General features: G+C 43.3%; 1 protein-coding gene across 1 annotated transcript; it reads left to right on the forward strand.

The window, feature by feature from the left end:
- The first annotated feature begins 7,959 nt into the window (after positions 1-7,959).
- On the forward strand, positions 7,960-27,718 carry COPS8 (COP9 signalosome subunit 8). The gene is made up of 8 exons (XM_059727178.1): positions 7,960-8,139; positions 12,418-12,488; positions 18,538-18,586; positions 19,831-19,963; positions 21,585-21,692; positions 23,704-23,766; positions 25,135-25,176; positions 26,170-27,718. Exons 1-8 carry the CDS (start codon positions 8,062-8,064, stop codon positions 26,247-26,249), a joined length of 624 nt encoding a protein of 207 aa, XP_059583161.1. The 5' UTR covers positions 7,960-8,061; the 3' UTR covers positions 26,250-27,718.
- Positions 27,719-72,089: the final 44,371 nt, after the last annotated feature.

A 72,089-nucleotide genomic window follows, 5' to 3' on the forward strand; every position in this document is an offset into this window, starting at 1 on the left:
GGAAGCTGCAGCCAACTTGATTTTGGATTGTCTGGCTGGCTGACCTTTCCCCCAGAGTGGGGCGTGTTGCTGCAGAGCCCTTATGAATAACTTTCTGAGCTATTTCATTACCAGTTCATTACTATTACCACATCCTTTTCCCATAGATTTTAAATGTAATTATAAACCTGGATTTATGCTAACTCTGATAATCAACTGTCCAATTGATAATATTCATCAATAGGAACTAATTCTATTTTGGTTGGAGATTGACACAATCAAACCAAAGTTCAGATGGAGTTACCAGTTGGTCTTTTCTACCTGTCTGATAGGCTCAGCCATGTTCCTAGATCTGGATATGACTGAATTCTGGGGAAGTTCAGATCCCAATCCAAACTCAGCAACTCAGGATCATCCCTAATACAAAGGAAAAATTAAATAGTTTGGTTCCAGTCATAAGACTTAATCTTCATATAACCACCTACCTCCATACAGCTTGAATAACAATTTGTATTGTTCAGTTATCATAGCTACTAATCAGCTTCATGGTAGACATTGAAGGGACCCTTAGCCAAAGCTGCATCTGATATAAATTGACACAATTGAACTCAATTGAAATTCTATTAGTTTATCTACGTGCCTCTTCGTGGGACCTCTGATCTTAAGTTATCGTGAACCTAAGAGGAATTTGATGGAAAGGCGCACCCACTTCACTGGCTAAAAGGAAGCTGCTCATTGTGTTTGAGTTCTGCAAATAGAGTAGGAGCACACACCATGCATAACATTTAGGGCTTGGAAGGAGACATTACCTAGGGAGCAGTGGGAAGATCAAGGCAAGAGAGAAGTGGTTGGCAATATAGGAACAGGTAGTGATGATGAAAGAAACAGAGAGAGAGAGAGAGAAGGGATAGATAGCAGAGAAGGAAAGGAGCCACTTTTTGTCAGTTGCCTATAGAAGGCACTTCTTCCAGAAAAGCCACTGTGGTAGACAGCAGCTGATTTGAACTATCAGGATAGCCAGCTTAGAAAACTGGAAACCAATTAAAAATGTAAAATGCTGAAAAAAGTGAAGTGCGTAAAAGGGACAGAGATGCAGGCATTAAAAAGGAAATGTAAATTGAGTATTAAGGTTAAAAAAAGGCACAATATAGTCCATGATATATTCTTTTCTCATGCTAGCATAGGTTGGGAGTAACTCCACTGAAGTTGATGGTTGCACCAGTGTGAAACTGGTGTACCAGAGGAGAGAATCCATTTCCTTTATCTCTTTTCAGTTATTTTGAAAAATTCTCTTGCAATTAGCACTCTCTTGTGGTGAGTTTTCATAACATCTCCCCACTGTTTTTTCCATTTTTCTTACTCTGAAATGAATAACAAAAATATAGATGCAGTATAAACAATCACTATTATTTTTATTATTTCCTAATGAGAAAGGAATTATTTTGGTGAAAGTTTCTGAAAAAGTAAGTATTCTCATTCTCCTGATATGACCAGTGTAGTGAGAAATATCCCTGACCCCGTCCGAACTTAATTTGCAGAGGGCATAAGAAACCATAACTCAATTGTTGAGTTCAGCCTAGGATATGGATTATTTAGAACTCATGGCTTGTTTAGAACTTGTCCAGAAATAGGTCCCTAAAGAAAGAAAATTAATCCAAACCTCCAACCAAATCATTTCTAATCTGGAAAAGACTTCCCCAAGTACAAATGAGATGGGACCAGTCCTGAATAAGATGGATGACACTTGCTCAAAAAGCTTGGGACCAATTTTTTTTAAATGCCCCATTTGTTCTGGATGCCTGTTCTCGACACTCGGGACTTAAGAACGTGCTTTTCACATTGATTACAACTGGAGTTATGAGTACTCTGATATCTCTCAAAATCAAGCCCCATGGGACCCAAATTGGGCACCCAAAATCAGAGGTCACTTTTGAAAATGTGGATCTGTGCTGCCTTCACCCCTATGCCATTTTGTGCAGAATGAGAATTTAAAAATGGCAGCATGATGACTCTCCAGGGTGCGCTGCTCATAATCCCAACACCGATCACAGTAAAATATGCTCTCTGGCAAACTTTATTGCTCCATCATATAATGTGGAGCACACTTACAGCAAAGAGTGATCCAATTCCACATTTATCTGACCACAACAATTATATTGGGTTGGGATGGGTATGCCAAATGTTTAGGATCATCTGCTTGTATGATATGTGTGAGGCTATACTGAGCCCTAAACAGTAGCAGGCACTTGGTGAATGAGATTGTGCATCTAGTCGGCTTGTATATTTCAATTCTGCATGTAGAAAAAGGATTCTACAGGTGAGCAAAGTAATGATACCCCAATAATACTATACCTAGTTTCACTATAGGCTGTAGATTTCCCTTGTGTAATTTGATCCATTCATACCATGTGACAGCAACAGAGGATTGTGGACATTCAATATCACGTGCCAACTGCTGCATGCCGAGATTATGTACCAAAATCTCAATATCTTTCCTCCTGATATGTTAAATGTATTTTGGAGAGCCAGAGACATCCTCTTTCAATGCTGTTATCAACGAACTGTCTTATGGCTATACCAGCTATCCTGTCAAATAACACCTACCCACAGGAGGGAGCCCAAGAGGAGGGGATTGCCACTAGGGATCCACTTCAGAGATTTGTGTCTCATCAATATACCATGGACAAGGGCAAATGTTTGAACCACCATGGAACAGGCTACAAGACTTATGCATAAATCCTGTGGATTCCCTGCTAACTGCTAGGATCCTTATTAATGCTGGTTCCTAGATTCCAGATATCTCACTGGTGATGAAGCTTCAGTGGAGCCAGTTCAATGCAGCTGCTAGAGCTAGTTGATGGCCTGGGAACCCCTTAGAACAGGAATGGGCAAAATATGTCCTGCGGGCTGGATCTGGCCCACCAAGGGAGTCTATCTGGCCCACAGCAGGTCCCTCGGCCCTGCCCAGCCCAGGTGCAAGGGACAGTCTGGGCTGTGGTGTGTGCAGCTGGTCCTGCTGCCCCGAGGCTCACGGCAGGACTCAGCTTCCTAGCAGCCCCTGTGGCGGCAGCTCACTCTGACCACCTGCCACTACCAGTCTCCACTGCTGGCCCCAGGCCTGCTGCCTGGACACCCCGCCCATCTGCCGGGGGCACTGGATGGAGCAGGTGGGCAGAGTCTCCATGGAGACCAGCCTGAGACCCCAGCAGGCAGGGTACGCTTAGCTGGGCGGAAGGGATGGGGCAGCAGGTGGGTGAGGAGCAGCGTCCGGTACCGGGATGGGCAGGCAGGGCTGGGATCGTGTGGCAGTGACAGAACAGGGCCAGGGCCCAGGGCAGAGCCACAATCCACTACCTGCATGTCCCTGCCCATGGAACCGGCACTTGTTGCAGGGACATGTGGAAAGCAGATCACAGTTCTACCCCAGACCTAGCCCTGTGCTGTCATGGCCCTGTGATCCTGGTCCCGCCTGTCCATCCCACTCCCATGCACAGCTCCCTGCCCCCAGTACTAGGCAGAGTGCACCCTGTCCATGGCCTCATCTGGTGCCCCTGGCAGTGGGTGTGGGAAAAATGGACCTGGACCTGAATAGGATCAATTCCTCACCCCAACTGCACCAGACTGAGTCAGCACCTACCCTCCCTCTGTCAGCCTACAATAAACAGCTCACGAAAACTCCTTATGTAGCTCTCCAGCCCAAATAATTGCCCACCCTTACCTTAGAACAGACTGTCCTAGCCAAAAGCAGCTATGGGAATGAATGCAGGCTGCTGCTGTGTCCAAGTCACTCACTGTACATCTATTTCCTACACAGAGACCTCAACTTTGACCTGCATGGAAATCAAGGTATGCTCATTTACACCAGCTTAGAACTCCTAATCAGTATTGGTAAAATACTGTCAGCTGCCTGAGCCACCAATTCAGGAAAGCATGTAAGCATACAAAGTCAAGTGTATCCAAGCAGGCAAGTGCTTTCCTGAACTGAGACAAAATAGGACAGGCTGTGACCTTATTAAAGCATAAGGTGGTGACTGAAGGCCTGATACAAACCCCACTGATATCGATGACTCCCCTTAACTGGATCAGAAGGACCATATCCTTCTCTAAAAATAGTGGGTGTTTGGAAATGCTACTGAGGTGAGGAAAAACATGTTTTGATATATTTGAATTTCAAAGCAGCTTCTTTATGGGAAGCACCCACTGTACTGAGCTGAGGAAAACAAAGAGCAAGACAGATCAAGTTGGAAACTAGAGATGAGGAATGTGAAAGCCAGGTCAGCATTTGCTTAGAAATACCATGGAGTAGCATGTGAATAGGGCAGAGGATAAGAGACAGTACAGCAGTGCCACCACCTGGGAGAAAGAGAGGGTGGCAATAAAATAGAATTTATAAAGAAATTCCAACACAACTCCAACTTTCCCATTAAACAAAAGCAGTGACTGATGGATAGAAATATACTTAATCCTCCAGCATAACTAACCTTCTAGAAGGGCTGTGATGAAGCAAAACATGAGGAGCTTCAGATGTATGAGGTGTTGTCGCTGTAACTTTTTCAGGACAGTCACAGGCTCTGGTGTTGCAAACAGTTTCATATGTGCTTTATGTCTTAGCAGGACTGGGATTTAAAGACTTAGGGCATTTGTACACAGTGCAGCGTTTGATCCTCATTAATTTACCAGGCCTTAAAAATTTTAACCTGAGTTATTTTGGTGCATCATGTTTGTGTTTGCACGCCATGGGCTTTCAAATGACTTAAGTCCCATTGCCGCAAATTCCAGTAAGGGGAGACAAATACCAATCTACCTCTAGTAATTAGGGCTGTGTGAAACACCACTGTTCTGTTTCGACTTGTGTTTTGATGTTTCAACGGAACAGCGTTTCCTTTCGAATTTCACTTCAATTCAAAACTGCTGTTTCGTTTTGTGTAAACGGTTTTGCTGTTTTGACGCTGTTTCGAAGTTTTGCCCATAGGCTATAATGGGGAAGGTTAAAACAGCCTATAACTTTGTCATTTCTAGCCTGATTTGGATGAAACTTGCAGGAATGGTAGCCCCTTCTAAGGGCATGAAGCCTGCCAAGCTTCAAGGAGATAGATGCAGGGGTTTATGGGAAACCGCACCTCAAGCTGCAGACAAGCAAAACTTGTGACATGGGTGACACTGTGTGTGTTAAGGCGCAGCAGGCTGAAAACTGCAGGCATGCTAGACCCTGACGAGGTCATGAAGCCTGCCAGCTTTCAAGGAGATAAGTTCAGGGACTTCTGGGTTCTGGGGCCCTGCACCCCTAGCTGCTGACAGGCAAAACTCGTGACATGCATGGGTGACACTGTGTATGTGTGTTAAGCTGCGCCCTCACTCGACTGACACCAAGGCAGAAAACAGGGCAGTTCAAACAATGCTGCCTTCTTTGCAGTTTTTCTATCCCTCCCCAGAGCACTGGGATTGGAAGGGACCTCAGGAAAGGATGACATTCACTGGCCAGCTACACAGTCAATAATGAGAGCGCTCCTTCCCCTCTCTACCCTCTCCCTCCCCTTACTTTAGTTTCTGTTTCCCTGCAGGCAAGCCCAGCTTGAGCTTCGAAACTCAAAACGTTTTGAAAATTTTGAAACGTTTTGACTTGTCTTGTTTTGTTTTGAGGCTGTTTTGAAGCTCTCTTTTTCATTTCGATGTTGCTGTTTTGAGCTCAAAACTAGTCGAAACTGTCAAAATGAAACTGCCGGCGAAATTTCGCACAGCCCTACTAGTAATGTCTTTTCTAATGAGTTACAGCAGGAGGCGCCTGTTTGTGCCAGTAAACTGGGCTCCCTGCACAGTCCTCAGCCCTCTACCTCCCACTGGGAGTCTCATGCTAAGCCCCCCACCCCACTGCAGGACACAGTCACCCCAAAACCCTGCCTTTTGCACCCGCTTAGGCTCCAGCTGGTCTCCCAGTAGGCAACCTCATGGTGATCCCGTCGACAAGCCTTGTGAATCATCTCCCTTTTCCTTCCCCCCATGTTACAAAGTAATGATCATTTATATATATGATTTTTTTTTACTATATAGCTGATATGATATCAGAAATGTACAGGGTTGAAAGGAGCGGGTAGGTGGTGCCACCCTGAGTGGTTGGCAATTGTAGCTGATGGTGGTGGTGAGGTGGACAATGTTTCGTGTTGTGTTGCCGAAGCAGATGTGGATCGACATCTAATGTGGAAACTGTTTGCAAATACTCTTTGCCTTTCAGTACTAGGCCTCATGCTTATAGTTTAGGTGATGAATCACACTGGCAGTAGAGCAGAAGCGGAAGTTAGACGTGTTGAAAGATTTTAGGAGGGATATGAAGGAGGAAAGCAAAAATCCTAGCACAGGGGAGCTGTGAGCACACTTCCAGCACAGAGAGCAGCAGTGAAGTATGGCTTCTACCTTCTTCTGGTCAGTCTTTTCCTACACAGCAGCCTGATCAAGTTCTTGCACAGCGTGGAGTCACGTTAGTAGCATTCTGCATATAAGCAATAGCCTCCAATGTTACAGGTTTGCTGCTATAGAGATGCTAGAAGAGCCCTGATCAGTAGTGACACAGCATTTGCTGAGAGATGTAATGCATGTCTATATGTGCACTTTAATGCACATTAGCTTATTTTAATGTGCATTAAAGTGTCATAAAAAGTGCTCTTTAACTAATACACATTAAAATAGTCTAATGTACGGTTTTCTAGTACCTCACAATGGAGGGTGCCTGTACCTAAACTGGGAGGCTGTTTTGCCATGCTGTAATTACAGTGCATTGGAGCAGACTTGATTAATCGAGTCTGCTCCAGCCAGCCTCCACCTCTCATGTGTCAGCGTCCCTGCACTTCAAAACTTCAAGCTCATTGAACCAGCTTTAAAGGACCCCCACCACCATTTTGGAGCGCAGGGACTCTGATCAATGAGAAGTTCTGGGCTCTTTAATTAGAGTGGCTCTGGAAGCTACTCTAATGAAAGCGCTCCCCTCTCCCTCTCCCCGATCCCACAGCATGTGTAAAAATGGCCAGAGATACTAGATTTAATAAGCGTGGCCTAAAATGCATTTATGAACACACAGACGCACCTTTAGTTAGCCACATTAGTCTGAAGTCAATTAAAAGGAAGGGTGGATTTCCACCTTATAGACTGACCAAAGTGTGTGTGTGTGTGTGTGTGTGTGTGTGTGTGTGTGTGTGTGTGTGTGTGTGTGTGTGTGTGTGTGTGTGTGTGTTGCCATCAGAAAAAAAAGAAAGCCCAGTAGGCACGTGCTACTGAAAGTATCTGATGAAACGAGCTTTGACTCACCAAAGCTGGAAGGGGGATACACGTGTCTGTGTCTATGGGTGTAATTAGTCACCAAAGCTCATGCTATACACGTTTATTGTAGTTTTTTCTGTGGGATATAAGAAAATAATGTTTTCTGTTTCCAAGGCTGAAATACAAACTTCACACTGGTTTTAGTGAATCTTGGAACATTTTAATATGGCAGCAAAGCTCTGTGATGTCTGACGGACTCCACTGACAATCTACCTACAGCTGTGGAGCCTCAGTTTTAATCTAGCCTCCTTTCGTCAAATTTGGCGATTTCGTTTTGAATCATTTCTGTCTCTTTTGTCCTTTGCAGCTGGATTCAGGTCAGCAAGACTTGTACCGTACGTGCATTTGGGGGCGGGGTGGAGAGGGGCGCTCTATGTACTGCTTTGGTTAGTCACCAAAGTTTGTGATAGATAGATAGATAGATAGATAGATACGTGTTCTACTTGACCTTCCCAAATAAAGTCAGCCAGGCAGACGAGAAGCGCCCGCCAGCCCCGCTGGAATCTCCCCACAGCTTCCGTCGACCCAGGTGAGCAGCCAGAGGAGCGGGGCGAGGCGGGGCGGGGCTGGCAGCTGCGCCATTGGCTCGCAGTGCGGTCCCGCCCCCTCCCGGAGCGTTCCTCCCTCCAAGTCTCGAGTCCTCCTAAGCAGCCGAGGGGTGGCAAGAGCGGCTCTGCGACACGGTTCCCACTCCTCGCCAGTGGTGTGGGAGGAAGTGACGCGAGCTCTGGGCCGGAAGCGGCGGGCGGCTGTGGCGCCTGCCCGGGCAGGAAGATGCCAGTGGCGGTGATGGCGGAAAACGCCTTCAGCTTCAGGAAGCTGCTGGAGCAGTGCGAGACGCAGGAGCTGGAGGTAGCGGCGGGGCCAGGAGGGGCAGCAGCCGCTCCCCTTCCGCACGGGGTCGCGCCCGGCTCGGGGGGTCGCGCTGGGCCCCTGGGGCTTCAGGTCCCGCTGCCGGTGGCGCGCGCGGGGCGGAGCCGATGCTAAAAGGGGCGGGGCTGCCCCACGTTCGCCGCCGCCTGCCGCGAACGGTCCAAACCGGCCGGGCAGGGGGAGCAGCGGATCGGACGTGGGACACGGGGCAGGGAGCGGGGCAGAAACGAGCTGATCGGACATGAGCTAGTGAAGGGGAAACAACAGAGCAGCAGACTGGACCTGGGAGATAGGGCAGGGAAGAGAAAGAGGGGCAGGTTGGAGGTGTGACACGGGGCGGGAGTAGAAAGCAGAGTAGCCGATCGGACACGGGACAAGGCATAGAGCAGAAAGCAGAGCATCACATCAGACATGGGACACAAGGCAAGGAGCAGAACGTAAAGCAGATGGTTGGACTTGAGTGCATGGAGCAGAAAGCAGAGCAGCAGATCGGACATGAAACAGGGCAGGGAGAAGGAAGCAGAGCAGCAGATTGGATCTGCAAGACAACAGAGAGAGTAGCAGATTGAATTTAGGACACAGCAGGGAGCAGAAACCAGAGCAGAGCCATTTTCCTTCCTAGGTGGATGGCTGGTCAGTTGTGGGAACTTGTATGGGCCCCTTCCACTTCTTGGGTACGGACATGTATAGCAGTTTGTGCTCTTGTTTAAATTTCACTGGGATCAGGAACAGAGACGAAGTTATCCATCCTGGGTTTGCAGGTGGCCTCTGCTGCACTTGGAGAAGGTTGGAGCTGGTGGAGCAGGCAGTAGCTTATTTGTCTCTAGCAGTGGGGACAGGCACCACATAAACCTGTCAGGTTTACTACGTCTTCTTTCAGGGGTAGTTCTCTACTGAGTAAAGTTACCCCCATCCTCCTTTGCCATTTGTATTGTGTTTTAACTTTGATGTGATGCTGATATTACCAGAGAGAACATTTTGTGTCTGTCTGCTGGTTTTTCCAATGTCTGTGAGCTAGGAGTGCATAGATAAAGATTTTTTGGGGGCTGCTACCTGTTGGGGTGACTGTATTTGGATCTTGGGGAGTACTGGATTTGCAGCTGAATAAAGGCTTTAATCTGTGGCTTACAAAAGCTGCTGACCACAAGGCAGAATGGTGTATTAAAAGTAACATTGTGAGATGCTTAAGCAAGTAGTTTTCTGACCATATAGTAGTGTTGTAGGATATGTAACTCCTTTATATAAAAGAAACAGGATGCAAGCCACCGGCTGTCATTAGGAGATAGAGCAGATTTTGCTTATGAATGCTTATGCTAAGCCATCCATTTGCTTATGTGAATTAACCATCTTAACTGTGTGAACCATTCTTCTGAAAAAGCAGCAAGTAAGTCTGTGTGTTGCGAATGAGGTAATGTAAAGATGGTACAATATGGGACTGAAAAACAGACTGAAATGTGAAAGATGACATATCATTGGTAACAGAATCTGAAATAAACATATGTGAAAAGGTGAATGGTGATTGGTAAAGAAGCTTCCAGGTTTTGGCTGAAGTCAGCCCAGTGACCGAAAGAAGTGGAGTCAAGGTCTTAGTCGTGTGTTCATAGCAAAAAGACATGTAAATAAGTGAAATGCATAGACAATTCCATGCTAATGAAGTAAATGGTAAACAAAGGCAGAGCTTGAGATGGGAGGGACAAAGGTGGAGTAAATATTAATAAGTATAAACCAAAGTGTATAAATATGGAAAAAAACGTATGTTCACTGCTGCTCCCCAGTTTCTTTGGAAGCTTGCCCGAAGCTGTCTGCATTTTGAATAAAGCTGTTGCGAGCAATATGTGCTGGTGTTTGCTGCCTGCTTGTTCTGGCTAATGAGCAGCTGGATCCATGAGCAATTGGATAGTTGTCTCCCTAGTCGTTGGGAGCCGCATGGAGCCGGGATCTAACAATACCGATGGCTGATTTATTAACGAGCCATATCAGCCAATACCAGTCCAATTGCCAAGATGCAGCCTAGCAGCTTGGAGAGCACCGTCTGGCTGGTAAGTCTGTTGGGGGGGAGGGGAGATCAAGGTCCCCCTTGGTGACGGAGGGAGTGGGGCTGGGCAGGAGCAGGCACTGCACAGCCGTGGTGGGGCAGGGCATGGGACAGAGCCGCGGCTCATCCAGGCGGTGCAGGGGGAACAGCTTCCGTCACTGTGTGCACCCCTGGGGGAGCATGGGGGGAGTGGGGGATAGGGCCTGGGCTGTGCTCAGGGTAGGCAGGGACAGGGTGGATGGCAGCTGTGCTGGGAGGGGGGCTATGGCAAAGGGTGACTGTAGCCCATCCCATAGTCCTCCTCCCAGCACTGCTGCTGCCCACCCTGTGCGCAGCCCAGGCTCAGCCTCCCACTTCCCACTGGGAAGAGCCCAGTGGATCCCCGGCCCTGAGCATGCAGCAGCCTGCCCTCGCTCTGCACACAGATCTGGGGGGCTCATGCCTCTTCCAAGGTTGCATGCAGTGGTGGAAACCATCCCCCCCCTCCCTGCCCCCCACACGCCTTCTGGACGAGCCGTGGCTCCAGCCCACACCTCGCCCCACCCCAGTTGTGCAGCCCCTGCCCCGCTTCCTCCCTCGCTGTGGGGGCTTGATCTGCCTCTCTCATGCCCCTTCCCCCCCACAGGCGGGCTAGACGCTTGTCTCCAAGCTGCTGGGCTGCACTCGTGGCTGCATGCACGCTGCGGCTGTGCACATGCACGCAGGCATTTATCAGCTACATTATTGGCCATGTAGCCAAAAGAAATCTAGTAATGTCAGTTTCCTTTTTATCGGTGCCGACTTACAATATGGACCGATTGATCAGGGCACCTCCATTGCGAGCGCTGTTTTAGTTTGTGAGCTCTTCAGGACACGGACTCCATCTTTTGGGATGTTCATATATAGTGCCTAGCACAGTAGAGCCCCAATTTCTGTTGGGTCTTGCTAAAAATATTTCCTTCCAGGGTGGTTTCAATACAGTGTTCTGTAGCTTTCAGCTAGTGAGTATCTAACTGCTTCCTACTTGAAATCTGCACATCCCTCTCTAGATGCTTGCAAAGAGGTCCAATTCTCTTTTCTTTCCCTTCTCATTCAGAGTACATTGGCTGCTGCGAAGATGGTAGTCTCCACTAATACATCTTTCCTTGGTCTGTGTTTTTAATCCTAGTCCTCACTGTTTCTAGTTCCTGTCTCTTGCAGTGATGTGAAAGTCTTGTCAGTTTCTCTTGTGCACCTAGTGATCTAAGTAGCAGCCAAGGAAGGTAGAAAGACTAGTTGGCTTTAATTTTGAAGACCCTTGATACAGCTCTGTGTCGGCCTCTCTCTCTCTCATATAGACCATGAGTCCTTAGGAGTTGTTGGAAACCAACATGATGTAGAGCAAGGATTCTGAACTATTCTTATACCAGATTTGAGGAGCAGAAAGGTGACAAACTTGACATCAGTTTCACTATCCTCTCCCATTTCCTATAGAACTGTCAGTAGTCATCAGTCTTCACTTGCCGTTGATCAGTTTATCAGGTCTCCTAACCAACAACCTCCATTTGCATACAGATTATTGCTACACTGCTGTCTTTCTATGTAGAGGTGAAAACTCAAAATCCATGTGTTGGATATGTCCTGTGCTTTCATAAATATATTATTTTCTTTAAAAATCATTTTATTCCAATCTAGATGAGGGCATGCTATTTGCGAAGCCTACTGGTATGGTGTCTCAGGTATAATGTTCTAAAATTCGGCTATTTTCCTTGTAGAAAATGTTTTTGTTTTTTTTTCCAAAATGTCAAAGGAATTTTACCCAATATTACTTTTTAAATATCTTTTACTGTAGAGTCCAGTAATGGTTAGAATTGACCCTAGAAAGTAAAGACGTCTGAAAATAAAGAAATTGCACCTTGAAATGGGAAATAGGCTTGGGTGGAAATACTTGTATTCTTTCGTATAGTCCAAGGTGGCTTATGTTCATGTAATGAAATAACTTGCTATAGTTTGTCCATGCATGGAGCAGGATTGAGGGCTCTGGAAATTTTACCAGGTAGTTATCTGGTATGTTGAAATTGATTGTATCTATAAAAAACTGTCAAAGGAATATAATCACAAATCTAACAACATCTTCTGTTCTGTTAAGCTTAGGAGGTTTCTTCAGTTATAACTTGATGTGGCTTAAAAATGTACACTTCATAATATTAGTTGCATGTTCAAAATAATTACCAATTAAATAATTGGGATTTGTGTTTTTTAAGGCTCCAGGGGGAATTGCAACACCGTTAGTCTATGGTCAGCTCCTAGCTTTATACCTGCTGCACAATGACATGTAAGTACCCTTTTCAACTCTCTAACTTCTTGAGGTAATGGTAACAAATTTGGCATCTCAACCAGAACTTGACCTATAATTGTCAGACCTCTTTTTAAATTTTGCTAATTAATTGGTTAATAAAATGCACTTGGTACTCAAAGACAGTAACCTATGGCCTACTGGCCAAATTTGATCCTTGAAGGCATTTGATCAGGCCCCTGAATGTGGGGTTGCAGCAGTGATTGCTCTTCCCGTGCTGCTGTCAGAAGAAGCAGCAGCAGAAGCTGGGCTCTAGTGCCTGTGTGCCTCAAATCTGAGCTGGGTCATTTTGACCCAGAACCTGAAAAAGTTTGCAGACTCTGTACTAGGAGGGTGCATGTGTGTGTATAGCAGATGTACAGTGAAACAAATAACGAACTTTCGTTCCCTATTCCATTATGTCAAGATTAATAAATGTCATTTCCCCCCATAAAAACTCCTTTACTCTTTCCCCTCAATGGCTCCTTCTTTGGAAAAAGAAAGGTGCTTTAGGCTAGAAATGAAGTGGATCAGCTGTGATGTGTTGTGGCCTAGCTGATTCACTCTGCTGGGCAAAACGTATCTCCCTTTGTCCTGCCTTAGTTGGTGTGGGACAAGGGGTGATGTGATCTCCCTACCTTCCCCACTCGGCCAAATTCATGCCCTGTGACAAAGGTTATAGATGTCTGCTACAATAAAGAGGCAGAACCTATTACCACCTGTTGGTGTGTCACCAATTTTTCATTTCATGTGGCGCAGCAAAGGGTATTGATGTGTATTTGCTCAACATTTGTGCCACCATATAAATGTTATGGCAGCACAAATGAGATGTCAGGCAGCGTCTGCTTCTACCCTTAGGATTCAGTTGATTCAACTCTGGTTCATGGTAAATTGGCGTTTCCAGAGTTGATGGCCTAACCCCTGAAATCTTGTGCAAGAAAAATGAGAACAACTAACCCAAGAGTCCTCTTGTTTCAAATGTTGCAACTGTGGCATTCTCTTAATAGCAAGGCAGTCTCTCCAACAAGTATAGTCAATTCATTTAGGGGAAAAAGAATCATGTTTTCATGCTTCACAGAACAGTGTTCAAGAATATATTAATTAGCTTTTTAGAAAGTTGGCATCTACTTTTTGAAAGCTACTTTTGAGAGCTGTTCCTCTACTCTTACAGTGAAAAATAAGAAAAATATCTGAAGACACTGGCAATAGGATAACTGAACCAATTAGTTATCTTTTGGACTGCTCTTAGGAGGGAAGGGTCGGCACAAACTTGCCAAGTCACAATCTTATAAGTGTGAATGTGCTCAGTAGTGGAAAAAACAAAAGTTTTGATATATCGCCAAATAACACCTTTGGGCACTTAAACTGAGTGCTTCCTTCTTTATGGTTTGGTTTTGCATGTTAGTAGGCTAGATGACAAAAGCAGGCATCAATTTTTTTACAGTTCCTGTCATATGCTGCTGTTCACAGCATGGCTGAAATACTTAAACTTCCATTAATGTAATAGAATGCTCTGACATTGACATTTAATAAACCTAAAATCACAACTCTTAATGTGTCGGAACTAAATTTAATACTTTATGCTTACAAACACCAGCGTTGCCTGTGAAATGAAAACTACTGTTTCCTCTAGCATACGAGGGCATTTCATAGTTACTTTTGTGTGATAAGTGAAAATAATATTTTCTGCTTTCAGGAGTGAAAATACTAACTTCACATTTGTTTTAATGAATCTCTGAGCATTTTCTTTCAATGTGTTAATAACTCAGTTTTATTAGCTGTTTAGTTGAAGTAGAATAACTCCAATCCCCACATTTCCTATTTCTTTACCCAGTGTGGTCCTAGCGAAACAATCAACAAAACGAAACAGAACAGCAGTTTTGAATTGAAACAAAGTTTGAAATGAAACTCTGTTCCATTGAAACATCGAAACACAAGTTCAAATGGTGCTGTTTCGCAGTGCCCTACTTCTCACATTGTCTCTTTTAATCTGTCAACAGTCAGCAAAATTGAGAGTTGAGGGACACTTTCAGCAATCCTGCTCCCACCCTGAGTAGTGAATTACCTGCTTTATGAGGTAGTCCAAGGCTGTACCAGTGTTGAGAGGAGACCCTCCCATAACAGACATGCCCTGAATGGCTCAAATAACATCTGCTTTATCATAGTGGCTGTTAAAAAGGAACTTGGGTCTGATGACATTGCTGTACTGTGCTACAGCAACATCCATTCTGTCACGACTGATGTCCAGGCTTTCAACCATTCTTATAACACAGGCCTTTTAGATAAGGGAACCCTCATCTCCCACTATACGAGCCATTGATCAGAAAGACCACATACTTCTTCTCAACTCCAACCTCTGTGGTTTGGAAAAAAAGAGAAGAACCTAAGTAAAATTCTCTGTACAAGTAGACATTCTTTTTGTGAATCATTTTATACACAGAAAATCCTGGGATTCTAGGTCAGGCATCATAATTGTTGATTCAGTTTATTTAAAGCCTATCATCTGTATCCAGTCAGCCTATATCCACTGATGGGTAGGATCACGGCTCTTCCCTCCCCTCAGGGCAGGAAGCAGTCTGTGCCAATCAAAACCATGCTGCGCGCCACCTTTAGCACGGCGATCAGCTGTGGAAGGACCCCAGGTGCCTCTCAGACACAAGAGGCACCAGTGGCCGAGCCAGGGGGACACCGGGGGGGTAGGCCCAGCACTCCCCAGTGGACCTGCAGGTGCTGCTGGATCTGCTGCTGAGCGCGCCGGGGAGCCTCCCACACTTCTGTGAGACACTCCATGTGCCCCAGTACCACAACATTCATGAGCCACCTGCTACCTAGAGGTTTGTAGAAAAAACATTTAAAGCTGTGCCTATGTCCAAATCTCTCTGAATCTATTTGGAGGGTTCCGATTCAATTAGGAGAGATTAAAGGGTCCTCTGATTCAATTCAGATTCAGAGATTTGTCCACCGAATTGGGCCAAATCTCCACCGAATCTAATCGGGGACTGAAGCTTTACACAGCCCTAGTCATCCATGTCAGTGGCTGGAATTTGGTGTTCTTGCTGTTACAACATTCAGTTTCCCTGTCTAGGTTTTTCCATACATAAGAGAGGCAGAACAGTTCTGCATGGATAATACATAGATAACACACTAAATGTAACACTCCACTGGGAAAGTCATATTTTCATGCAGAATCTCATGAGACAGCATCACAATTTTACAAATACTATGTTCTCTAAAGACGCCAAGGAATTACCTTCTTGTTGCTGAGCCTCAACTATACAACAGCCTGAGAGTATAATAGAAGTGATTGCCACTATGGACAAATGTTGTTGTTTCCTTTATATTGATTTTGTTTGTTTATTTTGTTGGTGCTTTGAAGAATAATGAAAAATGTGTCACCTAAATAGAAACAGAGACATTGTCAGTGTAAATAGCATTCTCAGTTCAGCTCTAATAATGATTTCACAACACAGTAGTGGGGCTGGGCCTGAGCATGAGCATATACAGCACATGGCAGAGGGGGGTTTTAATCCATCGGCAGGTCTACAAACCACTACACATGCAATAAATTGCAGTAGAAGAAATACTGATGATGATGATAATAAGCACTTCCCTCAGTCAGTGGTCTTTACCTTGCAACTTTCCCCTCATGTCCATGGAAAATTCTACTAATGAACAAGAAAATTATAGGGTCCTTAAGTAGTACATGAAATAAGCCTGTTATGGATTTTTCCATAGAATTTCCACTGGTTTTGATGAGAGGTCTGTAAATGAAAAGAAGTCCTAGTAACATGGGCTTCAGAATACAGGCAGTCTTTGACTTGCAGTGTTTTGAGTTGCAACATTTCGCACTTAGGACGTTTATAAATTGACACCGTTTCAATTTTCTGACATCGGTTTCGACTTTACAACAGTTGATCTGATGCAATGCTATGCCAGTGAACAAGTTCACTGTGTCACCCATCTCCCTGGAGAAACTGTCCAAACTTCCTTGGACACTTTCTTTAAGAAAGAAGACAAGACTCCAGAAAAACCTGCAGCCAAGACTCCTGAGAAGACTCCAGCCAAGAGCCCTTCAAAAAGTACAGCAGTCTCACCTCAAAGACGTCCTTCCAAAGCAACATGATTGCTATTACAATATAAATACATTAATGTAGCTATATTACTCATCTATAAGTGATTGAGTACAAAATTTTGGGGTATTTTTGGTGAAAATAGGGTGTTGGGCCTTGGTTCAGGATCCAATCCCCCATTTATAACGTCGTTTCTTATGAGAAAATTGGTTCCAAGTTGCAACGTTTTGACTTGTGACACAATCGGTTCCTGAAAACCGTGTCTTAAGTCCAAGGACTGCCTGAAGTTGAAAAATCCTGCTTGTGCTCAGAAGTCTAGGTACTTGCTTGACTGAAACCAAGATCCGTAGGGATAAACTAACGTTAGTCAGGATGGATGAGTGGTGAAGGTTATGGGCTAGTAAATCAGTGAGTTCTCTCCTCAACCCCACCACAGGTACTAACTCTGCCTCAGCCCCTCCTGGGGACTGACTCTGCCATAGCTTTGGTCCTGCTTCTCCTCAGATGGGGCGGCTGCAATGTTTATTATGTGTACAGTATAAAACTAAAGCAGCAAAGGAAAAAAAAACCTCAGCAGCCAGCAATCTAAATAAACCCTCATTTATGGCTTTGGACTGCTTTTCATTTTTGGTTCCTGACATCAATGGGATTAAATTTACTCTCTGCTACTGGCTTCCTCTATGTTACTGGTTTGCAATGTTTTATCTGCTCGGGTATGAACCAAAGCCCCAGCAAATAAATAAGGCTGGAGAGTGTCTGTTGCTCAGATCCCATTGAAAGTATAGGATAAGATGCATCCTGGCAAATACTGAGTCAGAGCCATTGCACTCAGTCTGAGTATGATTACTTGATTTAACAAAAAAGAAAAGTTTTGGCTAAAGCAAACCAAACTCTGCAAAGGTAACAACATGCAACTTGAACTGACAGGAGAGAGAACTTCCAGTACAGCAGCAATGATGTGAAGTAAGGTTAACTCAACCATAACAGCTCTAACATACTTAAAAAAACACTTACCCCTGAGTAATCTGAAGTGTTAATAATTCCAGGACTTTTCACACCAAATCATTTGCACCTTTGAATCATCTCTTCTTTTTGTTTAGTCTCCCCTTCTCTCAGATGTTTTTCTCCCCAGTGGGAGGAATTGGGGTTGTGAATGGTAAAAATCCTCTTGCAGTGAAGCTGGAGTAGCAGAGAAGCGAGCTACCTTTTGGTGGAGGATGCAGCTCCGAACTGGATTGTCTCCAGTATTAGACTCAAGGCCTCCTCACTGAGTGACTCAACTGTAAATGAAAAACAGACTCATGCTACGTTGTTTCTTCTGCCTCTTCTTCCAGGGTGATGTCACATCTCGAAGGCTGTCTCCATCCCACACTTTTACATGAGCTCTTCAAAAAAGTTCCTCTCTGATCACCTTTTTAGCCCAAAAACATTCTTAAGTGGGATTTCTGTTTGAAGTGATTCCCCAGGACCCAGAGTTGGCCTGAACTGTTTTTCACAGTTACCTGAAGGGGAAAAAACAGGAAATGCAGTCTGTTTTTTCACATTTAAAAATAAAAGTTTGCTTGTTTGAATTTTAGAACTTTTGAGAGCTGTTCCTCTATTCTTACAGTGAAAAGTAAGAAAAATATCTGAAGACACTGGCAATAGGATAACTAAACCAATTAGTTATCTTTTGGGCTGTTCTTAGCAGGAAAGGGTCAGCACAAACTTGCCAAATCACAATCATGTAAGTGTGAATGAAATACTAACTTCACATTTGTTTCAGTGAATCTCTGAGCATTTTCTTCTAATGTTAATAAAACTCAGTGACATGACAGACTCCCCTGAGAATCAACTTAAGGTTGTTGATCCTTAGTTTTAATATAGACTGCTTTGGTCCAGTCTGGTGATTTAGTTTTGAATCGTTATTTTCTTCTAGCAGTATGCTTTTGATGGATATGATTGCGAAAAATATCTTTAACTGAGCTTTATTTTGTTAGGAATAATGCACGGTATCTTTGGAAAAGAATTCCTCCTGCTATTAAATCTGTGAGTATTTGCTTCAATGCCATTTGAGCAATACAACATCTGTTCCATGTAACTTCATAAGTCCCTACTCCTGGGTCTGAACTTAAGTAGTTGACAGACTGTCCCAGGCTGAGTTTTGAGCTCCCTTAAACCATTTTGCCAGTGGGGACACCTGACAAGATGTATTAATCTTTTTCTGTCACTGACTTAGATCTCCATCTGTTTGCTGATGTAAACATCTTTTCTTCTCTGACCCTTCCATTGCAAAAATAAGATTTTCAGACCACCTCCTGAGTAGGAGAGTTCAGTAAATCAGCATTAGCTCTTACTGAGAATTAACTTCCATGTGCCAAATTGCCACCATCAAAAAGAGACTATCCTATTCTCAATATTATCTGACTCCCTCTAAGATCCCTGAGATGTGGCTATGGGCCAAATTGGTGTACAGGTTTCGCTTGCCAACCATGGTTTTAACTATCCGTGGTTAATATTCTGCATACAATTTTGCCTACCATGGTATACAGTTTTGAGGACGGAAAAAAAATTTGGGAGGGCTGAACGTGGGCCCTGGCTGGGCCGGCTCATGGGGCAGTTGGGGGGGAGAAGAGGGTGTGTGGGCCCCTAATCTTTGCATAGGGCAGGAGCAGGCCACAGCTGGGCTCAGCTTCTGCTCTCTGCGTCTGTGCCTCGATGCTGCCTCCCTTCTCAGAACTTCTTTAGTTATTGACTTAAATTTCTCACAGCAAAAAGCAACTAATAAGTAAATAACAAAATCTATCAAATTCTATGTTTTCAACATTGATGTTTTGCTTGACAACTTGATTCCTTTATCTGTGTGTCTTTTAGTCTATTTCTGCTTTTGTAGGCTTAATCATCCAAAAATAATACATTTAAAATGACATGATTCTGATGCTTTTTCTTTCCTTTTGCAGTAATTTTTTGAGGGATGGGATCTAGAAAGGCAAGGCTGTGTTAAACATGGTTTTGCTATGCTGCTATTACTTTCCACATCCTGTTTTTGTTGCTTTTGCGTTAAGAGCATTGGCTTTAAAAACTTAGGCTGACACTTCTGTGACGGTACTAGTAATATGCTACCCTATTATTTGAATCTTAAGATTGCTGTCGTATTGTAACCTTTATAGTTATGGTAAAGTCTCTCTTGCTAAAGAGAAAAACATACTTTCCATACATATTGAATTCTCTTGAATAGTCACTGGCAACAATGCATATGATTTGTTATTAACTTGTTTGCTTTTTTATCATAGGCAAATTCTGAACTTGGTGGGATTTGGTCAGTGGGACAGAGAATCTGGCAGAGAGACTTCCCAGGGATCTATACCACAATCAGTGCACATCAGTGGTCTGAGACTATTCAACCAATCATGGAAGCACTAAGAGGTACAAAAATACTTTGTGTTAGTATCACAAGCAACTTAATTCGGGAAAGAGGTTTCATATGTCTATCATCAATTCAAAGTAGCAACACATGTCATTAAAGGAGGTCTTAACAAGGGTATTGAGAATCAACTTTTAAGATTGTCCCTTGGTAGCTTTTAAGATTAGTTTTTACAGTTTTACCTGACAGATTCCAGGTATGAAACATAAATATTTAAACTCTTCACTGCAACGTACGTTCAAAAGCAGATTTTAAATTCTTTCTTATTACTGTTGTATTTATGGTATGTTCTAAATTGGAAGGACCCTTTACTCTTTCATGTTATAGTCATGTTGTAATGGCATACTTTGAATGCTTATGATCAAACTTTTTGCTATGACTTTCAAAACAAGTCATTTGTTAGATCCCTCAACTTCGATAGCATCACTTTAAAACAAATCCTGCAAGTTGGGAAGTTCTTTAGACAGAAATTGTAAATAGTTGTGAACAAAAATTGTAACTTTTAAATTAAAGGTGTTTGGAAGCTGTTCCTGAGTAGTAATGTCCTTAACACTAAGGTACTAATAGCTTCTCGCAACAAGAGGGCACTAACATCTGCAAAAATATTTTTGCAGGCCACCCAGTCTCTTTTGTCATTAACAAAACCATATCATTTATTTGGGGAATACTTTCAGATTAAAGCCTCGTCTCAGAAATTTAAAATGAAAACCCCATATTAACCTAATATTTTCATATTGAATATTTAAATTGAATGCTGTCATTTGGTGAAGTATACATTTCATAGAGTTAATTTGGTATAAACATATAGGCTGCTGAAAGATGGGGGGGCGGGGGGACAAACCCTAAAATTCGCTTTATTGAAAGAAGCAATGCGCTAATTTACCTGGCTTTGTAGTATCTGCAGTTCCTTTGCTCACTACATAGGAGCTATAGAATAATCTGTTACATAAATGTTCCAGTAAGCTGGACTGAAGTGTGCAGTCAATACAGATGTTGGATGAGCCAGGTCACTCGAATGCAGTGAGTCTTCTAGGCACGTCCTGGGCTCAGCACAGGGACACGCTGAATTTAAAGCACAGGTTTTTTACGTCTGTAAGCAGCCTTAGGTTTTGAGACTTTTTCAGACTGGTTTATGTTATATCATGTGTTTGAAAATTCTAATTTAATATAGTAAATAAATTCCCTGAATCCTCCATCTAGTCTCTGCAGTTCTCACTATGATATAAATGAGTCTAGCCCTGGTCTCAAGCAAAGGGATTTGCTTATACCATGAGCACTAAGGGATAAGCATTAATCATTGGGTTATAAGTAATCGAAGCTCTAGTTCTTTGCTTGACCACAGACCCAGGGAAGTTGTCCTAACTCCTCTGCCTCATTGTCTTTATCTGTAAATCATAGTATCTGCCTCATGCTAATGTTGAAGATCAGTTAATTAAATATGTTAATGCTTTTTTAGGCTTTAGCTCAAATGGGGAATGTTGCTTTTTATGTGTAAACACCAATACTTTAAATAGTTTTAATAACTCCACTGTTATATAAGGATGCAAGTCCTTATATAAGTCTTAATGACTTACTGTTTTGGACCTTATTCAATTTTGTGTTTAACTTCTTTTTCCTTGATAGATGCAACTAGGAGACGAGCTTTTGGATTAGTTTCTCAGGCATATACTTCAATAGTTGCAGATGATTTTGCAGCCTTTGTTGGACTGCCTGTAGAAGAAGCTGTGAAAGGTATGAAGAGGATACTTTCACCTTTTAAACCCCCTCTACTCCCAGAAAATCCATAACCTGTATTCTGAGCTAGAACTAAAATGAATTTTCTGACAGGTTATGACCGGGGAGCATTTTGACCCATAATTAAATTTTAATAATGATTTAATGTAGTGATGCTAAACTTTTTTTTTCCCAGTGGGCCAGATAGGCAGTGCCCTGTCTGTCTAGGGCCATAGCCCATTGGTGATCCCAGTCTGGCACCGAGGCGAATGCAGTGGGCAGCATCCAGCCATGCAGAATGGGGCAGGGGCAGTCCAGCTGCAACATGGCCCTGCTGGGGAATGTAGCTTGGCCCAGGCATGGCCCTTTGCGAGCACAGCTGCGGCCTGGCTCCATGGGGGGAAAAGGGGTGTGTATGGCCCACCCTGAAAATGTCCTTGGGGTGAGGGGGTATCACCTGGCTCCAGCCTGGCTTAGAGTTGGGGGGCATGGCCGAGCTCTGATCCAGGTGCAGAGGAGGGGGCATAGCCCAGCTGTGACTGGCAGTATGGGGCTTTGGGTCTGGGAATTGGGGGGGGGGGATGCGACTAGTAATGGCCACCACTGTCTTGCCACCCAATTTCCTGCCCCATGGGTCAGATGCAATTCATAGATTTGTAGGTCACATTGCCCTTCTGCATGAAGTCACTGCAGGCCAAATGCAGCCCCTGGAGCAATGGCTCTGGAGGCTGCATTTGGCCTGCAGGCTGGAGGTTGATCACCCCTGGATTAATGCATGGCCCTTTTTAATAGAATGGTTGATAACTTTTAGCCTGAAGTCTTTCTGTAGCAGGGAACCTTTAGTAAACCTAATAATAGAGAGGTACATTGTGTTTAAGCCTAATTTTTTTACCACGGTAGTAAAGTTTTGCTAGTTGACAGCATTATCTAGTTCATATTTGTTGTCATTTTGCATTTAAAAATAAAAGCGTAAACGGTCAGATTTTCAATTTAAATAATATGACACATCAACTGTCATGAGTTTGCTGTATAGGTTCTGGCTCTGTAGTTAGTAGGTGAGGAGAAACCTTTACCCTCTTCAAAATGAGAATTTCTTCCATCTTCTCCCATTGCCAGAACAAAAATGAAAGTGCAAGTTTTGAATCAGACCTCTTAGACTAGGTTCCAAGAGACCCCCATTTCTAACAGCCCTGTACTTTTGTAAAACAGGCTTATTTTTTTAGTGCAAAATGTGTAATCAGATCTTGAAGCAGGGATTGGAACCCAACTCTCATCCTCCATGGTTTTGTGGCAATGCACTCATCACTGGGCTACAGCTGTTCTCACTCTTGCTTGCAGTTCTTCTGACTCTATGAAACTTGTACTGTTTGGTGCATAATGACTTCATGCAGAAGGGCAATGCGACTCCACCCTAACCTGGTGTCTAGATTCCTTGTTAGGGCATTCTCCTGGACTTGAATCCTCTCAAGCCTTGGAAGTTATTGAACTCTTGCTTTGCAAGCAAGTCCTGTAAGCTTTAGGCTGTCATATAAAGGTAGGCAACTACTCTTGCCATTTAAAAAAAATGGCTGTGGCTGCTGTGCTTAGGGTTGAACTCAGTGCTGTTGGGGTATGTTTGGTGCAGTTTGAGTATATCCACTGGATCAGCCAGTGGCAACACCTTCAAGAAAAATTCATGTGTATAAGTAACTTTAAGGATGAAAGCTTAGGCACTTCAGCCCCTTGAGCACCTAAGCAGTACAGTGGTTGTTTTGTGTACTGCTCACTTGGACTTCAGTTCTTAAGTTCCTCCTATGTTGCAATTTAGGTGCCTACATTTTTTTTTTTTGTACTGGCCCCAAATGACAAGACACATGGCATGAGACATGAGTTCTAAGAAATGAAACTCTCCACAGCATATAGTCAGAGGGTCATCAGACACTTTGCACTGAGTGGGAACTGCTGACATCAAATAACTTCAGCTTTTTGCATTGCAGTTGAACACAGAGGTTATCATTTTGTTCCTTTGAATTTCATAATGCATTTTCAGGTGTATTGGAACAAGGCTGGCAAGCAGACTCAGCAACTCGTATGGTAATGCCTAAAAAGCCAGGTAGGTGGAGCTGTTATTCCATGAGGCATATGGAGTCTGACTTTGTTTATAGTATAGCTGTTCTTTAGTGTAATTAAAATTATGCATAATGTAAGTTCATATTTTATAACAAGGTTTAATGCAGACATAGAACACAGAGTTTTTTTTTCCCTCCAGGAGAAACTCCAGTCCTTTACTGGTGGGATGTGAAAGGCTCTCACTTCCTGTGTTCTGGTGTGCTTAAACAGTTGGAAATCAAGTAGCCAAGCCTCCTTAGCAAGCTGCTGACTTAAGCTCTGTGGGTGACTATACACATGCAAAGAGGCTGCTCTGATGTGTTGCAATTACAATGTGTAATTGAAGTCTCCAGCAGACTTCAGTATTATGTGTATCAGTGTCCCTAATGCTAAAAATGGCGAGGGCGCTTTAAACTAAACCTGGGTCAGCAAGCTTTAGTTAATGTGCCCCCACCACCATTTTTTCAGTATGGGGACACTGATGCATGTGATGCTCTGGGTGCTTTTTAATTGGAACAGCTCTTGGAATACATCTATAAATGCCGTATGAATCTGCTGTTTCATCATCACTCAGCATAAGGATTCCACAGTAATGGAGATAATAAGTTTATTAATTGAATGTACTATGTTGAGTGTTTACACTCAACATTGTAAGAAAGTAGTAAACTTTTCATACAGATATTTCAGGTATGGAGGAAGTCAGTCAATTGTATTTGTCTCAGCATAACCATACTTTCCATGTCTAACTTCCTGTGTTTTTGAGATGGGATTATGTGCTTCATGACAACTTTTTTTCAGACTGTGACATATTACTAATAATGGAGTTTACTGGAAAGTATTTGGTATTAATAGAACCAAGGCCAGAAAACTTTTTGTTGTTATTTAAAAGATTTTGAAGGGCTGCGATCTTGCTACTGTAAATTTTACCATAAAAAGTGACTGGCCTGAATTTTTCTAGCCTGAATTTTGAACATACAATTTCTCACCAAGTTTTCTTGAAAATCTGACCAATTAGCAGGGGAAAATGGACAACCTGCCCAGTAGAGCAGTTATCATCCATACTACTCTTGCAAGTGTATGTAGCTAATTATGAATGCTTTTGCAAATGCAGTATGTAAAAAATGAACAGTCATTAGCTTTACTTCATTTATCTAACAGTATTTGTTCTGTTTCTGAGGTGGTATGTTCTTTCTTATGAGCCTCAGATGTTAAATTAACTGGCTTTAGACTATAAAAGCCAAAACTTCCAATGGAAAAAAATTAACATAATGGTGTCTAATTGGATATTAGACAGTTTTGGTTAAATATATATTATGGTTAAAATAATGGGTCTTCCAGTAAGTTAATGTTCCTGTTGTATTTTTTCCTTTAGGTGCACTGGAAGCTTCCTTTAACAGGTTTAATCCTTCTTCAGGTATTTTATTTTTAAGAAGTATAATATACATGTGAATTGCTGATTATCTGGAACTTAAGCATCCTTTTTGCACATAGATCAAAGAAATCACCGGTGAGCCTAGCACTACCTTCCCAACAATTCCCAATGAAGCACACACACCCCTAGCATCTTGCTCATTTAAAGAAAACACTACCTGTCCGTTTAGGGCATCCATTTCCTCTAACATCCATGCTACAAATTAAATTTGTAGTAATCCCAACAGGCCAGTAACTCCCATGGAATATTAGATCATGTGAAGAGTTGGTTCCAAAGCAGAAGCACCTTCTGAACTGTCAGTCTCTTAGACTGACTGGGATCCAGCTGGGTTTTCTCAGTTATTTCATTGTCCTGGAGAGAGGTAGTTTGTCAAGTATCCAACTCTCAGAAATTTAAATAAGCTTTAAATCCTTTGTACATTCGATGCACTGACTTCTAGAGGATGAATTTAAAGTAGGGGAAATCTCTGCTTACATCTTCAATAGTATTTTCCTGGCTGAAACAAAAGGCCAAACATTGTTGTGCCTTTTAAACTTGATTTTGACACCCAGAGTTTTCTGCACTTGTGTTTTATACAAGTAAGCAATATTGGGAATAAATCTCAGTTTTCAGTTTCTCATGTCTGATATAGAAAATAAACTTAGATTTCCTGGACGCTTCATGTTCCAACCATTGGAGCTCCAGTCGAATGCCCCAGACTCTTCAAGCCTCCCCAGTGCATGTGTAAAGATGCTCCTAGAGCCCAAATAGGTAACTTTTCCCTTCTTAACCCTGCAAAACAAAAATATATTTGAAGGTGTCATGATTCCAAGTATTAGATTATTTCTGACTTGGCTACTGGGTTGGTAAGGAAACATCATGAGAAGTTTAGCCCCTGTGCGCTTTTTTTTTTTGTGTGGTGCAGGAACTGTGATAAGTGTGTTGGGCTCTGAGTTCTACCTTTTCGCCTAATACCGAATGTGTTTGTCTTTACAGAACCTGCTCCAGTTCCACCAATTCCTAATGAACAGCAATTGGCCAGACTGACTGACTACGTGGCTTTTCTTGAAAACTGATTGTCCCAGTCCTGAGTTCAGGACAGAATCTGAGAATCCTGTGTACTGGCAGTGCTGGAAGTCTAAAACTTATTTTTATCCTATTTGTTCAATGTTGCAGCATCCCCTTTTGGAATGTGTTAAATATTTATAGTGTATATTTTGTCCCTTTATGTGTTTTATAAGGTCTGAAGTTGAAACTGTCCCTTAACTCCAATGCTATTTATCCATTAGGAGTGCAGAAGTATTATAAGTCAAGTTTTAGTCCCCTGCAACTCGCATAATGGGAAAGGGCGTATCTCTCAAAGTATACTTTAATAAAGCAGCAGATGTAAAAGGGAAATGGCTTCCAAAAGCAAGACATGTTACCTGATAGGTCCCTTGTGCTGGTCATCTTGATACTTCTCTTGTCATCAGTGCAGTGCTTGCTTGAAAATAAGACACCTGTCACAAACAGGTTAAGTATAAAGAGGAGATCCCTATTTCACCTGCATCACAAGATAAACCATTGTGACCTAAGATAAGTAGTTATGATCTACACATGACCAAAAAACTAGTCTATAGTATCCATTATTTTCCTAAACAGAGTTCCCATTATTCTCAGCATGAAGGGTTTTTATTAATTGGTCATTCTTATATCCTATTGCTTACAAACTTGCTGGTCATTGTCTTCTTCCTACGTCTGGAAAGAATTGTTTTGTAGCCCAATGCACAGCAGAATTATGCATTTGAGGTACCTAGATAATCGGCTTCAGAGGCATTGAGGGATAAAATTCAAATGTGTACTTTGTTTTGCAAAAGCATTTTCATTTTGAAAGACTGTAATTTTTAAGGGCAACCACATTTAAGACTCCAATCTGATATTTTGCTTTTGTAACTTTAAAAGGCCATAGTGCCATGGTACTCTTTATCCACTATGTTAAGGGTTGGCTTTACCAATAATGGCTCTGCCTGTCTTGAGCTGTCTGGATTTCTCTTGTAGTTGAGTAGATGGCCTTAAGTAAAGCCTACTTTATGCTGCAATGTAGTTTATGTACTTCTTGCACCAGAGCACTGCTATATTAATCCTTGAATTCAGTATGAACTTCAGAAGTGGAAAGGAAGCATATGCATTCCCTTGCCTCTGATGTTAAAATAAAATTTAAAAAAATGGGACTTTGGGTAAACAGTGGTGCTTTAAAGGGCAGTGCATGCCTTTATCCACCTCTTTCTCCCTCCACTTAGTTTTCAACATCATGTTCAGTGGTTTGTCACGTGAAGATGGCAGGTTCCTGTTATCTGTAGTGACACTTTCTCCCAGTGTGCACTACCTACTGTACATTCTTGTGTGTATAAGGGAGAGGGGTCTTAAATTGTGCACTGTTGTTTTCAGAGCCCCTTTTCTGTATAACCATTTCCTCTCAAAAGATTTATTTATTTGAAACCCATCCAAGCTTTGGATCTTTAAATATGATGCAGATATTTGTGATATTAAAACATGTTTACACTAAGTGTGTGTGTGTGATTTTGATTTCTTGCAGAGAGTATAAATATTCAAAACTTATAGCTATAGAGTTTTGGGTTACTGTATTTACTAGTTTATTAACCCTCCTACAGCTTTAGTATATTAAGCCAACATAATTATTAATGAAGCTTACATAAAGATGTATGAATTTGTTCATATAAAAATAGTGAGAGTCCTTAAATATTTTACAAAGTACCCAAAGAGCATATCTGAGGACATAGGAGGCAACATACTCTGCCCTTGTTGCTTATGTAATTAGACATCATTATATGATCTGCTAATATATGTTTTCAGCTTAGAAAAACAGATTCTGCTTGTAAAAATGATCAAAGTTGCATTGATCATGGAATAACCATCTCTAGTTCATCACTGGTATTAAATTAAAGCAAGGAAGAATGTAGCCATCTACTATTAATTGATGAGTCACTTGACTATTGTGGTCTTGCATTGCTGTGTCTTTGCTTTTGCTTTTCTTAATTTCATATTTTTCATTGAGTTTAGTATTTTTATTTATGCCCACTGAAAAGCTCTTCAACTAGTTAATAGTTTTTGTGTCATAAACCCACTCTGACTCTTAGAATCTTTTAATCTTGTTCTGCATCTTTGTTTTACTCTTCGTGTCCTTTACACGAAATGTGAAAGAAATGTTTCTTCAGTTCCATGTACAACTGTTTTGCATTTACCTAATAAGTTATAGGTACTACTATTGACACTTAAACAGTTAGCGTTCTGAATTAATGCCAGTTACATGTGAAGATAGTGCACACTTCTCTAAGCCGCGGTGCTCAGCCTCCGACCTGCAAGCCAAATGCAGCTGTAGAGCCATCACTACAGGTCAGGAAATTTGGTAGCATGGGAGCAGTAGCCTTTAACAAGGCCACACTCCCTGCTGCAAGTTTCCCAAACTCATGCCCCATAGGGCCAGTTGGCTGGGTCAAGCCAGGCTGTGAGCTCTTCCCTTGTGGGGCTGGGCCACGCACCTTTCTTCCCCATGGGCCCAAATTGAGATATATGTACCGGTCCCTTACTGCATAGGGCTGGGCCACATCCTCTTCCATCTTTACTGGGCCAGGTCATACTTCTTTCCCTTTTCCCTGCATTGAAACAGGGCTGTATTGAGGCTGACAATACGTGCCCCCTGCTCCCCTCCATGCAACCAGATGGTGCCTGCTGTGCCCTCCTAGGATCTGGATTGGGAATGCCAGCTGCCTCCAGCCTGCAGAGGGATCGGGCACTGCCAATCTGGTCCACTTGGCAAAAGGTTGAGCACCACTGCACTAATCCTTTTAATTTGTTCTGTCGGCAAGTACTACTTGTAATTCATGTTTTGACAGTTGCCGTTAACCAGAAGGCCTTGATTTGCGACACTAATGTCATGCCCAAGTTCATCAGCCATTTGTTATATTTTAATAAACAATACAGGAGGAATTGATTGACTGTTGTTGAGCCAGTATTGCTAGTAAGAAATTGGAAAGCTTTTATTGTATAGTCATTTGGGTTTCATTGGAGAGCTTCAATAGTGCTTCTAGTCTGTCCCTCTTGGATTGTATGGCAGGACTGGCTTTAGGAGGATTAAGTCATTGTCTTTCATTATTTGATGTCAGTTCTGGACTCTTACAAGATGAGGGTTATCCAGATACTGAGACTGCCTTAAAAGAAACAGTCATATATGTGTATCTGATTATATTTAGCATGCTAAATATATTCAATAACAACTCAGTATTACTTATGCTGACATTCTGATTTTTCTAAATCAGCCTTAAAATGAATTTAAGATTTTAATTACTCAGTTTGGGAGTAATTTCATTTTGCTGCTTAGTATATTACACTTGTATACAATTTAAGTATAATTTAGTCTCAAATGTTGTTCCTAAAATCACCATTGGCCATTCACATCCAAAATAGTATCGTGTTTTCCATTGGTTAACTATTTCATTCTACTACTACCACCAAGAAAACAGTAGGAAAAAATATCACATGTTCTTAGTAGGAAATATAGCCACGATTGGAAAGCAACAAACAATACAACAACACACAAGTAGTAAAGAGAAAATGGCACTGCTATTAAACGAGGAGAGGCATCTGTTAATTCATTTGGAAAAAAAAAATCAAAGCTCAAGGGCTGAAGTTTACAGGTGCCTCCAAAGTTTATCTTCTTTTATCACAATTTTTTTTGTGTTTTCTCTTCCAAGTAGGACCCTGCCTTGGTCAACACCCCTCAAATCCCCCCCCCCCCCCCAAAAAAAGGTAGAGTCCGCTGCCTTTTTAAATGCTTGCTAAAATGGCTTAACCCCGTGCTTTCAGCTCTGTAGTTGGAACAATACAAGTTTTATTAGTTGTTTAGTTGAAGTAGGCAATGTGGGGGTTGGAGTTCTTCCAAACAGCACTTTTCTCAGTAGCCTCCAGTACTGGAACTGGAGTGGGAGGCCATTTGGATTAAGAAACTACTATCAAGTCAGTTGTGAACAGAGAGGCTGTAGGATTTCCAAAAAGAAATTCTACTTGAAGTTCATGTTTTCATTTTTTTTTTTTTTTCCCTCAACATCCCACATGCAGTTGAACCGGTTTTGTGGGATAAGAAAAAATACATAAGCATGGGAGAGGCCAAGTGGTTAGTGTAGATGCTTGGTGTCATCTGTCTCTGAATTCAATGGTTAAGCATCTGGTAATTCAAGCTGCAGCCCTACAGAAAAGTTGCCTGAGCTGCATCATTTGTGTTGGGATCTGAACTTTTCCCAAGATCATCATGTTCTGTCATGAGGCAGTGTCCTAAAGGGAGTGCAGGTTTCCCTTAATGAAGGCTGTACACATCTGTGCTCACCTGTAAGTAATGTAATGATTATGTGGCAGTTGGGCAGATAACGAGCACCTGGCCTTGCTAAAAGACACTTGCCCAGGTGAGGGCTAGTTCCAGAGAAAGCTCTGGTAGGGAAGAAACTCTCAGGGAATACTGCTTAGCGAGTACATCTCTGTGCGCTCAACAGTAGATCCTCTACAGGGAATCGGTGCGTGGCTGGCATGCTGACTTTAACAGAAGCTTTGTCTCCATGAAAGAAATGAGGGTGAGGGTGATTCCAACTAAAAGGCCTGGATATGGGTTGGTCACAGTGTAGCTACTCTGCAAAGAAAACTGGGGGAAGTCTTCCTGCCCGTTGAACTTTTCTGCTAATAAGTCACGTTCTTGGAAGATAACACAGCTTAGCATTCGCAAGCCTGAGAGGAATTCTGTACAACTCAGTGGGGACTTCAAGGCAGAATTCAACAGCAACGTCATGCTTGATTGTAAGCAGGAGTGATGGTTTTGGACTTATCCATTTTTTCTGTCTACCTGTAGAATAACAAGATCACACATCAGTTCTAAAAGCTAACAGCAGCTTCCCCAGAAGGATTCACCTGCTCCGTGTTTGACTCTAAGCCCTTGCTGTGCTACTTGACAAAACAAAAGCAGTCTCAATTTAAAGTGATAAGATACACCAAGTCATGATTTAGCTGTAACAAAGCCAGGTGAAAGGTGTGCACTGAATATGAGCTAAAAAGATGCATGTTTTGTGAATTCCATTAACTTCCTCTTTTGAGTTGCACATCAGTGAGCATGTTAAAGTCTGTTCAGGCCAGGAGATCCTCATCCTGCAGAAACATTCTTCAGAAGCACTGAGCTCATCAACAGATGCAGTTTGAAGGTGAGAATATAGCAATCAGCAGAAAATAGCCAGTGCTCTATGAACTCATTAAGTGCGTATTGGAAAAGAAGGCTACTTGCCAGAAGAGGTGACAGATGGCTGTTTAGCAAGATAAGAAGGATCTGAGATGGGATCATGCTGTGGTGGTTGATGAGAAGGGCATGACAGACCACTAGAGGGAAGCACTGAAATCACAGCATATCAATTGTAAGTATGTCTAAACTGCTCCATGTAGCTGCCAGACCCCCTTGGAAACAGCAGTAAGCCTTTGCATATTATTTTGTGTACAGGACTAGCCTCTCTCAATCTGGAGCTTTTAGATGTAATTTCTGTTTACAATAAGCAGCTTTCATGAGTTTGCTTTAAATTCATGTTTGCTTCAATCTTTGCTGCAATGCTGTGTTTTGACATACTCTGAATATTTCAGTGGTGCCTGAAAACCTGAAACCTCTTTGTGCTATAACAGTAAACAATATACAGACAAGGTTCTTTGGTTAAATGTGATCTCTTTTATTAGACTAACTAACTAGTTAGCAAAATTGTTCTTTGCAAGCTTTTGGACACAAACACTCATCTTCAGGCATAGGGAGAGTCTGCTGCTGTATTATGTTCTCCTTGATGGAATAGAAGCCAATATGCAAAATGCTGTTCTGTGAAAATGCAAATGCTTGGCAATGAGGATCAGAGGTGATGGGAGACGATAGGTATGAGAAGTGGGTAGGGAATGTTGACCCAGTGATAGAATGTAGCTGGTAAAATGTGGAGAGGTTGCCTGGGGTTATCAGATGGCAGGCAGGTTATAGCATGCCATAAATCCAATGTCTACATTTTAGTCCATGATTTGTTTATATCCAGTAGATTTATGAAGTTAAGTTCATAGACTCATCTATGAAAGGTGCTTTAAGTTCCCTCTGATTAGAAGTGAGAGATTGGGGTGAGTGTGGTTGCCTTGTGAGAAGTTGGCACCCACAGATAATGGTAATTGGATATTTTTGTCTTTGATAGATTTTCGGTCTGCATTTATTTTGGTAAGCAGTTCTTGTTTGGTTTCTCCTACGTGTTTTTCATCAGGGTATTTAGTGCATTAGTTGAGATGTATCACATTGCTGCAGGTGTAAAATCCAGGAATGGTGATGGTTCTCTTGTGGGGTGTAGTTATTTTGGGAGTGGTGGAGATATGCGAGTAGGTTTTACATATCTTTTCCCAGCAGTCTAGATCCATTTGGTGTGTTTTGGGGCATTGGAAGTTTGTTTCTGGTGATGAGGTCAGCGAGGTTCAGTGCTTGTTTAAAGCTTAGAATGGGTGGTTCTAGGAAGATCTCTTTTAAGAATTGGGTCTTCCTCTCAGATGGGTTGTAATTGTTTGAGGATTTTCTGTATAGGTTGCAGGAAAGGATGGTATGTCATAACTAGTAGTGTGGGATTCACGGGGATTTTATTTTTGTTCTGCAGCAATTATTCACATGGTATCTGGGTGGCTTTTTCGAAAGTGCTATCTATTTCTCTGGAGGAGTGTCCTTGTTGAGTGAAAGGCCTTTTGAGATTTGTGAGGTGATGGTCACTAGGACTGTGCGAAATTTCGTTGGCTGTTTCGTTTTGATGCTGTTTTGACTTAGTCAAGCTTGGAACAGTGAAATGGAAACGGAATGAAGGGCTTAGAAACGGCCTTAAAATGAAATGAGAGCAGTTAAAACACTTCAAGTTTTGAAGCTAAAGCTGGGCTTGCCTGCAAGGAAACGGGAAGGAAGGGGGAGGACTGGGGAAGGACTGCTCTCATATTGACTGTGTAGCTGGCCAGTGACTGTGGTCTTCCAATCCCAGTGCTCTGGGAGAGGGATGGAAAAACAGCATAAAAGGCAGCATTGTTTGATCTGGCCTGCTTTCTGTCACCCATGTCTTCCAGAAACTCAGGAGCATTAGACAACAAAGGCTACTACTAGCATTGACTTCCACTTGCTAGGCTAGCAAGTAAGGATTCGGCAATACCTTTTGCTTTCTTTCTAGACCCTTTTATTTTACTATTATATTAATTGATTTTATTCTTTTCAATTTCATAATTCTATTGCATATTATACTATAGAATTTATATAGGAAGGCACATAAACATTTATATATTTTTATAAAGAGAATATACCATGAAACACACAATGAAGCATGCTGGAAAGGCAGTTGGCAAGCCTTCAGGGGGGTGGGGGTGGAAGAGGGGGTAGAGGGAGAGCTGTAAGTTTTCCCCCCCCCCCCCCCAAAATGAGATGCAACCTCTTTGCTGCAACAAGCAGGCATGAGTGAAATATGGGGGAAGGAGGAGAAATTATCTGAGTTTGTGCTCCACACCCTTCAAGTTTCCCCTAGAGCCAGGTCTCCTTCCCCAGAAGGCGCTTCAGAGGAGGCTGAGGTGTAGAGGTTATGGAGGCAAGTGGCTCACCTGAGTCTACTCCTCCTGTTGATATGCCTCTGCCTGCTGACAAGGGGGAAATTGCAGCATCCACACACGTACCTACGCCCCAGAAGAGAGTGGGTAGCGTGATCTGGGATCATTTTGAGCTGGCAGATGATCCCACGTACACTATCTGCCTGCACTGCTGAGCTAAAACCAGCAAGAGAACAAAATGCATAAGCACCACGGGGATGCTGATGCATCTGTACAGGCACCACCCTCTTGCCCTTGCTCCTCTTCAGCCTGGCACCAGCAGGAACATGCCCAAAGGGAAGTCCTCCTCTCACTCAAAAGCACCTGTCCCCCCCAAAGCAAAGGCAGACCACCCTGGAACAGTGAGGAAAAGGCAGAAAGAAAGCAAGCCACATTGCAAGGGTGAGCGAGATCACCCAGACACTGGGGAGATGCTTGCTGTGGATGGCCAGCCCTTCTCCTTAGGTGAGCAGCCAGGGTTCATGCAGTTCATGGCACTCGTGTCCCCATCCTACCAAGTGTCTGCACACACCATCTTCAGCAGGATGGTGGTGCTCTCCTTGTATGAGGAATGCAGGGAGTATTTGAGGAAGGAGTTGAGCAAGGCAGGTCTGCAGGCGGTCTTACACTTCACCACTTACACTTCAAGGCAGGTCCACAGGTGGACTCCCCAACTTGTGTTCCAACAAAAGACGCAAGACTCCTTCCCACATTAAAAATTCAGTTCTGTAGTCTAGAGTAAAACCAAAGCAGTGCTTCTCTTTTCTGTTATACTGAGAATTTACTACCTTCTAGAACTATTATTTTTCTGAAACATAGACTATACAAGAAACAAAAGAGCATGGCAAAAACAAGTCCTAATTTTGTGACCTGCTGCACGAAGGATAAACGAAGGTGGCTAAGAGCCATTTTCTGCCCAAGGACTTTCAAAATTACTTCTTGTAAGATCAGTGTTTGATACAAGATGAGAACATCTTGGGTCTTGTCAGTGGATTGGTTACATTGGAACAATATTTTTGTTAGTTGAATGGTGACACACTAAAGATGGTAGGTGAAATTCTGGCTCTCTTGACTTCAGTAGAGCTAGATTTTCACAGCGGTCTTTTTAGGCTGAACTTGGATTTTTTGGTGTTTTGCAGTGCTGATTCAGTTATATTTTCCTTCTCATTCAGACTTCGGTATTGTATTTGTTACAAGGCACACAGCTCATAGAGAGGGTCTATATGCATTTTGATGCCCCAAGAGCAATCCAGGGAAAGAATTCTGGCTCAAGAAACCACAGTTTTCTTCTAGTTTCCCCTTGCTCTGTGGGTGCAGTAATTTGTGGTAGTCTAGACCAGCACTAAATTGCTACTTTCTACATCCTGGCCACAGAGTAGTAGTAGTAGCTCTCTCTATTCCCTGCTCCACACCTCCTTTGAGAAGGAATAAGTGAGCACATAAGTAGGTTGGTCTAGTGGTTCAGCAGCTACTCTGAGGTATGAGAGACCTCAGGGTCTGAGTCCCTGTGGAAGTTTAATAAAGTCAGTTCGGGGAAGAAATTTTCCAAAGAGTAAACAAACAGTCCATGCACCATGTCTTGACTTTCAATGGAAGTAGTCAGCACCTAAACCCCTTGAACTACAAAACATGCATCAATGAAATTCTCTACTACCCAAGGAAATTGGGAAGGTGAATACTTTAAAAGGGATCTGTGATGCAGGTACTGGCCCTATAAAACCGAGGATCTTAGCTGCATATTTTTGAGCACCATCTAGTGGCACTTTATCAAGAAGTAACTTTATCAAGAAGTAACTGTACTTTTACAGAAACAGCCCAACAGCTTGTCTTGCATCTCTCTCGACCGTACAGTTGGTCCAATAAAAAAACTATCACAAAAAAAACCCCCAACCCTTTCTCACATATTTCCTGGACCATTCTGGCTACCACACAGAGAACACTTTCTTAACAGATCTCAGAAGCCTGGGCCATGCACAGCACAGGTCTGTTTTTCACTTACATTCATTTCTGTACAGTGAACCAAACTCAAATATTTTGGATTTGTATATATTTTTGCTATATCCTCTGAAAAGATCCGTTGTTTGGCTTTTGTTATTTACTTCTCCTACATCAAGGGATGTAGGTTCCAGCCCAGGATTGTGGACTGCATTATAATTTTGCTTGAAATACATGCTTTTTTCATTACTTTCAAAGTATCAGCCATCAGTTTCCTCCAAACCTTTTTTCTGAGTTAGGAAATTATCCAAGGAATGTTTCCTAAGGCTTTTCTTCCTTTCACTCTTTTCTAAGCTCTATGTTTTTCTGTTACGCTGTATGCAAATACTCGACTCAAACCATTCAACACGCTTATGCTACAAAGCAAGGTGAGGCTCATAGGGCCAGAAAATACTAATGTATGCAAAGAAAAGTGAGAAATTTAGAAAACTGTTGTCAAAGCAAATAAAGCTGAAGAAGATGCACCCTGTTCTGCCTTTCCCATCATGTGGAGCAAAGCATGCACGTGTAGCCAGCAGCATGATTTTAAAAAAATGTATCTTTCCCAAGTATGATTCTCTTCCTTGTCCTGATCGTAGCCACATCCCAAATTAGCCTATATCTGTGATGTTAAATGTAAGCAGCATTAATGTGGGCAGGGTGTGTCCTATGTGTCCACATGATGAAAGATGTATACTTGGGGTACATAGATGACCAAGAGGAGAGGGCAACTGTGGAGAAAGTAGATTAAGAGGTTTGTCATAAATATGTTGGTATAATGGGTATGGTGACCAGCTTTTCCATTTTTCCCACGATGATCCCGGATTTTGGAGGCCAGTCCTGGGTGCAGGATACAGATTAAAATAAGTGTCTTGGGTGCAGGGCATAGTGCGGTGGAGAAGAGAAGCACTGTGGTGCCCCAGGAAGGCAGCCAGGCAGTCACTGTGGCTGATCTTCCTGCCTGTCGCAGCATGCCACTCCACCTCCATCACTCCCTGTGGCATGCTGCTGACTTGGGAGGGGGAGAGGGGCAATGTCCTGGATGTCCCCTATTTCCAACCAGGACAGAGGGTCACCATAATAATGGGGGACCCTGTGTGTGCCTATGGCAGTGCTGTTCATTTGTAGGTGCAGTGAATCTCCAAATCTGAAATGGTTGTGTAAGGACAACACATAAGAATGTGATGGAAAAAGTAGCGTCCTCACTGGTAGATAATGTTCCCTACTGTTTGTAATCCATCCTCATGGGGGGATGGTGTATCAAAAAAAATTGCATAACTACTTTTGGGTGTATAACCAGCACTGCTCTCAGACTCCATTTCAAGCATATTAGTGTGAATAGTACTTGGCATTCTCAGTGCCAAGAACCCAAATCTTACTGTGGTCAGCAGGCCTAAGGCTCCAAAAGCCTCCAAAAAGGAATTCAGTGCCTAACTCCTGTTGGTATCCATTCTATATTCCTTTAGCAAGAGTTGGACAACTAAATACCTTTTGAGGATCCATCACCTTTTGAAAATGTCTCAGTCGCCACTTCAAAAATGTTACCCCATTCCACAAAGCTTTATGTGAAGTGGCAGGCAGCACTTTTGAAGAACCATTCTGCCATTGATGCATCTCTGTGATAACTGACATCAGCTGAATCAGTTTGCCAAAAGTTTCTAAATGTGCTCACATGGGGCCAGCTTCTGATTAGCACTGGGCAATTTCTCTCAGCAAATAGATGATAATATTGATTCATTTGTTAATTTTAAAATCCACACAAATAATTCATGCAATGCACGCATGTTTGTGGTCTTAATTCATTCAAAGATCTTGTATGTGGGTTCACGTGAGATTAAGTAGGGCATGCTGGACTGTTAAAGTAAATTATAAGTGTGTTCTAATAGTGCTATATCTAAAGCTAATAGAGCTCCTGCATGTATCATTAACAAAATGGCTTTTCTTTAGCTTGGTATAGCCCTTAATATTGCTGTATTGTTTGCATATAAACTTTAGCAACTGTATTTTTAAGGACCTTGTTAAGCAGCAAAATCACTAGCTATAGAATTGGGAAAATGACCAGCATTGAGCATCTCCTTAAAAAACATCTATGAAAGGAAAGGACTTGAACTAGACATTTTTTTTTTAAGTTATATATGAGAAAAGATTACAGTTTAGGCACAGTCAAAAATATTTGTGAATCCAGGACCGATTTCCCAAATCTGGCTAAAATCTAGCCAAATTCAGTGTGTATAAAAATTTTTAAAAAATTTAAAAAGCCAAACATCTTGAAAATATCTGAATGAAATGTTTTCATGTACCTTGTAACAGAACATGAAGCTCTCTGTTATTTTAAGGGAGAAAGAGCCCCAGGTGGGAGAAGACTGGGAGGGGGAAGCTGCAGGAGAATTGATGCAGGGGAGTGATTACTAGGAGAACACTATGTCTGTAGGCTGGAGCCCTGCAGAGGAGACAAGGCACTACTACAGGTAGCCTGCCATGGAGACCAGTTAGTGAACCCAAGTAGGGGACACCTATGGCCAGCCCTATGAAGTTACCTGATTGGAAAGGGGCAGGGCCTGAGAGAGAGATAAGCCAGGGCCAGAGCTACGGTAGCCAGTCTGGCCCTGGAGGCTGAAGAGGGAAGAGGTCTGTGGTGAGATGTCTGTTGCTGAGAGGCAGACTGTAAGCATGCTATTTCTGGAGACGGCAAGTAAAGGGCTGAAGGCTCACAGCAGACTAAGGCCAACGGCTGGGTAGGAGTTTTATTTTATAGCCAGGAGGCTAGAGGTTTTATTTATAGCCAGAGGGCATTTGTACACATGATGACAATTGCCCTTTTTTGCGATTTAACTGTTACAGTTTTCACATACCACTTTTTTGGCAATTTTAAATGTCGTATTTGAGACTCAAAGTAAAACACATCCCGGTGTATTTTAGTTTGGATCACCAGGAATTAAATCGATGTGACCATTTATCTGTCACGTAAAAACAGAAATGCACTCTGTGTAGTGAGCCCCTTTGTCCACTAGATGTCACTTCTAATTGAAGATAGAAGAGGAAGAGGATACCTGCAGTTTTTAGGTACTTGGGTGTAATGTGTGGTTTGGGTTTTTTTGTTTGTTTGTTGTTGTTGTTTTTTTTCTTTGGACGCTAAGCGTTGCGGTCCACTTGGCCCAACATGAATCATGGCACTGTCACCCTATAATCTGCCCCTGGTTCCTCCCAGGAATTTGGTCTGTTTTTTAATCCTAGTCCTCGCTGTTTCTAGTTCCTGTCTCTTGCAGTGATGTGAAAGTCTTGTCAGTTTCTCTTGTGCACCTAGTGATCCGAGTAGCAGCCAAGGAAAGTAGGAAGACTAGTTGGCTTAAATTTTGCAGACACTTGATAAAGCTCTGTGCCAGCCTCTCTGTCTCTCTCATACAGAGACCCTGTAGGACCATGAGTCCTTAGAGTTAGGGGCAGACGTTCAAATACCGGAGCCTGAACTGATTCCACCTTTGCAGGTTAGTCTAACCTGCCTAGGGTGATCTCATTTGTAACCGAACAGACATGCCGGCACACACCTGTAGTTGCTCAGGCCAGGAGCTGGGGGTGCTAGGGCATGCCCTTGACTGCAGGGGAGCTGTGCTGGAAGAGGCATGGCCAATCCAGGTTGAACTGGCCAGAGAGGGGTTTAATTCCCCCCTCCCTCCAGCAGGGACCCAAACTGGGTCTGCCAGGTGCCCCCCTTCACTGCTGCAGCAGTGATCCAGCGTGGCCCTTGAAGCAGGGAGGTTTTTCTGCCCTCTACCCCCACTGCCCCAGGGGGCCGCAGATGGGTCTGCCCACTCCAACCACCGCCGAGCAACAGAATAAGCCCCCTTCTGTCCCATCTGCCGGATGCCGAAAGGAGGGGGAATAACCCCTATCCCTGCGTCCCCCCCCCAGGGGCCCACCAGGTGGGAGCAGTCTAGAGAGTGGGCTCCCCCAGCCAGCTTGGAAGTGCCAGCAGGCCCTGAGCCCAGCAGTTGCCACAGCTGTGCCCTCTGCCCTGTGCAGCACCTGGGGCTGCAGCTGCACAATGGGGCAGGGGGCTGTTCTTCCACCCCGGCTGCCACTGCCACACTACGCTGCTCTGGGTGGGAGGATGGGAAGCTTCTGCCCTGTATGTGGAGCGTCGGCTCTGGCTCCCGGACACCTTGGAAGGCTGCCCCGGGGCCTGCCAGCATCTCGGAGCTGGCCAGGAAAGTCCACTCCCTAGCCAGCCCCCACCTGGTGGGGCCAGACACTGGCTGGATGGGCCCCTTGTAGGGAGCAGGGAAAAGGGTTATTTGCCCTCCCTTTGGCATCTGGCAGAGTGGGCAGGGGAGGCTTATTCTGCCACTTGGTGGCAGTCAGGGCAGGCAGACCTGGCTGCGGCCACCCAGGGACTGTGGAGTAGAGGGGAAAATAACCCCCTCCCTGCCCCTTTCTGCCTCAGGGGCCGTACTGGCCTGCTGCTGCAGCGGGGGGCGCACCTGGGAGACATGGCTCAGGTCACTGCTAGTGGGACAGGGAGGGGAGAATGAAACCCTTCTCTGGCCACACTTCCGTCTGTGCATGTCCCTGCTGCAGCTGGGGAGCACCTGGCATGTTGGAATTGATCACACTCTGTAAAAGACTGTCCAAGCAATATACTCGCTCATCTGAACAGCTGCTATTCAAATGTGTCAGAAACAGAACATCTTGCATTCTGTTAGGCTTAGGAGTTTTTTTTTCAGTTATAATTTGATGTGGCTTAAAGAGAAAAATGCACACTTCTTAATATAGTTGCTTGTTCAAAATAATTGCCAATCAAATAATTGGGATTTGTATCTTTAATGGTGTTGCAATCCTGCCTGGAGCTTTGTCTATGGTCAGCTCCTAGCTTTATACCTGCTGCACAATGACATGTAAGTACCCTTTTCAACTCTAACTTTTTGAGGTAATGGTAACAAATTTGACATCTCAACTAGTACTTGACCTATAATTGTCAGATGTCTATTTAAATTTTATTAATTATTTGATTAATAAAATGTACTTGGTACTCTAGGACTGGGGTCGGTAACCTATGGCCTACTGGCCAGATTTTGTCCCTGGAGGCATTTGATCTGGCCCGCGAATGTGGGGTTGCAGCAGTGGTTGCTTTTCCTGTGCGGCTGTCAGAAGAAGCAGCAGCTGAAGCCGGGCTCTAGTGCCTGTGTGCCTCAAATCCGAGCTGGGTCATTTCAGCCCAGAACCTGAAAAGGTTGCAACTGCTGTTCTAGGAGGGTGAATGTGTGTATAGCAAATGTACACCTAAACAAATGACAGATTAAGATCTTTTCATTCCTCCTTCCATTATGTCAAGATTAATAAATGTCATTTCTCCTATAAACTCCTTTACTCTTCCCCCTCAATGGCTCTTTCTTACAACTTAGGAAAAGAAAGGAGTCTTAGGCAGTAGGACTGTGCAAAACAGCACCGTTTTGCTTCGACTTCTGTTTCGACATTTCAGTGGAACACTGTTTCATTTCAAGTTTCATTTCATTTCGAAAGCACTGTTCTATTTCGTTTCATTGAAACTCTTCCGCTGTTTCAACATTTCACCCATAGGCTATAATGGAGAAGCATAAAACTTCCTATAACTCTGTCATTTCTTGCCTGCTTCAGATGAACCTTGCTGTGATGGTAGCCCCTTCTGAGGGCATGAAGCCTGCCAAGTTTCAAGGAGATGAGGTGCAGAGGTTTCTGGGAAACTGCACCTAAGGTATTGACAAGCAAAACTCACTTGCCAGCAGTGGCAGCCTCCTGTAATCCAGCAGGCAGATCTGGGGGCCTGCACCCCTGATCTGCCTGCCAGATGACAGGAAGCTGCTCCTGCTACCTGGGACCAGAGCTGGGCACAGCCTGCACCCACTGCTGGGAAGATTGGCGCTGCTGCTGGCCCCAGCCGGCAGCAACAGCATGCTGTCATCCTGTGCGCAGATCCAGGGGCTTGCACCCCCAGGAAGGTTGGTGGAGATGCCAGAATCCTTCCGGGGAGTGCGGCCCCTGGATCTATGCCAGATGACAGGAGGCTCCTGCTGCCGCCTGGGACCGGTGCTGAAGCCAAGTAAGCCCGGCTTCGAAACTCAAAACATTTCAAAACTTTCAAAAGGTTTCGAAAGCCCTTGTTTCATATCAAAGCTGTTTCGAAGGCTTTTGTTTCATTTTGATTTCGCTGTTTTGAGCTTGAAACGCTTCGAAACAGAACACCGGGCAACATTTCACATGGCCCTATTGGACAGTAGAAATACTAACTCTGAATGAAGTGGATCAGCTGTGCTGTGAGGTGTTGTGGCCTAGCTGATTCACTCCACTGGGCAAAACATGTCTCCCTTTGTCCTGCCTTCCATGGTGTGGGACAAGGTGTGATGTGATCTCCCTACTTTCCCCACTCATGCAGTCTCATGCCCCATGACAAAGGGAATAGATTTCTGCTACAATAAAGAGGCAGAACCTATTACCTGCTATTGTTGTGCCATTAATTTCCATTTCATGTGGCACACTCCAAATGTCACCTGTGAAATGAAAACTACCATTTCCTCTTAAAATTATGTAGCATATGGGGGTGTGATGTGAAAATAGTATGTTAATAAAACTTGGTGACATGACAGACTCCCCTGAGAATCAACTTACAGTTGTTGATCTTTAGTTTTAAAATAGACTGCTTTGGTCCAATCTGGTGATTTTAGTTTTGAATCATTATTTTCTTCTAGCAGTACATTTTTGATGGATATGATTGTGAAAAATACCTTTAACTGAGCTTTATTTTGTTAGCAATAATGCACGGTATCTTTGGAAAATTATTCCTCCTGCTATTTAGTCTGTGAGTATTTGCTTCAATGCCGTTTGAGTGATACAATATCTATTCCATTTAAGTTCGTAAGTCCCTACTCATGGGTCTGAGCTTACTAATAGCTTCTTGCAACAAGAGGGCACTAGTGTCTGCAAAAATATTTTTGGAGCTCCTTGTTCTGTTTCACCCAGTTAGTCCCTTTTCATTATTTAAAATTTTTTTTTTCATTTATTTGGAGACTACTTTCAGATTAAAGCCCCATGTGTCAGAAATTTAAAATGAAAATCCCATATTAACTTAATATTTTCTTATTGAATATTTAAATTGATTTCTGTCATTCTGTGGAGTACATCTTTCATAGAGTTAATTTGGTATAAACATAGGCTGTTGCTAGATGTGGGAAAAAAAATCCCAAAATGTGCTTTACTGAAAGAACCAATGTGTTAGTTTGACCTGGCTCTGCAGTGTCTGTATAGATTGCACGCTTCAGCAGGGCTTTTTGGAATTTTCTAATAGATAATTCAATCAGCTGTTAGATAAAAATGCCAAAAAAGCCCCACCGAAGCGCTCAGTCTATACAGACATTGGGCGAGCCGGGTCAAACAAATGCAGTGACTCTTCTGGGCATGCAGTAGGCTCAGCATGGGGTACACTGTGGGGTTTTTGGTTGCATCTGTAAGCAGCCTTACATTTTAAGACGTTATATCAGACGTTTGAAAATTCTACTTAATATATTAAATAGATTTCCTGAATCCTCCATCTAGTCTCTGCAGTTCTCACAATGTTACAAATGAGCCTAGCCCTGGTCTCAAACAAAGGGACTTGGTTGTACCTTGTGCATGTCATATTGAATGAAATAGTTTAAATGTTTGTAAAGGTTGCCCATTAGCCAGTTTCAGGAAGAAGATAAGATTTATCTCCTTATCTAGTTCATTGTTTTGGGGACTACGTGCAAAAGTCCTGACTTCGCTTAAAGTCTTAATTTAAATTTCATCTTTTAGAAATCTTTTACAAAGAGAGCAAATATCCTGAATTCCAAGAGATCAAACCCTGAGGCCTTTTGACCAGGTTGGTAAGAAAAGGGCATTTGCAGTGATATGGAAGTTTCACAAAGGTAATTTAAAATGCTCAACAAAGGTAAAAGAATCTGTTGAGTAAGATCCGAGCCCAAATTTGGGAACAGTGACATATATTGAGTAGGAGGAGCCCTCTGACGGCAACTCGCTCAATAAAAACGGTAACTTGCTGTCCCAATTTGGAGGTGACTATACTTGTAGAACAACAAAGGAAAAATCGCAAGTATAGCCCGGTTCAGACTGATCACCTGAAACCACCCTCTCCGTGAACACGAACCTCTTAGTTCACGCTGAAGCCGCGGAGCACCTGAAAAGGACTGAAGGAAGGGGACTTAGTCCTATCACTGCTGAGGCCAGCCTATTGAATTGTATTGCTGAGCCCATTTCATTGAACCGTACTACTGAGGCCAACCCATTGAATCGTACTACTGAGGAATGAAAACATATTTTGGTATTTGGCTTCTTGGAATTATAGGATTGTAAGTATAATATGAAAATAATAGTATTGATTCAAATTTAACTTTTAGTTGTAATTGTAGTTGTTTTTGTAACACTAATTCTTATAGTATTGTTTGGGAAGGAAGTGCATTCGGAGCATTGTTTCTGATATATGTAATTATTGTGTTTTTAATGTTTGTGGTGTTTCTTAAAGCTAAGCAGTGTTATATACGTAGCAAAGAGTTTTAAAATAAAATTGTGTTGTATAAATTAAGTGTGTAATCATTGTGAAATTGTGCAATCAGTTAACTACTCCCCCAGCCAGTACATCAAAATGAATCAGTAAATTGTGTGGGATTTTCTCTATTCCATGACCCACTAGAGACAGTGCACGCAGGGATAAACATTAATCATTGGGATATAAGTACTAGAGTCTCTAGTTCGATGCTTGACAACAGATCCAGGGAAGTTGTCTTCATTGTCTCTGCTTCATTGTCTTTATCTGTAAATCATAGTATCTGCCTCATCCTAATGTTAAAGATTAGGTAATTAAAGATGTTAAAGCTTATTTTTAAAGGTTTTCACTCAAATGGAGAATGTGTCTTTAAATTATTGGTGATTAAGCACAAAAATCATTTTCGTAACTGCACTATTATATAAGGACACAAGGCCTCATATAAGTCTTAATGACTTGTTAGTTTGGAACTTATTCAGTTTTATGTTTAACTTTGTTTCCCTGATAGATGCAACTAGGAGATGAGATTTTGGATTAGTTTCTCAGGCATATACTTCAATAATTGCAGGTGATATTGCAGCCTTTTTTGGACTGCTGGTAGAAGAAGCTGTGAAAGGTGAAAGTATTGTACTCGTACCTTTCTAAACCCCCTCCACCCTCAGAAAATACATATCCTTTATTCTGAGCTAGAACTAAAATGAATTTTCTGACAGGTTATGAATGGGGAGCATTTTGACCCATAATTAAATTTTAATAATGGTTTAATGCAGTAGTGCTCAACCCTTTTTCCCCAGCAGGCCAGATGAGCAGTGCCCCATGTGTCTGAGGGCCAGATCCCACTGGTGATCCCAATCTGGCACCGAAGCTGACGCAGCATCCGACTATGCAGAATGGGGCAGGGGCAGTCCAGCCGCAACATGGCCCTGCAGGGGAAGCGGAGTATAGGTTGGCCTGGGTGTGGTCCTGTGGCAGGGGGTGGGGGACATGGCCTGGCTCCATGGGGGGAAAAGGGGTGTTCGTGGCCCACCCTGAAAATGTCCTCAGGGTGAGGGGGTATCACCTGGCTGCAGCCCAGCTTTGGGCAGGGGGGCATGGCCCAGCCCCAATCCAGATGCAGGGGAGGGGGCATGGCCCAGCTGTGACTGGCAGTGCAGGGCTTGGGGTTTGGAAATCTGGCCATAGAAAAAAGACTGTTAATGGCCCCTGCTCCCCCACCACCAAGTTTCCTGCCCCATGGGCCAGATGTGATGGCTCCAGGGGCTGCATTTGGCCTACAGGCTGGAGGTTGAGCACCTTTGGATTAATGCACGGCCCTTTTTAATAGAATGGTTGATAATTTTAGCCTAAAATCTTTCTGTAATAGGGAACCTTTAATAAACCTAATAATAGAGAAGTATGAATAAAGGCGAGTCTTTTGTTTTAAACCTAAATATTTCACCACACCAGTACAGCTTTGCTAGTTGGCAGCATTCCCTAGTTCATATTTGTTGTTGTCTTGCATTTAAAAATAAAAGTAAAAACAGCCAGATTTTCAGTTTACATAATATGACACATCAACTGTCATGAGTTTGCTGTACAGGTTCTGGCTCTCTAGTTAGTAGGTGAGGAGAAACCTTTATCTTCTTCAAAATTAGAATTGCTCCCATCTTTGAAGTCTGCCATTGCCAGGACAAAAATGAAAGTGCAAGTTTTGAATCAGACCTCTCAGAATAGGTTCCAAGAGACCACCATTTCTAGCAGCCTTGTACTTTTGTTAAAAAGCTTATTTTTTTTAATGCAACATGCATAAGCAGATCTTGAAGCAGGGACTGGAACCCGACTCTATCCCCTGTGACTTTGTGGCAATGCACTCATCACTGGGCTACAGTTGTTCTCACTCTTGCTTGTTGTTCCTCTGACTCCATGAAACTTGCACTGCTGGGTGCACAGTGTCTTCCTTGTTAGGGCACTGTCCTGGATTTGAATCCCCTCAAGCTGAGGAAGTTATTCAATTCCTGCTTCCTAAGCAAGTCCTCTAAGAAATCATTAGGCTGTCATATATAAAGGGAGGCAACTCCTCTGGTGGCTATTTAACAAAAAAATTAAAATGGCTGTGGCTGCTGTGCCTAGGGTTGAACTCAGTGCTGTTGGGGTATGTTTGGTGCAGTTTGACCATATCCACTGGATCAGTCAGTGCCAACACCTTTGGAAAAATGTCAGTTGTATAAGTAACTTTAAAGATGAACGCTAAGGCACTTCAGCCTCTTGGGCACCTAAGCAGTACAGTGGTGGTTTAATTACTCATTTGGACTTTAGCTTTTAAGTTTCTCCTATATTTCACTTTAGGTGCCTACATCTCATGTGATGTGTCTTGTCATGAGTTCTAAGAAATTAATATCTCCATAGCATACAGTCAGAGGGTCATCAGACACTTTGCACTGAGTGGGAACTGCTGACATCAAATAACTTCAGCTTTTTGCATTGGAAGTGAACACAGAGGTTATCATTTTGTTTTGCTGAATTTCATAATGCATTTTCAGGTGTATGGGAACAAGGCTGGCAAGCAGATTCAGCAACTCATATGGTAATGCCTAAAAAACCAGGTAGGTGGAGCTGTTATTCCATGAGGCATATGGAGTCTGGCTTTGTTTATAGTATAGCTGTTCTTTAGTGTAATTAAAATTATGCATAATGTAAGTTCATATTTTATAACAAGATTTAATGCAGACATAGAACACAGAGTTCCCATAAAATATAATGTAAGAAGTATGAATCAGTAAATCAAGGCCACAAGCAGTATTGGTTAAACTAAGTTTTCAAGAATTGGCCTTCTTAAACAAAAGCAAAACAGGATATGCTTTAATTTCTCCTACTGGCTCAGACTCAGTGGGACATATGTTGGATGACCTCAAATGACACGTCTTAATCTAATAAAGATCAGTAAAGTACTGTTTTGAAACTCCCCACAGTTTGAAGCTATGCATGGATTTTTTTTTTTCCCTCCAGGAGAGACTCCAGTCCTTTACTGGTGGGATGTGAAAGAGGCTCTCATTTCCTGTGCTCTGGTGTGCTTAAATAGTTTGAAATCAAATAATCAAGCCTCCCTAACAAGTTGCTGACCTAAGTTCTATGGGTGTCTATACACATGCAGAGAGGCTGCTTCTGCTGTATACAAAAACTGTGAAAGCTTGGACAGTGTCTCTTGCACAAAAATGCAAGACAATGGCTGGGCAAGACTGGATTGTGTTAACAAGACGGCCACAATAAAATTAAACTTGGCTAATGACTTGCAACCCATTCAGCGTTGAGACAGTGGAGTGCTTGCAGTACCTAATACCAGACCCATACCATAAAATAATAAAAAGTGATGGTTAAAATTGTCAGCAGAGACCCAATGAACTCATCACATGTGCCAGGTATCCAGGTTGTAGCTGTATTGGTCTAGAAGAAAAGGCAATCAGGACTCATAGTAGAGATGATATCTTTTATTAGACCAAGATTTTTGAAAAAAAAAAAAAAATTCTTTAACTGCAGGCTTTCGGCCACAAACCCCCTTCATCAGGCATTGGAAAAAACCCCTGTAAAAGTTCATCATGTGTGTGTACTTAAGAGAGCCAAAGAAAAGGCTGGACCAATGTAGCCAGTAAAGGCAAGGAAATTACATATACATTTCAATTGACCTAGCAGCTAAAGAAAACAAAAGACTACTAACTATGCATCTCAAGAGAAACCTGTAAAAAGTACACAAAGGATGCCCTGTACATGACAAATGCACTCTCCTCACATTTCTCAAAATGGGCATCCAATGTCATTCTAAGGTGTTACAAACGTCTCAACCATTCAATGTATGTCTAGAGTTAGGTAAACAGACCATCAGCAGTAAAAGCTACTGCAAATGTGCCCCATTGATAAACAAACACCCTAAAACAGGTCTTATAACCAATACCTCTAAGCATCCTGTTTGACCATTCAAGGCCTATCACATTTAATTGCAGTGGCTGTGAAAACAAGTCTTCACACCTAGACAAATCCAAAAACAGGAGCCAGGTGATTTAACAGTTGTGATATGGTCACCGTTTCCCTCCCTCTTTGTTTGAACTTCAGTCAGCCAACCATCAAGAAAAAATGCTTTGAACCTATACATTTAAACAGTATAAAGCAGGACAGAACTTCCAGCAAGGTGTGTGGAGTCCAGGGAAGAACCAAGAAGTCATCCTGCTACCCAGCCAACAAGTGAAGGATCCACACTTTTAGGCTGTACAAGTACTGCTTCCTGCCTACATCTGGTGAAGTTCTCTTTGCAGCTAAGATAATACTAAGGACAAATAGCTCATCTTGTATTGGGCTTTTCATCAGTCAAGTGTTGTGTCAATTCCCAGAGCACTAGGTTTAAAAAACCTCTTTCTAAGTGCAACAGCTCCAATGTGTTGTAATTACAATGTATCAGAGCAGACTCAATTAATTGAGTCAGCTGGTTCAATGAAATTTAGTTAAGTGCCCCTGCCACCATTTTTCAGCACAGGAACACGTGATGCTCTGAGTGCTTTAATTAGAGCATTTCTCAGAGCCACTCTAAAGCACCCCTCCCACCTCACCTCTCAGAGTATGTCTATAAATGCCCCATGAATCTGCTGTTTCACCATCACTCAGCATAAGGACAATACGTTTATTAATTGAATGTACAATGTTGAGTGTTCATGGCCTTGTTCCAATACAGATGAAAATGAATTATGAAATTCATAAGAAAAAAATGATAATCTCGGTGTTCAACTCCAATGCAAAATGTTTAAGTTCTTTGATGTCAGCAGTTTCCACTAAGTTCACACTCAACATTGTAAGAAAGTACTTCATGCAGATCTTTCAGATATGGAGGAACTCAGTTTATTGTTTGTCTCATCGTGATCATATGTTCCATATCTAACTTCCTGTGTTGTGAGAGAGGGTTATGTTCTTCATGGCTTCTTTTTTTTCAAACTGTGACATTACTGATAATGGAGTTCCTAGAGATTACTGGAAAGTATTTGGTATTAACAGAACCAAGGCCACAAATTTCTGTTTGCTGTTTATTTGAAAGATTATGAAGGGCTGAGGTTTTGCTACTGTAAATTTCACCATAAAAAGTGACTGGGCTGAATTTTTCTAGCCTGAATTTAGAACATAAAATTTCGACACCAAGTTTTCTTGAAAATCTGACCAATTAGCAAGGGAAAATGGACAACCTGCCCAGTAGAGCGGTTTTCATCCATACTACTCCTGCAGGTGTATATAGCTAATAATGAATGCTTTTGCAAACGCGGTACGTAAAAATGAACAATCATTAGCTTTACTTCATTTATCTAAAGGTATTAATTTTGTTTCTGAGGTGGTATGTTCTTTCTTATGAGCCTCAGATTTTAAATCAACAGGCTTTAGACTATAAAAGCCAAAACTTCCATTGGAAAAAAATTAACATAGTGGCTTCTAAACAGATTTTAGACTGTTTTGGCTTAGTACACATTTATTATGGTTAAAATAATGGGTCCTTCAGTAAGTTAATGTTCGTGTTGTATATTGTCCTTTAGATGCACTGGAGGCTTCCTTTTAACAGGTTTATTCCTTCTTCAGGTATTTTATTTTTAAGAAGTATAATATACATGTGAATTGCTGATTATCTGGAACTTAAGCATCCTTTTTGCACATAGATCAAAAAAATCACCGGTGAGCCTAGCACTACCTTCCCAACAATTCCCAATGAAGCACACACACCCCTAGCATCTTGCTCATTTAAAGAAAACACTACCTGTCCGTTTAGGGCATCCATTTCCTCTAACATCCATGCTACAAATTAAATTTGTAGTAATCCCAGCAGGCCAGTAACTCCCATGGAATATTAGATCATGTGAAGAGTTGGTTCCAAAGCAGAAGCACCTTCTGAACTGTCAGTCTCTTAGACTGACTGGGATCCAGCTGGGTTTTCTCAGTTATTTCATTGTCCTGGAGAGAGGTAGTTTGTCAAGTATCCAACTCTCAGAAGTTTAAATAAGCTTTAAATGCTTTGTGCATTCAATGCACTGACTTTTTTCTTTAGAGGAGGGACTTAGTGGGGAATGTCTCTGTTTCCATATCCAGGGTATTTTTGTGGCTGAAACAAAAAGCCAAAAATTGATATTGGCACCCAGAGTTTTCTGCATTTTTGTTTTCCCAATATGCTTAATTCTATAATAAATTCAGTTTCTGGTTTTTCATGTCTGATATAGAAAATAAACTTAGATTTCCTGGAAGCTTCATGTTCCAGCCATTGGAGCTCCAGTCAAATGCCCCAGACTCTTCGAGCCTGAAGAGTTGAGGTCTTTCTGTAAACGCTGAAATTACAACTTTCCATTTCCCTCCACATGCAAGTGAGGTGCTCCACATACTTGGGGTAGTGGGAGTTTCATTTTTTTTTTTTATTTGTAGCCAAGGTCAAAATTTCCATGGTATACTGCAACACCAAGGAGACTTCCTTCAGGATCAATTGCTTATATTATAATATTGTTTCTTTGTCTTCCATCAGTTTTGATGCCATGTTATACTTTATCTTGGTTCCTTTTCTCACTTCACATAGTATTCCATTTCTTCTAATTCTTCTCTTCCTTCTATTCTTGACCACTCCTTTCTTTATTTTCACTCTTCTCCTCTTTCTTTTTTTTTTTAACTCCCAAGCTGTTGTTCTCTTTCTCTAATCCTCCCTCCTCCCCATTCTCAGTCATCTGTTCTGAATCTGCTGAGTTCTCCAGATTAATTGGTGTTAGAGGACCTCTTCAGATATTTTGCAGCCTTACAGTGTTGCTGTGCCATGTTTTGATTAGGCAGTTCTTGTCTCATGTTAATAACAAGTGTTTCAGTAAATATAGTAGCGTTTAGAGGAAGGCAAAGTGTAAGCAAGTCTCTGAATTTTCCAGTAGAGTGAAAATGAAGCAAATCCTTTCACTGTTGGTAGACATTAGGCCTGTGCAAAGCGGCTAGTATTCACTTTGGATTCGGATTCGGAGAACAGTGATTCAGTTAAGTGATTCGAATCACTGTACTGAATAAATTTGGCTGAATCTGATTCGGAGATTTGGCTCCTGCCAAATCAGCTGGATCTCCAAATCACACAGGCCCAATCCCCTGCCTGCTCTCAATGGCTGTCCCACCTGCCCCAGCTCTTTGAAAAAAATGAAAGAAAAAAGCCCCCACTCGCCATGCACTGCCAGGCTGGGGGGGTGGGCGGGGCAGGGAAGGGAAGGGGCAATCCCTGCTCTGTCATGAGACCTCTAACCCCCACCTGCTCTCCCTGCCCTGCCTGCCCCAGCTCCTGGACCTCTTAAAAAAAACAAACAAAAAACAAAACCAAACCCAGGACTCATCAGCTGCTGCCCAGTAAGGGTAATCCCCATTGTCCCACACTGTGTGGGGGGTTCTGCATGAGCCCCCAGAAGCTATGAGGCCACTGCAGGAGCTGGTGAGCCTGAGGGGGGGGGGGTTGTTTTTATTTGTTAAAGAGCCAGAGCTGGGGTGGGTGGGGCAGCCATGGGGGGCTGGGACAGTGGGGAGCAGGGAGTCGGGGGGGCTCATGGCAGAGCCCCCCATGCAGAATGGGGCAGTGGAGACTGCTCCCCTGCCTGGCAGCAGCCAGTGAGTTGGGGCGTTTTTAAAAAAAACTGGGTATTGGGGTGGATGGGGAAGCCATGGGGGGGCTGGAAGAGCAGGCAGGGGGTTGTGGTGCTCAGGAGAGCTGGGGGCAGGGGTCCCCCCCATGGCCCCTTGCCCCATCCTCCAGCCCCCCCTCCGCCACCCCTTACTTACCAGCTCTGAGTCTGGCTCCAGTTCCCTGGTGCAGTGGGTGGGGACTGCCCAAATCACCAAAGCTCTCTGAATCTTTTCCAAAGATTTGGAGAGCTTCAAATCAATTTGGACCTTTTAATTGGTCCCCTGATTCGATTAGGAGATTCAGCCAGCGAATTGGACCAAATCTCTTCTGAATCAAATTAGCACCCAAAACTTTGCACAGCCCTAGTAAGCATGCAGTGCATATTTGAAATTCAGTAACCCCTTAATGTGTGCATATAACTATTCACTTCTGAAGACTGAGAAATACAACTAGTCCTCTGCTAAGTAACTCTTGTAATTATGCTCTGTTAGGGTACTGTAACAGGGGGCCTTCTTGGGGCCAGTCTACCAGTGGCCTGCCCACCTGTTCTAGGCCAACCGCCTGCCTTCTCTCCTGCCATGCCTTGATGATATTTAATTAGGATGTTAGTTAGGCAGGAGGCTGCCCATTTCTTGCCCCGATGCCGGGGCGCTATCTGCAGCTCTGTTCCTCTTCTACACTGCAGCCCAAGCCTCGCAGATGGCATCCACTGTTCTTATTGTCACTGGCCCCACACTGGGCCCTAGAATCCTCCCATCCGGACCCCAACCAGATCCCTCCACTCAGACGGCCTACTCTGCCTTCATTCAGGGCTGCCTAGTTCCCTGAGCCATTTTTCCACTCGGGCATGGGGACCTTTGGCCACACAGGCCCTGGTCTTGCCTCCAAGGCCATTTGGAAACCCCAGGCCCTCAGCTCTGGGCATCTCTCAGAGTGTGCCCCTGGCCTTTTTGACCATTCTGGTCCTGGCCCCAGCACTGACCAGTTGAGGGTACTTTAAATCAGGCCTCTGAGCCTCTAGCCCCACTCCTGGGTTCACCTTCTGGCCCCTACTAGGGAGTAACCCACCCAGTTGGGGTTAAGGTGCCCTGACCTGCCTTTCACCGGGGTGGTAACTGGCCTGGCATTTCTTGGGGACTCCTGCACCACTGAGAGCCCCACCAGGCCACCCACTCCCAGCAGGGTGCAGTTTTAGGTCATGCCCAGGGCCAAGAGCCTCCTAGCCAACCCCTACAGCTCCCACCCTTACCTCCAGGTGTGTTGCACTCAGCCTTGCAGCCAGGTAATGTTTCTGCCTCACCTGCCAGCAGCAAACTGTTCTGTTTGTATAGGCAGACAAAGATCTAAAATGGCCGCCGCAATCAAGTACCTGCTGGCTGCTTGGCTCGGTTCTTAAACTGGCATGCACCAACAGTGCCCTGCCACAGGCGCCTATAATGCCAGATGTCTGCTCCAACACATGCTCATTAGCATGCTTCAGAGCAGACTCAATGAATTCAGTCTACTGGAGCATGCTACTTAGCACACTCCAGAAGCCTCTGTGTCTGATTTATTCAGTGTCCTCGTGCTTCAAAATGAGCTTGAATTAAAGCATCCCTGCTGCCATTTTGAAGCACAGGTCACTGAATACACGTGACACTGCAGGTGCTTTAATTAGAGCAGCTCTCAGAGAGGCCTTACTTAAAGTTCCACCCCCCCCACCTGGTCCATGTGTGAAGAGGCCCCTAGAACCCAAATAGATAACTTTTCCCTTCTTAAATCTGCAAATCAAGAACAGATTTGGGGGTGTCATGATTCAAAGTATTAGATTTGTCCTGAGAAGTTTAGCTCTCGTGCTTTCTTTTTGTGTGGTGCAGGAACTGTGATAGGTGCATTGGCCTCCGAGTCTTAACTTCTCACCTAATACAGAATGTGTTTGTCTTTATAGAACTGTCTCCAGGTCCACCAATACCTACTGAACAGCAATTGGCCAGACTGATTATGTAGCTTTTCTCGAAAACTGATTTTCCCAGTCCTGAGTTCAGGACAAAACCTGGGAATCCTGTGTACTGGCAGTGCTGGAAGTCTACAACTTATTTTTATCCTATTTGTTAAATGTTGCAGCATCTCCTACTGGAATGTGTTAAATATCGATAGTGTATATTTTGTCCCTTTATACATTTTTCAAAGTTTGCAGCTGAAACTGTGTCCCTTAACTCCAGTGCTATTTATCCATTAGGAGTACAGCAGTATTATAAGTCAAGTTTTATTCCCCTGCAACTCGCATAATAGGTAAAGACATCTCTCTCAAAGTATACTTTAATAAAGCAGCAGATGTAAAAGGAAAATTGTTCCCAACAGCAAGACGTGTTAACTGATAGGTCCCTTGTGCTGGTCATCTTAATACTTCCCTATTCATCAGTGGAGTGCTTGCTTGGAAATCAAACACCTGTCACAAACAGGTTAAATATAAAGAAGGGACAACTATTCTACCTACATCACAAGATAAACCATTGTGACTTTAGATCGCCACTAAATACTCATCTTCACACGACAGAAAAATTAGCTTATAGTATCTATTATTTTCCTAAACAATTCCCGCCACTTTTAGTATGAAGGGTTTTTGGGTTTTTTGGGTTTTTTAAATTGAACATTTTCTGTGATTCTTATATCCTACTGCTTGCTTACTTCTGAGTCATCTTCCCTCCCCTCCTCCCCCCTCCCCCATCTGGCAAGAACTGTAGCCCAATGCACATCAGAATTATGTGCTTGTGGTACCTAGGTAATCAGCTTCAGAGAGGCATGAAGGGAAAAAAGGCAAATGTGTACTTTGTTTTGCAAAAGCATTTCCATTTTGAAAGACTGTAATTTTTAAAGGCAATGACATTTATGATGCCAATCTGATATTTTGCTTTTGTAACTCTTTTAAAGGCCATAGTACCATGGTACTCTGTATCCACTATGTCAAGGGTTGGCTTTATAGGGGCATGTGAAGCAGGCCCTATTCAATTCTGATTCAGATTCAGCCTGCGTCGGGGACAGTGATTCAATTAGTTGATTTGGATCTCTGTCCCTGATCCAATTCAGCCAAATCCAAATCTGAAGATTCGATGCTGATCCAGAGAATCAGCAATTTGAACATAGACACAGCTTTAAAAGATTTTTCTACATGTCTTGAGGTAGCAGGCATGGCTTGTGATTGCTGTGATGCTGGTGCACATGGGGTGTCCGACAGGAGTGTGCCGACACATGCTCGGCAGTGAACCTGGAAGTGGACCGGAAGTACTTCTGGTCCACTTCTGGGTCTGCCAGGGACTGCCCCAGGCCCCCCCCCAGACACACACACACACACACATGCCTCCCTAGCTCAGCAATCAGCCACAGAGGGACCCTGGGTGCCACCTCCAGACCCAGGAGGCACTAGTCACCAAGCTGGAGGGGCACGGGGTGGGGGCCCTGCATGCTCCCCAGCGGACCCAGAAGTAGACTGGAAGTGCTTCTGGTCCACTTCCAGGTCTGCTGCTGAGCGTGCTAGGGAGCCCCCTGTGCTTTGTGGGATACTCATGCACCCCAGCATTGCAGTACTCATGAGCCACCTGCTACCTAGAGGTAAGTAGAAAAAACATTTAAAGCTGTCTTTATGTCTAAATCTCCGAATCTTTCCAAATCCCTTCTAATCCATTTGGAGGGTTCCAATTCGATTCAGAGAGATAAAAGGGTCCCTTGATTTGATTTGGATTCAGAGAGTCAATTCGGCGGAGATTTGGCCTGATTCAGTGGCTGATCAGGGACTGAAGCTTCGTAGAGCCCTGTGGCTTTACCCTATGGCCTCTGCCTACCTTGAGCTGTCTGGATTTCTCTCGTTGTTGAGTAGATGTCCTTAAGTAAAACCTACTGGAGGATGGGGGTAAAACTTTATGCTGCTGTAGCAGGCTTGCCCTTTGGAGCTTGGCTTGAGTCCCAGGCTTGAAATCTTGCTGTTTTGATTGGTGGAGCTCATCCACCAATTGGGTGTGACTTAATTCCTCTTGCTACCTCCTGTTTCCTGAGGGGAGAGAGAGAGGAGTTCCCTTCCCCCCCCCCCCCCGGACCCGATTGAAGACTGCAACATTCACGTCTGGAAGACTTCAGGGGTGGAGCCCTGGAGCATATAAAAGGAGCTGCATGCCCAGCATGAGGGAGCACATCCGGGACAGAGAAGAGAGAAGAGCGGGGCTTAGAAGAGCTGAGGAGAGCTGCTCAGCAGGGCAAATCAGTAGCTCAGAAGCACCCCTGAACATTTCCATGAGCAGGGAATGGCAGGCAGCTCCAGCAGCTGGGCTCTCGGTGTGCAGCACAGCACATGGCGTCCAGACCCTGGGAGCTGCGTGAGGCGGCTCAGGTCTGCAACCTCTAGCATGTGGCCAGAGACACAGTGCACAGGCCAGTGCATGGAGTAGGACCTTTGGAGCACTTGGGCAACTCAGGTCCTCAACCCCTGGAACGAGGCTGGGAGCTCAGTGCAGGAGGTGCTGCACGGAGGGTTGAGGAGCGATCCGAGCTTGGTGCTGCACAAGGCAGCCCAGGCCTCTGACCCATAGCAAAAGGTTCAGTCCAGAGAGCCAGATGGTGATCAGGCTACTGAGCCAGCAGACTGGGCCGAGCCAGAAACCTCAGAAGCCCTGTATGGCAGAGCCTTGTTCCAGAGGACAGCGAACCCTCCCCCCCCCCCCGATGCTCTCTCGCCTGCGGTGAGCTGCTTGACACAGAGGTCGAGGGCCACCCTCCAGGCCTGGGAGTCGTGAGTTGCAGGGAAAAGAGGATTCCCACGGGGGGGGGAGTCCTCTCCCCTCCCCCTGGTTAGTTAAAGGCTCCTGAAAGATGAGGTCCCATTGGGAGGGCCCCCCTAAAGTTACCAGCTTCTTTGTAGGGCTTGGGAAAAGCCTAAGGGCATTGGGGTTTCCCCTCAGGATTGAGTTTCTTTGGGGTTCTTGCGCCATAAGTGGTGTGATGTCATGCCTTATATTTTGTGAACTCTCATGTTGTAAATTAGTAGATGAGTTGAGTCCTAGGGCTCTGCTGGGACCCCCTGTTGCTACTATTTCACCTGTTGTTTATTTGTATTTATTTGTGGCTTATTTATTGTTTACCCATTCTTATCTATAGTTTATCTGTTGGCTATCTATGTTTATTTTGGGGTTTATCTGTTTCAGATCAGATACTTACCTCTGACTTACCTGTATCTAGAGCACTGTTTTAAAGTTTTCTGGCATTTACCCAGAGGGTATTATTTATGTTATTTGTTTAGATATCTTATGTTTATATCCATGTTTCTTTTCCTTGTGATAAGTTAATGTAAATAAATGTGTATAGAGTTAAGTCCCCTGACTATCCTGGCCTGGTTCTATAGGGACAGAGGGAAACTGAGTGGTCTGTAGTTTCCCCACAGCACACCTGCCAGCTAACAATCCCCTTCAGTTGGAGAAGGGGAGTATATACCCAAGTTACCAGGGCTACATTGCAATGTAGTTTATGTACTTCTTGCACTAGAGCACTGCTATATTAATCCTTGAATTCAGTACTGACTTCAGAAGTACAAAGAAAGCAGTATGCATTCCCTTGCCTCTGATGCTAATATAAAAATAAAAAATAGGACTTTGGGTAAACAATGGTGCTTTAAAGGGCAGTGCATGCCTTTATCCACCTCTCTCTCCCTTCACTTAGTTTTCAACATCACGTTCAGTGGCTTGTCATGTGAAGATGGCAGGTTCCTGTCATCTGTAATGACACTTTCTCCCAGTGTGCACTATCTACTGTGCATTCTTGTGTGTATAAGGGAGAGGGGTCTTAAATTGTGCACTGTTGCTTTCCAAGCCCCTTTTATGTGTGTTCTCTCAAAAGATTTATTTATTTGAAACCCATGCAAGCTTTGGATCTCTAAATATGATGCAGATATTTGTGATAGTAAAACATGTTTACACTAAGTGTGTGTGTGATTTGCTTTCTTTCAAAACGTATAAATAGTCAAAGCTGATAGCTATAAAACTTTGTAATACTGTATTTACCAGCTGCTTTAACCCTCTTACAGCTTTAGTATATTAAGCCAACATAATTATTTAATGAAGCTACATACAAAGATGTATGAATTTGTTCATATAAAAATGGTGAGAGTCCTTAAATATTTTACACAGTACCCAAAGAGCATATCTGAGGACATAGGAGGCAACATACTCTGCCCTTGTTGCTCATGTAATTAGACATCATTATATGATCTGAAAATATGTGTTTTCAGCTCTGATCATTTTTACAAGCAGAATCTGTTTTTCTAAGTTGCATTGATCATGAAATAACCATCTGTAGTTTATCTAAATTCAGGCAAGGAAGAATGTAGCCATCTACTATTAATTGATGAGTCACTTGACTATTGTGGTCTTGCATTGCTGTTTCTTTGCTTTTGCTCTTCATTCTTAATTTTATATTTTTCCATGAGTTCAGTATTTTTATATATGTCCATTGAAAAGTTCTTCAACTAGTTAATAGTTTTTGTGTATGGTATACCCACTCTGACTCTTTTAGAATCTTTTAATCTTATTCTGCATCTTTGTTTTACTCTTGGTGTCATGTATACTAAGCGTGAAAGAAATGCCTATTTGGTTCCAAGTACAACTGTTTTGCATTTACCTCATGAGTCATAGGTACTGCTATTGACACTGAAACAGTTAGCGTTCTGAATTAATTCCAGTTACATGTGAAGACGGTGCACACTTCTCTAAGCCAGGGGTGCTCAACCTCTGGCCTGCAGGCCATATGCAGTTGTAGAGCCATCACATCTAGCCCCCAGGGTTCTCCACGGGTCAGGAAATTAGGCAGCATGGGTGTGGTTGTCATTAATACGGCCACACTCCACCCTGCAAATTACTGAACCCAGGCCCTGCATGATCAATCAGGGCTGGGCTGAGCCAGGCAGCGACCCCTTCCCTTGCAGGGCTGGGCCATGCCCCAATCCAGGTTGAGACCTAGGCATGATCTCCTACCCAGCAGGGCCAGGCCACATCCCCTTCCCTCTTCCCTGGGCCAGGTCAGACTTATTTCCTGACATTGAGATGGGGCTGCATTGGGGCTGGCCTGTCCTTCATGCAACCAGATGGTATCTGATGTGCCCTCCTAGGGATCAGGAATGCCAGCTGCACCTATCCTGCAAATGGATTGGGCACTGCCAATCCAACCCACTGGTCAAAAAGGTTGAGCACCACTGCTCTAATCCTTTCACTTTGTTCAGTCAGCAAGTACTACTTTAATTCATGTTTTGACTTTCCTTTAACTGGAAGGCTTAGAAATATGAGGCAAATATTATGCTCAACTTCACCAGCCAGTTGTTACATTTTAATAAACAATAGAAGTGGAATTGATTGACTGTTTTTGAACTAGTATTACTAGTAAGAAATTGTAAAACTTCTATTTTCCCATCACCTGGATTTGATTGGAAAGCTTCAATAGCCCCTCTACTCTGTCCCTCTTGTATTGTATGACAGTAATTTAGAATGATTAAGTCAATCTTTTATTATCTGATGTTGATTCTGGACTATACAAGATCTTTAGAGTACATCTTGCCTAGAGACAGACATTACACGCAAACCGATTTTAAGTGATCAGAAATTGGTTTAAACCTGTAACGGAACAGACATTCAGTGCACATAAACCTGGTTGTATGTAGTATCAGACTTAGCTGATTTGGGTAAAACCAGTTTATGCAATGTCTGTCCCAGACCCCTTGCTGGTTTAAGATGAATCAGATTCCCCCAGCATCCTGGCATGTTCTCTGGGCTGGGCTGTCTGCTCCACAGCAGAGCTGGCCCCTCCCCTCTGCTCCCTGGCTGCAGTTCTGGCAGAGACTTGCAGGCACAGCAAGGTCTGCTGGCTTCCCCATGACCTCCTCCCCACTTGCTGCTTAAGCAGAGATCCCTTCATCCACTCTCCTGCAGCATGGGCCATAGCCAGCATGTGGTATGCTAGCTAATGCTGTGCAAAGCAGATAGGACAGTGTCTGCTTAGGGCTTTTTAGAGTTAATCAACAGCTCAGCTGGTGATGTCCCTGTATTACTTCCTTTGAAAAAAGCTATTTAAGAAGAGCTTGAATTAATGAGTGAGGCTTTGTTTTCTGATGGGCCGCTAAATGCTGATAACAGAGCTGATAAATGCTCTGTTATTAAGAGGGGGGATGACCCCTCCCTAATCACAGCATCCTGTCAGGGCCTGGCCACAGCCCCCTCAGCTCAGCCCTGTATAAGGGAGGGGAGGGCTGCTCTAGCACCCCCCAGCTTCTAGCCTGAGCCACTTCATGCATGTGCCAGCATTTTTTCAGTCCAGAGGGGATGTCTGTGCAGTTACAAATTGATTTAGCCTAGCCAGATTAGACTGCAAAGATTGAATCAGTTCAGACTCAGGCTTTTTGAATGATTGTCCCTAGCCTAACAGAACAGATACTCAGTGCACCTAAACCTTTTTGAAAATGGAGGAAACCAGTTTGCGATAAACCTGGTTGAATGTAATATCAGACTTCGCATTGATTTGACTTAAATCAGCTATGTCTTCCCCAGACTGTTTGCTGGTTTAATATAAAACAAACTTCCCCAAAATCCCAGCATGTTTTCTCGGCTGGGTGGGGCTCTCTGCTCCACAGCAAAGCTGGCCCCTCTGCTCTGCTCCCTAGCCAGAGCTCTGGCAGAGACTTGCAGGCCCAGAGCATCTGCCTGGCTTCTCCCTGCTAAGCAAGGATTATTCCCCACACCCCTCTGTCTTTTATGCAGACACCTCAGCATTAACTAGCAGACCACATGCTGGCTATGGTCTGTGCTGTGGGAGACAACAAATGGGCCGAATCCAAAATGAATACTTACCACTTCGCACAGGCCTAATGTCTATGCACCTTCAAATTGGTTCAAGCTTTGCAGATTAGACTAACCTGCAAAGATTGAATTAATTCAGGCTCAGGCTTTTGGAATCTCTGTCCTTAGGCTTTACGGTCATTGTTTAAGATGAACATTACCCAGATACTGAGACTGCGTTAAAGGAAAAATTCATATATGTATACAATATTATATTTAGCATGCTAAATATTCCATAACAACTCAATGTTATTTTGTTTGATATTCTGATTTTCTCTATATCAGCCTTAAAATGAATTTAAGATTTTAATTACTCAGTTTGGGAGTAATTTCATTTTGCTGCTTAGTATATTACACTTGTATATAATTTAAGTATAATTTAGTCTCTCAAATATTGTTCCTAAAATCAGTATCAGCCAATCGCATCCAAAATAATCTCATGTTTTTCATTGGCTAAATATTTCCTTCTACTACCACCAAGACTCCAGTAGGACAAAATATTAGATTTTCTTGGTATGGAATATAGACAAGATTGGAAGGCAACAGCACACAAGTAGTACAGAGAAAACAGTACTGCTGTTCGATGAGGACAGGCATCTGTTTATTCATTTGGCGAAAATATTAAGTTTTAAGGGATGAAGCTTACATTTGTCTCCAATGCTTATCTTATTCTAACACAATTTTTGTATTTTCACTTCCAAATAGGATCCTTCCTTGGTCAACATCCCCCAAAGGAAAAAAAAAAGGTAGAATCTGCTGCCTTTTAAATACTCACTGGAATGGCTTAACCCTGTGCCTTCAGCTCTGCAGTTGGAAAAATACAATTTTTATTAGCTGTTTAACTGAAGTAGGAAATGTGGGGATTGGAGTTCTTCCAAACAGCACTTTTCTCAGCAGCCTTCAGTACTGGAACTGGAGTGGGAGGCCCTTTGGATTAAGAAACCACTCCAAAGTCAGTTGAAAACAGAGAGGCTTGTAGGATTTCCACTTGATGTTAATTTGTTCTATTTTTTTTTTTCTCAACATCCCACATGCAGTTCAACCAGGTTCATACCATGTTACAAGCTATGAGCTAATGCTGAGTATCTACTTGAAACTCCTGCTTGTTTGAGGAAAGTACTGCCTTAAATTTGTGGAATAAGAAAAGATACATGCGCACAGGAGAGGCTGTGGTGTAGGGCAAGTGGTTAGTGTAGACACATCATGTCTGTCTCTGAATTCAGTGGTTAAGCATCTGGTAATTCAAGCTGCAGCCCTACAGAAAAGTTGCCTGAGCTGCATCATTTGTGTTGGGATCTGAACTTTTCCCAAGATCATCATGTTCTGTCATGAGGCAGTGTCCTAAAGGGAGTGCAGGTTTCCCTTAATGAAGGCTGTACACATCTGTGCTCACCTGTAAGTAATGTAATGATTATGTGGCAGTTGGGCAGATAACGAGCACCTGGCCTTGCTAAAAGACACTTGCCCAGGTGAGGGCTAGTTCCAGAGAAAGCTCTGGTAGGGAAGAAACTCTCAGGGAATACTGCTTAGCGAGTACATCTCTGTGCGCTCAACAGTAGATCCTCTACAGGGAATCGGTGCGTGGCTGGCATGCTGACTTTAACAGAAGCTTTGTCTCCATGAAAGAAATGAGGGTGAGGGTGATTCCAACTAAAAGGCCTGGATATGGGTTGGTCACAGTGTAGCTACTCTGCAAAGAAAACTGGGGGAAGTCTTCCTGCCCGTTGAACTTTTCTGCTAATAAGTCACGTTCTTGGAAGATAACACAGCTTAGCATTCGCAAGCCTGAGAGGAATTCTGTACAACTCAGTGGGGACTTCAAGGCAGAATTCAACAGCAACGTCATGCTTGATTGTAAGCAGGAGTGATGGTTTTGGACTTATCCATTTTTTCTGTCTACCTGTAGAATAACAAGATCACACATCAGTTCTAAAAGCTAACAGCAGCTTCCCCAGAAGGATTCACCTGCTCCGTGTTTGACTCTAAGCCCTTGCTGTGCTACTTGACAAAACAAAAGCAGTCTCAATTTAAAGTGATAAGATACACCAAGTCATGATTTAGCTGTAACAAAGCCAGGTGAAAGGTGTGCACTGAATATGAGCTAAAAAGATGCATGTTTTGTGAATTCCATTAACTTCCTCTTTTGAGTTGCACATCAGTGAGCATGTTAAAGTCTGTTCAGGCCAGGAGATCCTCATCCTGCAGAAACATTCTTCAGAAGCACTGAGCTCATCAACAGATGCAGTTTGAAGGTGAGAATATAGCAATCAGCAGAAAATAGCCAGTGCTCTATGAACTCATTAAGTGCGTATTGGAAAAGAAGGCTACTTGCCAGAAGAGGTGACAGATGGCTGTTTAGCAAGATAAGAAGGATCTGAGATGGGATCATGCTGTGGTGGTTGATGAGAAGGGCATGACAGACCACTAGAGGGAAGCACTGAAATCACAGCATATCAATTGTAAGTATGTCTAAACTGCTCCATGTAGCTGCCAGACCCCCTTGGAAACAGCAGTAGGCAGCCTTTACATATTTTGTGACAGGGCTAGCCTCTCACGATCTAGAGGTTTTAGATGTCATTTTTGTTTACAATAAGCAGGTTTCATGAGTTTGCTTTAAATTCATATTTGCCTCAATCTTTGCTGCAATGCTGTGTTTCAACATACTCTAAATATTTCAGTGGTGCCTGAAAAACTGAAAGTTCCTCATGCTTAAACAGTAAACAATATACCAGCTCTCTAGGAGGAATAACTGTTTCTGAAATTTAAAATAGAAATTTAGTACACTTATTTCTGTTGCAATTCAGTCTGTTTTATGATCTGTGTCAGATGGAATTGAAGCTAAGTAGAACCAGATGTCCTGTTCTGAGATGTCTAAATATGGAGAAATAGCATGCTGTTCCTTTTGACACTGGCCACCTTAAATCCTTGAGGCTGTTAGCACCTCTCAATACCAATGATAAGCTATGTATTTTATTGGTTGGATTAGGTATATTAAGAAATGAGGTATATTATGATCAGATTTCTAGAAATCCTTGGCATTCCAGTGCAGCAGTTTCCATAGCCATACTCATACATACATTAGATGCATGCAAGGTCTTTGGTTGGTTGCAGAATTCTTTTTATATTGAAAACATCAATTTTCTGTAGGAGATGTTTAAATATATTTCCCCACTATGGCATAAAGTGATTTGTAATCTGCTGCAAATGCATATTACAGCAGTTGAAATGTAAAGTAATAGTGCAATCCTTTCCTTAGCAGGAGAAGCTACTGGTTGGCTGTAACAGCCGAAAGCCACTATAAAACCTCAGGCTTTTCAAGCTGCTTTTATTGTTAAAATCTTCTTTCTGACAGACTTCTGGGAGCTATTAAAGCTAGGCATTTGAATTAGAAGCTCACCTAAGCCAAAACCCTAAGTCTAAACACCTTGAAGTTGGGGGGAAAATGTGGGTCTGGATCATAACTTTACATCTGAACCTTAGCTGAATAATGATGTCAAACTAAAAAAAAATGAGCAGCAGAGGGCTATGTTCAGTGTGTCCATTTCTAGATTAACAGACTCTGAAAACCTTACTTCTTCCAGCTTCGATGCATTTATTAACAAGTGTCATGTTGCCCCTGCAGAATATATACTGAAGGAGATATGCTTTTCTTGATTTCGAACAGGCTAACCATGACAGTCACTGAACTGCAAACCAAAAGACCTTGTTTCTTTTCCCAGCTCTGCTACTGAACTGTTCTGCAACCTTAGGCAACTCGCATACTTCCCTGTGTGTCTCTCCCCTCCCCACTGGTAGAAACTCTCCTGCGGTTTTTTTAACTGTCGTTGTTTCCAGGTTACTTTTCTCCTGAAGTAGCCATTTTTATTCTGGGAGAAAAAGTCTGAACATCTGTACCCTTGTGATTTCTCCTGGGAAATCAGCAATTCTCCCAGGAGAAGTTAAATGTCTATATGAGGCCTCTCACCGTTTATACAGTTGCTGTTATGATTAGCCTTGCTCAAATTGAGTCTGTAAACACTGTCATTGCACAAGTAATTAGAACAGAGTGCAGGGGTAAGATGGTAGATTTAAGACCCTTTAAGGTAACATAATGACTGAAACTTTAAAACAATTTGTAACTGTATTGCAATAAGGTCCTGATTCTGAAATGTGTAGGGTATGCTGTCCTCTGATGATAGGAGAGTCAGAGATGCCCTGTTATTTTCAAGAGGAGGTCTCAAGTGGTAAATATCCCTGTTTAAAATCAAAACCCAGTTCTTTTGTAAGTACTGTGATATACTTCCTTGGGAGACAAGACAGAGAGAAAGAAATTCAATGAACTGTTAAAGTTTATGTGAATTTTGTACACTTGTCTATATGCATTGCACAAGTTTGGTAATTAAACCTTACCCCTGCATAGTTATTTACTCTGCAGATTTAAGTCATTGAGGCTACAGCTGTGTAAGGCACTGTTTTCTATTAACAGGAGTGTGTAGGTTCACCCCTATGTGTCCAGCATAACTGAGCACAGTACCTTGACTCAGAAGAACTGCAGTAAAGAAACCCTTTCCTTCTGTGTCATTGGAAGATGATACAAGTCCAAATATAATAGCCTTCCACTAGCATAAGCTTATTAAATGGTATAAGAGTGATAAACCAGTCCTAGTATATTTCTTATCCACCAAAGTTAAGAAATGTCTAAACCAAGGGTGCTCAACCTTCAGCCTGCAGGCCAGATCTGGTCTCTGGGGCTCCCCATGGGTCAAGAAATTTGGTGGTATGGGAGTGCTGGCACTCCTTACCTGCTCTCATGGGAGCCCCATACCCTGTGCACTGAATCTGGGGCCCAATCCCAATGCACAGATCCAGGTGGGGGTGGTGCCAGACTGCCAAGACCCAATCCTGGAATGAGGGAGGTAGGAGGGTCACCATGACCCAATCTCAGTGGGAGTGGGTGGTGCTGATTCAGCCTGCAGATGGGCCTGCATCACTCATGTGACCCACAGGGCCAAAAGGTTAAGTACCTCTGGTTTAAATCCAGGGTGCTTGGCTCTTGACCCATGAGTTGGATCCATCCCTGGGAGCTGTGTCATGACCCATGGGGCTCCCCATGGGCCCACAAATTTGGTCATTGGGTATTGGGGCAGCCTTAATGGTCACTCCCCTGCTGCCAAACTTCTGGACCTCTGGGGATCCCAGCAGTCTGGATAGCTTGGTCCTGTGCACTAGGTGGGGTGGTGTGGGGCTTCTCATTTGGCCCATGGAGCCAGAAGGTGGAGCACCATTTGTCTAAACAGAGAGCAAGTGGAGGGAAATCACTCCACATCTGGAATTGGTTACACTGAAAGTCAGTGGCAGTGCTAGGCATAAGTCCCAAATCTCCTGCCTGTCAAGCCAGTGCCTGATCAATAAGCCATTCTACAATGCAGATGGTTTTTAATTCCAAAGGTGTTTGGGACATCAAATGAAATGATGGGCCTGACCTGCCAATGCTTTGTTTGTTATTTTTTGCTGTTCACATCTGGGCAATGAGAAGCATAGGCTCTTGCAAGTCCCTGTATAGCATCTGATAAAGTAGGCTGTAATTTACAAAAGCCTATGCCTTTCTTTACCAGTTAGTCTGTAAAGTGTCACCTTGTCCTGATTTCAAGCTAACATGGCTACCTACCACTTTCTATGCGGGCCACGTATAAAATGTGATTGGAGCTGACTGGTAATATGTTATATTCCTTTTGTGAAGGCATAAATGACACAAGAACACAATGCTGGGTTGCTCAGTCCATTCTTTTTGCTTTTAGGCTATAAACAAATGTTGTCTTTGGAGCAGTAGCAGCTGTGCTGCATAGCTTCAGGGGTCCAGTAGTGCAGGACAACAGCCCTGGGTGCCATGCTTTGATTTGGGGCATGCGCCATAGGAATCTCTTGTAGGGAATTCTTGCAGGATCATCTGCAAGGATGGAAACCCATATGAAGGTTCCCCTTCTTGCAGATGCATGTCCTGAGTTGGGGCACAAAAGTATCAGCCTGATACATGTGCTGTGAGAATGCATTTCTCCTTGCATGTATCAAGCAAAGTGAAACAAGGAGAAATGCAAAGTGCTGCACCTAGGGAGGAAAAATGTCCAGCACACCTACAGCCTAGGGAATGACCTGCTGGGTGGCACAGAGGTGGAAAGGGATCTTGGAGTCCTAGTGGACTCCAAGATGAACATGAGCTGGCAGTGTGACGAAGCCATCAAAAAAGCCAATGGCACTTTATCGTGCATCAGCAGATGCGTGACGAATAGGTCCAAGGAGGTGATACTTCCCCTCTATCGGGTGCTGGTCAGACTGCAGTTGGAGTACTGCGTGCAATTCTGGGCGCCACACTTCAAGAAGGATACGGATAACCTGGAGAGGGTCCAGAGAAGGGAAACTCGTATGGTCAAGGGCCTGCAGACCAAGCCCTATGAGGAGAGACTAGAGAAACTGGACCTTTTCAGCCTCCGCAAGAGAAGGTTGAGAGGCGACCTTGTGGCTGCCTTTAAGTTCATCACGGGGGCACAGAAGGGAATTGGTGAGTATTTATTCACCAAGGCGCCCCCGGGGGTTACAAGAAACAATGGCCACAAGCTAGCAGAGAGCAGATTTAGATTGGACATTAGGAAGAACTTCTTCACAGTTCGAGTGGCCAAGGTCTGGAACGGGCTCCCAAGGGAGGTGGTGCTCTCCCCTACCCTGGGGGTCTTCAAGAGGAGATTAGATGAGTATCTAACTGGGGTCATCTAGACCCAGCACTCTTTCCTGCTTATGCAGGGGGTCGGACTCGATGATCTATTGAGGTCCCTTCCGACCCTAACATCTATGAATCTATGCACTGTGGGAATCTGCTACAGGGAAGTTCCTATGGGAGTCAGTTTGCTTACTGTACACCTTTAGTCACAGCAACCTTTCTGGGCACTTGAAGCATGACAAGTAGAAGGGACATCTGACTGCTCACAGCTTGTGCCACCATAAAAATGTTCATGGCAGCACAAGGCCCATGTCTGTACCCTTCAGTTTTTCAAATTGAGATTGGCAGCAGCAGATATACAAGTCATTTTCCCAAGGCAATCATGACGCACCTTTTAACATTTGGTCTGTTGCAGACAACTTAGTCTTTGAAATTGGTTTTTATGGTAGTTGGTGTGCTTGGGGGGATGGAGGTAATTAAAATAGCAGCCAAATTATAATTACAATCACACTGTGAATTGTATATGTAAACAGTGCATAGATCTAAAATGCCTGGGAGGGGAAGTGGGATCAGGAACTGGGGAAAAAATGGAATGGACCTGAGAACAGGAGCAAAAGCAGAGATGAGATGTTGAAATCAAAGAGGAACAGAGGCAGCAGATGGGGACAGATGGGGTAGGAGCAGAAGGGAGTGGGAACAGTCCTGGAATTAAATCCAGGTTTCCTCAGTCTTAACAAATACCTAGTAAATAGTTGTTGAAAACCTAGTGGCATGCCTTATCTCTCTGGGGTGGCAGCCTTCCATAGAAGAGTCTTCTATTGCTACTAATTACTAGGGCTGTGTGAAATTTTGCTGAGTGTTTCATTTCAATGCGTTTCGAGCTCGAAACAGTGAAATTGAAATGAAACAAAAAGCTTTGAAATGAAATGAGGAGTCCAGTGGTGGGAGGTGGAGCACAGTGCTGGCTCTGCCTGTCTCCCACCACCAGACTAAGCTCCATGGGGCTGCAGAGCCACTTGGAGCTCAGCCTGGTGGCAGGAGGCGGGCAGAGCCAGCAGCGCTCTCCACCCCCCACCACCAGGCTGAGCTCCATGGGCCTGCGGAGATGCTTGGTTCCAGGCGGCAGTGGCAGCAGCAGCCTCCTGTCATCCGGTGCAGATCCAGAAGCCTGCACCCCCAGGAGGAGTCCAGCACAGCCCTCAGCCCTCCCAGGGGTGTGAGACCCTGGATCTATGTACCAGATTACAGGAGGCTGCCATTGCCGACAAATTTTGCTTTCAAGAGTTTGAGTTTCCAAGAAACCGTTGCACCTATCTCCTTGAAACTTGGCAGGCTTCATGGGGCTACCACCCCTGCAATTTGCATCCAAATCAGGTAAGAAAAGACAACGTTTTAGGCATTTTCATGATTCCCCATTATAGCCTATGGGTGAAACATCAAAACAGTTTCAAGAAAATGAAATAGGATGGTGCTTCGAAATGAAATGACAAAACAAAACGCTGTCCCTTCAAAACAGCAAGATGGATGTCAAAATGAAACAATGGTGTTTTGCACAGCCCTACTAATTACTCAGAAGCTGTAAGTGGTAGAAGGCTGTGAAAGAGTTCTAAAGATCCCAGCTCTGCTCATGACTCACGTAGTAGGATGATAGGATGTCACATAATGGAATTATTGCTTTTTGATCTTGCTTCTTTAAATGCATAAGTGCCCTGGTTAGAAGTAGTGCTACATAAGGCTGAAAAAAGTTGAAAAATCAGGCGTTCCAAGTTGGACGCATCTGATAATTTGGGGTCTTAGCCAAAGAGGGTGGTAGACCAGGCTTTAGGCACATACTATTTGCACCCTCACAAAATAGATAAATATCAAAGGCTTCAAAGCAAGTGCTCCTAAGGGGAGCCTTTCCATTTACTTCAGTGGGCTTTGGACCCAGTGTACATGTACATTTTTAGAATACGGGATAGTTGCTTGAGGAAAGGGGTGGAGGAGAATAAAGGATAAAGCTACATTGGTGTTAATTGCCATTTTATACATGTGATGCATCTGCTTCTATCCCAGGGTAGCCATTCATTCAAGACAGAGTATAACTAGCTTTTCGCCACATAATGATGTGGTGCTGTAATGTAGCACCTACTGCACATTAGGGATGTTGATTATCTGTCTGTTCTGGATAACAGTGAAAATTACACTATTGTTTTGACAATACTATAAGTTACGCAGGTGCTAAAGGTACGGTTGTAGCCATGGTGGTCCAAAAATCTGAAAGAGGCAAGAGTTTTTGTGGCAATGGCTTATTTTGGACCAACTGCATAACGGGTATTAATGTATCTTGTTCAGGCCTCCTTATCCAATGTAGCACTACTAACAAGGAAAGCAAGATACCAAAGTTGAGAAGCTAACTTCTTTATTGAGCCTTTCTTCCCAGCTGTCAGCAAAGTGCTACTGGGAGGCTTGTCAGAATCTCAGGGGCAACTTATGGCCAGTTTGAGACAGTCTATCCTAGCTGGGCCAAGACGTTAATAATTTGAGCTGGCTTTACAACTGTGCTTTGAGTAACCATTGGATTGGTTGCTCTGGGTACTTGGCTATGGAGAGCTGCTTGCAGATATTTAGGTCCACACTTAGCAGAAGTTCTCAGGCCAATCAAGTCATTCACTCCTACTCCTGACACTCAAGCAGTCTCCTAGTTCCTCTTGCTATCTGGTGGATCTGGGCTTACTTTCTGGCCCTGACTTTCAGACTGTTACAGTGGCCCAAATCTTTGCCCATCCTCTTGGATCTGGACTATTATAGTTGGCCTTCACCTCTGGCTTATTTATTGGCCTCCAGCATTGGCCCTAATCATTGGGTTAAACTGCCCATGCTATGGTCCCCTTAAAGCTGTAAGCAGAGACTTCAGTCCTCTATATTCTGCTAGTATTCTGCTAATAGGGTAAAATCACTCAACCACTAATCATCTGTGGGGTTTATTCATGCTTTGTACAGTTATTTTGGCATATAACCTCATGTCATTTAAAGGGCTTAAGAGAGTGCCGCTGGGTTGTTGATTTTGGTGATATTTGATGTGATGCTAGTGATCTGTGTACCTTGTGTCTGGGAACAGGACAGGAAGGGCTTCCAATGCTTGTGGGTTGACTGGATGGCCTCAGCATGGCTGTTGGCTGTGTGTTCTGTGAATTAAACAAGAAGGAGAAAGGTAAGGTATAATTTGGCCATTAGGTTTTCAAGTTGCTAGTAGTTCCCCCTGAAGGTCTGCATGAGGTGGGAGGATGGCCTGATCTGATGCTTCTATTGACTGTAATTAAAGATTTGCTTTTCACACCTGCAAGAACAGGCACTCTCTTCCTGCGGTTAGAGACTTTCAGAAAAAAATCTAGGATGGTGTGCAGTTTATGGTTTTGGTCATGGGGCATTAGGGAAGACTTATTTCAAAGCTTCTTTCAAAGCTTTGCTTTGCTTTTTGATTTTTCAGGTTGGAATGAACTCAAAATTGAGCTTTTTGAAAAAAGCTACATTTTGCCTGGCTTCAGATTGAAATTGTGCAAAGCAACTAACTTTCCCATGCTTTCCCCTCAAATGCTATAATTCAGCCTTGGTTTGCTGAAAGGCTTGCAAAACTTGGCAACCCTGACCTGGATTTATGAAACTAAGAACCAGCTGCAGTTCAGCAATTGAGTTTCACAACAAAAGCTGTAGTAAAACTGATTAAATAGCCCTTGACAGTATTCCTTCAACCTTTTCTGTTCAGATTCTTTCCATTGTTCATTGCTGTTGTGGAAAACTGATCTCATTTCAAACAGTTATAAGGCTGAATTATCTTCTAGTAAATCTATGGACCCCACACTCCCATCCCCAACTTCCTCCCACAAATGGATGACGTGTGGTATTACCCAGCATCTTTTTAAGCACTTACTCAAGGCTTTTAAACATGTCCCACTTTGTCAGAGGAAGAATGTGTTACTTCCTTCCCATGAAAAGCCAACCTGTAAAGTGGTTAACCACCTGTCACTTGCCTTTTGACAGATCACTCCTAGTTGAACTTCTGGACTTGAAGGGTTTGTACTAGCTAGGTAAATGAATGTTGCATTATGTGCAGTGTTGCTCTCCTGTGCCCTTCTGCAATGAGCTGTTCCTTGTACAAAGCCTGGAAAATGTTAGTGCACGCACAGGCTGCTGCTTACATGCACTATAAAAAATGTCAGCGTGTCTGTGTTACAGTTTCCAGGGAGCTGAAAGCTCTTTTATTTAAATCAACATCCCTTGCCAAACAGGGTTTCAGTGAGCTTTTATGAGTGTGTAAACAGAAACCTCAGGGTAGTAGTCGGTTATTTTGAGCTGTGCTGAGATGAAGCGTGTGCAGTGTGGAGTAATTGGATGGTACAGAACATTATGGAATACAACACTTCGGCAACTAGTTTCCTTATATGGAGGAAAAGCTGGAGCGTGGGGAAGAGGGAGGGAAAGGAGAATAAAGTTCAGTCTCTCTACAGCTAGTAAGGAAGGAATGGGTGAGTTTTATAAGGACACCTTTGTAGATTACCAGTGGGTGGAGCTAGAGATGAATGGATCTGCAATCACTGGAAT

This window comes from Alligator mississippiensis, chromosome 4, assembly GCF_030867095.1.
Source record: "Alligator mississippiensis isolate rAllMis1 chromosome 4, rAllMis1, whole genome shotgun sequence".
NCBI classification, from domain to species: Eukaryota; Metazoa; Chordata; order Crocodylia; family Alligatoridae; genus Alligator; species Alligator mississippiensis.

What these genes read in the sequence shown, in the direction of transcription:
- COPS8 (XM_059727178.1), top strand. Translation starts at nt 8,062, where the DNA reads ATGCCAGTGGCGGTGATGGCGGAAAACGCCTTCAGCTTCAGGAAGCTG. An exon ending in AATCATGGAAGCACTAAGAG is followed by an intron (nt 19,964 to 21,584) that starts GTACAAAAATAC and finishes TTTCCTTGATAG; the next exon opens with ATGCAACTAGGAGACGAGCT. An exon ending in CAGGTTTAATCCTTCTTCAG is followed by an intron (nt 25,177 to 26,169) that starts GTATTTTATTTT and finishes TTGTCTTTACAG; the next exon opens with AACCTGCTCCAGTTCCACCA.